Source organism: Myxocyprinus asiaticus, chromosome 38 (genome assembly GCF_019703515.2).
Source record: "Myxocyprinus asiaticus isolate MX2 ecotype Aquarium Trade chromosome 38, UBuf_Myxa_2, whole genome shotgun sequence".
Lineage (NCBI taxonomy): Eukaryota > Metazoa > Chordata > Actinopteri > Cypriniformes > Catostomidae > Myxocyprinus > Myxocyprinus asiaticus.
In genome coordinates, this window is record NC_059381.1 from 4,349,216 (window position 1) to 4,421,304 (window position 72,089).

Below are 72,089 nucleotides of genomic sequence, written 5' to 3' on the forward strand. Positions count from 1 at the left end.
AATTTCTCATCCTCATGCCATCCCAGATGTGTGACTTTCTTTCTTATGCAGAACACAAATTAATATTTTTGCAAGAATCTTACAGCTCTGTAGGTCCATACAATGCAAGTGAATGGTGGCCAGAACTTTGAAGCTCCAAAAAGCATATAAAGGCAGCATGAAATTAAGTAATATAACTCCAGTGGTTAAATTCTTATATTCAAAGTGATATGATAGGTGTGGGTGATAAACAGATCAATATTTATGTCCTTTTAATTATAAATCTCCACTTTCAAACAGCCCTTATAAGCACTCTTCTCTCCTACCACTGGAGTCATATGGATTACTTTTATGCTGCCTTTATGTGCTTTTTGGAGCTTCAAAGTTTTGGACTTGCATTGTATGGACCTACAGAGCTGAGACATTCCTTTTAACCTGTAAATGCATGGGTGTTTTGCCAAACATTATTACAGTGACAAAAAAAGATCTACAAAATGCCCAGATAGTGTCAAAATTTCCTACATTTTCAAGACAGTAAGAAAATAGTAGAATAGAATGTATTTTTAATATATTTTTTATGTTTTATTTTTCATATATAAAAGAGAAACAGGATTCATTACTTCCACACTAATATTTCATGAGACACAACTGGCTGTCAAACACATATTGAGCTTAAAAAAAATCTACACAAGTATTTTCTCAGGCACTTTTTATGTCTAAATAGACACACAACTTACATAATTTCAATAGTACACTCAAATGACAATAGTCATATCATACTGTTCATGTGTTGTACTTGCTATAGTTTACTTCCACATTGCTTCATCAGCACCACATTGAGTAAGTACATGCATTGCATTGAATACTGATAATTCACCATTGTTGCACAGAAAATTAACATGAAATAGTATTTATTTGAATGAATATAGTACTAATTTCTCTTGTAATAAACAAAGAAATATATATCCTGTGATAATAAACTTATATTGATATAAAATAATCATGAAAATATTATTTATGGAAGCGGAAAAAATAAAATAAAATAAATATTGGGTCTTTAATGACCCTATACACGTTTGGTAATTAAGTAGTTATAAATATATATATATTTATAAATAATAAATAAAAATAAATATATTTATAATTTAACATTTTGCCTTTTTTATGTTTTGTTAAATTATTCAGAAGAAAAAGTTGAGGAATACTAAAAAAGTGTGGGCATAAATCCAAAAAATGTATGAGGTACAGGGGTTTGAATGAGGTCCTGGGTCCCTAAAGACCTGAAGTAGGCAATAAAGGGTTAAAATGATTAAATGTTAGATCAAATTACCTCAAAATCAGCCTTAATGTGTGCAATGACCTTATGAATCAGGGACATTTTTCAGTGCATTGTGACAAAAAGGTGTTTAGGAAAGTGTTAGTTTTTGATGCTATTTAGTGTTTTGGGAGAAAAGTGAATTTTAGCCCCGAGGATGGCTCCTTTTCATAATTTTTTAATTTTGTGCCATGCCAACTAAATTAGCAAATGTTTCTATTTATTTATTTTCCATGATAATACATTGGATTATGCATAATTATTCTGTACATGCTAAACTTTATGTTGTGTGTAGTTAATTTATTATTTAATTAATTTATTATTTTATTTAAAAACAACGGAAGTCAGTGGAAAGTCCCCATAGTGCAGTATAAAAGCAATCGTGTGTACGATAAGTCCATTCTAGATGGTATTTTAAGTGCAATGGGTCACAGCCACCACCGGCGACCATAAACATTAATTACACAGCTGCCAAAACGTCTGGACTCGAATTGTCCTTGATACAAAAACGCCGAAATGACCTTCATTCGACGCGTACAACCCCTAAACCATCATAGCACAGGCCTACTTCCCTATGCAATCCCAGACTGACACTACCCAGATGTCCCCATGACCATTATATCCCATTATAACGTGTCCACTCAAGCTTTTAACCAGCCTAGGTCTGCAATTCCCTCCAGTTCCATTACTGCTGCTGATGAGAGTGAGTGGAGCGCGCCACCGATTGCGCGCGCACTCCGCAACTGAGAGACGCGCGCCGTCGTAGTATCGCGTCTTTATTCATAGAACTAGGATATTTACTACACATCCAAATAGAAAGGTAACCTAAATGGGCTTTAATTGACATATGCACAGCCAGATTGCGCAAATGCACCACTGGAGCCAAACCCAGCTGCTATGCAGTCTGAGCGCGCATCCGTTCCTCTGAGGACCGAACCATGCGCTTCACCCTTCAGACGGTAAACACACACGGTTGTGCATCAATGTGTCTTCTTTAAGGCAAAAGCGACTCTTTTCTAAAGGATGGGGTACTCAGACCCGACAGCTAGTCGAGATTTGTTAGGAAACAGATCGCTTTGTTTTATTTTTATATGCGCTTTTGGACTGGTCACGTTACTGCAGCAAATCCTCTATGGCAAAAACTATATTAAAAGGTAAGATGATATTTTTGTTTGTATTTAATCAAAATGCATAGTGCCAAAAAAAAAAAAAAAAAAAAAAAATTATTAAACAAGAAATGAATGTTTTAATGGTATTAATGCAATAATTGCAGTTAACTGTGATAAATAAATTGTGCATTAGAACAAAAGCAATTAAGCAGCTATTATTCTACTCATGTTACACCCATATTTGATTATTTCTGCTATAAACTCTCTTTTTAAAGCCGAGCTTCATTGAATCATGCCATACACAGTCACTTGGCTGACTGTCTATGCAGCAAGTCGCTTAAATTCCTTTTTTCTTGTTCTATAGTTCTTATTTTCCTCTTTTTGGTTTGTTTTTCTAACTTCAGCCCTTTCGAACAGCTCATACATCTTGCATAAAACCTGTGTGACAGCAAAAAAGCTGGGTTTAAAAGTCCTTGTCGCAGAACATTAACCTTATTTGCATGCAATTGTGTATGTAACGTAGCTATATTAGGAAAATAGTGCACTTAAAGACTGTGATATAGCCTTTGTGATTTTTTTTTATTTTTTTGTGTCAGCACATAGCCTGGATTCAAGTAATTAATTATGCATTTAAATTATGGTGATGTTCATGAGACATTCCCAGTTTTTCTAGAGACACTTAAATAAAAATGACATCATCACAAGGAAAGTTCCGAAAGGTGAAGCATTTAGAGTATTTTTTGGTTGGGGGAGGTGGGGGGGGGGGGGGGTGGAATAAAGGTAAGCAGTGTAAGATGGCCAAGCAATGCAAGGGTGTTTGAGTGCATATGTGTGTGTGTTTGTCCATGTAAAATGGCGTCTCTCAAAAGAAGCGCCTCCCCAGTGCATTATGGTTCCTGCGTCCCGGCAGATGCCCATATGCTAAATTCGAGCTTTCTCACACTCCCAACTGAACACCCCCCCCCCCTTCTTTCCTCTTGCATCCAACACACACTCAGGATTCATGACATCGGAGGCTGATGGCCGCAGATTGCATGAATGCTGTCCTGTATCCCACTATCTATTCTGCTGAAGTGGAGAGAATTAATGGTGGATGGGTTGGGTGGTTGGTTTGCGTAACATGCAAATTGCAGATTCACATGTTTATATTTCACTCTTGCACCTACCAGAAGCACAAACCAACAGACTTGCCCATAGGGAAAAAAAAAATCACATGTGAGATCTCTTTAAAGTCAGCTTGTGGCATTGTTTGCAATCCAGTTTTATTCTGTTACGTGACATTTCTGATTGAAACTGGAGAAAAAGACCTCAGGAATCTCACATGTGTCTCATTTAGGGTGCCAAAAAATATCTCATAAATGTCTCAAACTGTGTTCAGATTTGCCAAAAGACAAAAGCCTGCATTCAAAAGTTGGTAATTTTAAGATAAACCCAAAAAATTCTCACAAGATTCATCCAAGACCAAATGATCTGAGCTATGCTATCCATATTAAAGGGATATTTCTCTTATAATTTAGGCTACTCGTATGACTCCTGTATCACAAACAAAGATATTTTAAAGGATGTATGAGGTGTTTTTGTCCATACAATGTAATTGAATGGGGTTCCAAAACTTTCAAGCTCCAAAAAGAAGCATTAAAGTGATCCATATGATTCGAGTGGTTTAATCCATGTCTTCTGAAGTGATACATTCGCTTTGGGTGAGAAACAGACAAAAATTTAAGTCCTTATTCACTATAAATATTGACATTCTTAGTTACTTCCACGCGCTTGAAACAAACCAGACACAGTGTTGCCAGGTTAATAGATTTACACCTAGTTGGGCTCTTTTGAAGATGCAGACGCAAGTTAAAATGACTTAAAATGAGTATTTTTGGGATCCTTCAAAAATGTGCCATGGCTGTTAAAAGGTTGACAATAAAAAAATAGAAAATGTTAACAGGATTGAGTACCAGCCAACCGCATGCAGTGTCAAAGAATCACCATCTTTAAGCCTGCTGTGTGTTCCGATTGAGCCGCATGTCAGTATTTATAGTGAATAAGGACTTAAAGTTTGGTCTGTTTCTCACTCAAAGTGATCGTATCACTTCAGAAGACATGGATTAAACCACTCGAGTCATATGGATACATTTTATGATGCCTTTATGTGCTTTTTGGAGCTTCTTGGACCCCATTGACTTCTATTGTATGGACAAAAACACATCAAACATCCTTCAAAATGCCGGAAAAGAAAGTCGTACAAGTTTGAGAAGGCTTGAGGGTGAGAAAATTATGACAGAATTATAATTTATTGGCGAACTATCCCTTTAATTTTACAGCTCTATACTCTTACTGCATGCCAGAAATAGTCTTATTCATGTCTATTTTTATTCCTGAAACATCTGAGACAGAGTTGATACTGAAATGAAACACAACTGCAGTGACAAACACATCTTTATTACCTATTTGTCAGATTCTTGCGCTCAGGTACACATTGGCCTTGCTGCTGCTGTGGAGACGCTGACAAATGCTTGCATTAATAATGGATTCACAGAACAGAATAAAACGCTCTCTGCCCAATTCCTCTAAAATGCACCTGCCAGGGTAAATTATGACTTAGACTAAGAACACTTTATGGTAGAATTGGCCTTCTAATGACAGTGCAGTAATTCTTAAAGCTGTCATGTAGTACAGACGCAATTGGAATGGAGGTTCAAAAAAGAGTCAAAATAAAAAAATCACACACACATTTATGCATACAAACCAGTAGAAAGGAACTAAATTAGCCTGGACAATAGGAATGGGCCGATCGATCTTGAAATATTGATACTTCTGATACTATCAAGGCATATTTAAAGTTTGCATGAAACAGAAATTGCGACAGACTTCTGCAATGTGACGTATTTTCCAGTGAAACGGCTTATTGAACAAGAAAAAATGTAGGGTGAAAACTTGTTGATTGGATTGTGAAAAGTAATTTCAGGCTGACTTTAAACTATAGGGATTTTATTATGTATTATGGGTGAAAATGAATGTGAATCATAAGCTTTGAAGTGGAAGAAAAGAACTTAATATCATCATGCAGAGTTTATTCACTCCACTATATAACAATGAAGCTAAATGTGACCTTACAATAGGTTTTTAATCAATAATCTGCTGTTTATTTATTGTTAAATATAAATGTCAAATGGATATAAGTGTCCACTTTATCCTTAGAAATCACAAAATAAATAAATAAATACAAATAAATAATAATAATAGAAGAATCTGTATTGGCCTTGATAGTACATAGTTTCATGACAACTGATAATAATTCATACAAGATGGTGAAATCGTTAGATATAGTACGACTTAGCTTGTGTGAAAATGTATGACTTTTATTCCCATAAAGACCAGCCTATCAACAAACAGAAATGATATTTTAGCTAGCCTCCTATACAATTGATCTTAGTAAAGAAAATGTCAGTGAACAAATTTGGTAACTTATTCCATATTTATTAATACAATACAAATGACTGATGTCAGTAACCTTTAATATGCTTCTCTCGTCTCGTTTCTTTTTTCTGTGGTGCACAAAAGTAATTTTCCTTTTAAAATCATGATTAGCTTTAGGGCTTGGGTTAGGGGTTTAACTAAAATATCGTTGGTTCGTTTATTTTTCTCTATGGGAGGAAGAGTCGTATGGTTTTGTATGAGTCAACTCGTACAATTTTGCCATCTCATCTCATACTATTATTACCAGGGATGCACCGATATGAAAATTTGTGGCCGATACCTGATTTTAACAAAAAACTATAGACCAATAATGATACCAATATTTTGCAACTTACTGATGAAAATTTGTGGCTGATACCGATTTTAAGATGGTAAGTTGCAAAATATTGGTATCATTATTGGTCTATAGTTTTTTGTTAAAATCGGTATCGGCCACAAATATTCATCAGTAAGTTGCAAAATATCAGTAAGTTCCAAAAACGATAACAACTTACCTTTTGTCATCAGATCACGGTTTCACTTAGGAATGCTTAAAAAATAGGGGGCCTGGGTAGCTCAGTGGTAAAATACACTGGCTACCACCCCTGGAGTTCGCTAGTTCGCTAGTTCGAATCCCAGGGCATGCTGGGTGACTCCAGCCAGGTCTCCTAAGCAACCAAACTGGCCCGGTTGCTTGTGAGGGTAGAGTCACATTGGGTAACCTCCTCGTGGTCGCTATAATGTGGTTCATTCTAGGTGGGGCGCGTGGTGAGTTGAGCGTGAATGCTGCAGTGGATGGCGTGAAGCCTCCACATGCACTACAGGTGCATCTCAATAAATTAGAATGTCATGGAAAAGTTCATTTATTTCAGTAATTCAACTCAAATTGTGAAACTCGTGTATTAAATAAATTCAGTGCACACAGACTGAAGTAGTTTAAGTCTTTGGTTCTTTTAATTGTGATGATTTTGGCTCACATTTAACAAAAACCCACCAATTCACTATCTCAAAAAATTAGAATACATCATAAGACCAATAAAAAAAACATTTTTAGTGAATTGTTGGCCTTCTGGAAAGTATGTTCATTTACTGTATATGTACTCAATACTTGGTAGGGGCTCCTTTTGCTTTAATTACTGCCTCAATTCGGCGTGGCATGGAGGTGATCAGTTTGTGGCACTGCTGAGGTGGTATGGAAGCCCAGGTTTCTTTGACAGTGGCCTTCAGCTCATCTGCATTTTTTGGTCTCTTGTTTCTCATTTTCCTCTTGACAATACCCCATAGATTCTCTATGGGGTTCAGGTCTGGTGAGTTTGCTGGCCAGTCAAGCACACCAACACCATGGTCATTTAACCAACTTTTGGTGCTTTTGGCAGTGTGGGCAGGTGCCAAATCCTGCTGGAAAATGAAATCAGCATCTTTAAAAAGCTGGTCAGCAGAAGGAAGCATGAAGTGCTCCAAAATTTCTTGGTAAACGGGTGCAGTGACTTTGGTTTTCAAAAAACACAATGGACCAACACCAGCAGATGACATCGCACCCCAAATCATCACAGACTGTGGAAACTTAACACTGGACTTCAAGCAACTTGGGCTATGAGCTTCTCCACCCTTCCTCCAGACTCTAGGACCTTGGACCATGTCAGAATATTCTAATTTTTTGAGGTAGTGAATTGGTGGGTTTTTGTTAAATGTGAGCCAAAATCATCACAATTAAAAGAACCAAAGACTTAAACTACTTCAGTCTGTGTGCATTAAATTTATTTAATACACGAGTTTCACAATTTGAGTTGAATTACTGAAATAAATGAACTTTTCCACGACATTCTAATTTATTGAGATGCACCTGTATGTCTCCATGGCAACATGCTCAACAAGCCATGTGATAAGATGCCGGGTTGACAGTCTCAGACGCGGAGGCAACTGGGATTCATCCTCCGCCACCCAGACTGAGGTGAATCACTACGTGACCACGAGGACTTAGAGCACATTGGGAATTGGGCATTCCAAATTGGGAGAAAAAGGGGAAAATATAGCGATTTCAATCTTGATTCCATCAATCATGCAGCATTAATGGATATCATACTGATATCTCAGAAGTCAAAGTCTGCTGGTTTCAAAGTTTTTTGGATGTTTTCCTTCATCATGTACCCCATAGGTAAGTGCCGTTTTCACAACTGTTACGTCCATTTATGGCATTTTTTCCACATTAACGTGAGAACTTAAAAAAAAAGTGCCAATCCTTTTACACATTGTGGCCTATTATTATTTCTGGATTGTGCATTTAAATTCACAGAGTATTTACAAAGTGTGTTACCAATTAATTATAAATAAACCATTGTTTTAATTTGGTCAATAATTGGCTGATAAATATCGGCAGCCGATACATCGCTGCATCCCTAATTATTACGACTTAAATTGTATCGTTCATCATTACTGACTGAGAGTTGACTGTTGCATTTAGACGTTTGTCTGCAGTGACTAAAAACGAAATGCTTTTCATTTTCGGTTCATTCTGAGCAAAAACATTCATTTTTCGTTCCGGTTGGGAGGTTCCGCGGCCTCCTTTCCAAATAGTAACCGGTTAGAACAAAATAAAAGAATGGTTAATAACGAGCTAAGGGTGGGTGAAATACCACTTGCGAGGTTGCCAGATCTAGCAAGAGAAACAAGCAATGTGCTCTAGAAAAACATGCCCAAAATAAGCCATTTGCCACACCATAATAAATGAAAATAAGCCATTACATTTTTCTGGTGTGGTGAATTTATCAGCATAGAAATCATAACAAGCATACAGTTAATTCAAGTATCATTCTTATTACAGACCTGCTTATCAGTCAAAACCCGACAGCATCAAATCTGTATAAATGCATCATATCTACCAATAATTCAGTGAAGACTTGGAAACAACTGAGAAATGTAATTTTTACCTCTAATAATGTTTTCCTTGTATCTGGATTAGCCGTACATGTATATGTAGTAATTATACATAGTTGTTAAAAAGATCTTCATCCACAGAATGCAACATACACAACGGGCAATTAGGCAAAGAAATGTGTGATGCAGCAGCTTCCTTCAGGATCAAAGCAGGTTTTTTTCTGGCAACACGAAGTGGTGTAATTCCAAAAATTTACTGTGATAAACTCTTTGGTTCATGAAAAAATTATTTAAACTAAATTAACCGGTTATAACCAGTTACCAGCATTTAAAAATAACATTTTCACCCCGTTTCACTTCGTTCCCGTTTTTGGTTACGTTCTGCAAAATTCTTCTTATTTTTTTTAGTATTAGTTTTTGTTCCTTGAGCCATTTTCAGTCCCTGTTTATCCGTATGAATCAAGTCAAACAAGGTTATTTTATTACGGGTACCTCCAAGTTTAAATTACACTGGTGCTAGATTTAGAATCAGTTTCTGCAGTCCTTTGCCAGGCTTTAAATTTCCTCTTTGTACTGGATATATTGATTTGTTAAGTGTCTGGCTCCATACAGATGAAGTATTAATGGTTAGCTACATCTACAGCTGTGACCTCTTCATTATCTGCTGGTCTGCAGAAGAGCATCTGTCCTTCGTTTCAATCTCTCTTTTTCTCTTTCTCTCTCTACTCTTCGCATCAGCAGCTGAGTTTGCGTTTCTCATTCTGGTTTCATCCACGATTCATCCACGCATATTTTTGTTTAAAAACAAAATAATAAAATTGGTAAACTTGTAAACTTGAATCAAAATTTCATAACTCGATCTGCCGGTGAAACGACAGACTTCTCTCTGGTGACGTATGCAGGACTTCTCCAATCATTTAATCCTCTTAAACCCCGCCTCTTTCTTATAAATACCACAACCTTGCGTAGAGTTGAACGAAGCATCAATCGCATGTTGGTGAAGATGGCAAGGTGTATTTTCGTCTGTTTTCCTTCAAAACTATCATTCCTTAACCCAAACTTTCTTGGTTACGGGGCAGAGGAGGAATAACGGCAAATTTGCTGTTGGGTTCGAGACATTTTATGGCTGAATTGCTGCGGTGATCACTAATGAATATAACTTTGGATGCCTCTGGAGTTTATTTATATTTTTTTGAATGCAGTTATTGGGATGCACAGCACGAGTAAGTGTTTTTTCCTTTATATTTAGTGTATTGTGATTCAAAACATTAAAATATGGTTATCTTGTACTCACTAGTTTTTCAACGGCTACAGCCCTTCGTAAGCATAGACCGCAATGTGCTCGTGCATTTATGTTGTCAGTTTGATAATAAATGTGTTGATCGCTGCTCAATTTCACCGGTAACCGGCTCTGACTCAAGCAGCACGGTGGTAGGGGTGTGTGTGTCCGCTGCAAACTCGCATTTACATCTGCCTCTGTTCCGCTATGCAACGGACACATTTTTACAATCCAATCAACAACCAGTGGATAAACTCAAATCCCCACCCTACATTTTTTTCTTGTTCAACAAGCTGTTTCACTCGGAAATACGTCACAATATGGAAGTCAGTCGCAACTTCCGTTTCATGCCGACTTTAATTGCTTAGTCGGTATTGAATCTCACATACATGTTGTTGAGTTTGATGTTTTGATAAGTTTGTTTAGCTCTTCCTGTCCTATGACAGAAAATGATTGAAGTTGCTCTTGGGGAATAATATGAGACATTGTCTTCAGAGGTGCTATTGCAGACGGTTGCATTATTCCAATTTTGTTTCTGATGATTTCAATTTTATCAGTAAAATATTCATAAAGTCATTACTACTGTGCTGTATGGAATATCTGGTTCAGTCGAAGCTTTATTTTTTATACGCACCTCTAATTTTTTACTCTTCCACTTGCACCCCATTTTTCAAGCTGCTCTCTTGAGAACAATTTTCTTTAATTGAAGGGGGGTGACACTATCAAGAGTGCTAGAGAAGCCTGTATCTATATTTTCTGTATTTGAGACAAAGGTTTTGAGTTTTGTGGCCTTTAGTTTATGTCTGTTAGCTAATTTATTAAAAGGGTCATGAAGTGCTTTTTTGAATAATTGTATTATCTTCCAATGATAATGTAATAAAATTTTTTTTTTTTTTGCACCAAAACAGTCACAATTTAGTAATATATGTTTTTGGCCCTCTGTATGAAACGCTCGGTTTTGGCCTAAGCTCTTCCTTAAAACTTCAACGTAAACGCCCACTGTTCTGATTGGCTAACATCATACAGCCCCTCAAATTCAGCAAAATCAATCGGAAGGGAATGAACCTTAACATTGTAAAAAATTTCAGGGTTTACACACAACACACATCCAGCACATTGCATCTGAATATATTAAACTGTTCATCTCAAGCAAAACTGTTAACACTCAGCACCATAAACTTATCAAACAGTCATGACATTTGAAATATTCATGAATGAAATGCTTTACTTAAGGTTTTGAAGTGTTTTTAACTGTCCCATCCTAACAGTTCCTTTGCAAAGCTTGAATCGTATTGTCACTGTTCACAAGCAATCCATGCTGACACGAGCCAGAAAAAACGAACACATCATTGTCCAAATAACGGCAAAAGGACGCACACACATACTGTAGGCGCACTGAGATGCACATCGTCGTAAACACACCAAAATGTTAAAAGATGTCCATCGGTCCATCGTCAAAGACATCCATTGTCAAAGACATCCATTGTCAAAGACGTCCTATGTTTACATACACCAACTATTAAAAATAGCGCTGATGGGGAGCCTGGGTAGCTCAGAGAGTATTGACGCTGACTACCACCCCTGGAGTCACGAGTTCAAATCCAGGGCGTGCTGAGTGATTCCAGCCAGGTCTCCTAAGCAACCAAATTGGACCGGTTGCTAGGGAGTGTAGAGTCACATTGGGGTAACATCCTCGTGGTCGCGATTAGTGGTTCTCGCTCTCAATGGGGTGTGTGTCGTAAGTTGTGTGTGGATCGCAGAGAGTAGAATGAGCCTCCACATGCTGTGAGTCTCCGAGGTGTCATGCACAGCGAGCCACGTGATAAGATGCACGGATTGACGGTCTCAGAAGCGGAGGCAACTGAGACTTGTCCTCCGCCACTCAGACTGAGGTGAGTTACCGCGCCACCACGAGGACCTACTAAGTAGTGGGAATTGGGCATTCCAAATTGGGAGAAAAAAAAGAATAAAAAAAAGCGCTGATGCGTTAAAGAACGCGTCCATGACGCATCTGTGCTCAAAATAAGAGACAGCAGCTGAATGAAAGAGAACTGCTTCTCACTTTCAGAGTTGTAACTTGACACCACGTCTTTTAAAAGTGGCGAGATACATGGCAGCGGTCAAAGAGTCTGTGTAGTTCATGTTTATTTACTTACAAAATAATTCAAAATAGTCCAGATGGGTCCCCTTAGGTTATATTTTAGGAATACTTAGCCACAGAAGGCCTGCTCTCTTGACTTGACCTGTGCACCAGTGGGCGGGGCCAAGGGTAAGATGACACATGTTGTGGGATGTGTAAATACAAATGAGCAATGTTTCATGATGTCACGAACAGACAGATTTCAAAACGAGATGTTTCAGCAGGGTGGCAACAATAAATGCTCTTTTTAGACTGGGGAAGAAGTTTTGAATTCTGAAATTTACAGTATCTTTTCATAGTACAGATACCTTTATATGTCTAAATATCAAGGAATATCATGACCCCTTTAACGTTGACAAAATGTAGACTTTCGAAAATTTACAGCAGACTTCATACATTCACTAAAAATCCACTAAAATCACCTTAAATGTGGCGACATTTGTATAAAATTACGTGGTTCCTTACACTTATTACGTGGTTCTCCTAAACAGATGAGTTTTTTAAGGTTAATGCTCTATTGAGATTTAAAGCAACAAAACCGAACTACCTAAACTAAACCTTAAACCTAAACCTAACTGATGGTGTCATAAAAAGCAAGAGTTACATGAAAAACAAAATTGCTAATGCAACAATGTGATTTTGTGGTGCTTACAGTATATGACACTTTCGGCTCTCACGTTGACTCGTGGGCTTTTCAGGACTCGTACTCCGGTCCTTTTCATCGCAAGTGCAACGCTCTATCAGTTGAGCTACCGTGCAATCTAATCGCACTTGAACAAGCTTGTAAATGTAGTTGGTTATGTGATGCAAACGTTAAAACAAGTCATGCGTTATAGTTAAAGTGTTTAGATGTCATAAGAAAGCATTGTGTGAAGAACAGGGTGAAAAGTACGTGTTTATAAACTGAAAATCTGCTGTTTTACTCGTGATTTGTGTGAAGAGGGATTTAAGGGATGGTTGTTTTAGCACCTCTAGTGTTCATTTCACCCGGAACATTTTACATAAAGTATCATGATTCTAGGTTGGAGTTAAGTCGTTTTCAGAAAAGCTCTAGGATCTTTTTTCTTTTTTTTTCTAATTCAATGATATTCATGCATTTTTAAGTGTGACTTAAGTGTCTGAATGCTTTTTGGGGCATCTATACATGTGAAAAGTGTTAGTTGATTTGTCTACATTTCTGTAATTATGGACTTGCTGTTTGTAGTATTTGAATGGGTGTTGTGTATTGCTTCTCTGTTATCAGTGACTTTTCTCACATTTTTGACAACAAACACCGTTTTAAAATGGATTTCAGTGGATTTTGAACATCTTTGACTAATCCACTAAAGGTTTCATCACTTACAGCCAAATCTAACCTTACAAAACTTGTGTTTGACTTTGTGTGGCTTTGAACGTATAAATGAAACCTTAAACGACCTGCCTCATTTTCTCACTAGTGGGCAACAGTTTTCCCGCCTCAAAGGAGAGGAGGTGGGCAACTGGAGCGGGCTCATTAGTTACCCCGATGATGGAGGGATGAAGCCGGCAAGAAATGGGAGGAAAAGGTACAAAACCAGCACGGAAACCTCTCAACTACACAACAAACATTCTAGAGAGAGAGAGAGAGAGAGAGTGACAGAGAGAGAGAGAGAGAGAGAGTGACAGAGAGAGAGAGATAGAGAGAGAGAGAGAGAGAGAGAGAGAGAGAGAGAATGCCACATAGTGAATGACAACTCAGCCGCTTGCATGTCTGGACTGGAGACACGTCCAATCCCATCAGCCAATCAGATGAGCAGAAATGACCAGCTGTGGCAACTACAAAGATTTACTGAAATCAGAGCAAATCAGAGGGTCAGGACTAATTAGGGTTCCATTTTTAGAGTTCCAGAGGAGAAATAGAGTGCAACAGTGACCGGCCACATTTTTATAATTCATCCAACTCATTTTACAAAAAAAAAAAAAATTCATTAAAGAGTCAGTTTTAAAGCCATGAAATAAACCAAGAAGGTCCGAGATGAATCAAAACATTAAAAACTTTGATTTGAAGAAAGTAATTTGAACATTTGAAAGTCGTAAAAAAGACAAAGATGGTGGCATATTTTGAATAAAATACTTACTCTATTGAATACAACGCAGTATACACTGTATACTGCCTACTATTTATATACTGTATATATAGATATATATATGTATATATATAAAAACAAAGTAAAACAGTAGGCATTATGATTACTTTAAAGTTCTTTTGGTGAAAATGCTATTTCCATGGTAACAACGACTTCTCTGATTGGTGGATCTCTCTCTGTAGGATTATGGGTAATATAGTTCTTCAGGAATTCTGCGTTTAAACACAGTTTAAAAAAAGTTGTGTTTAATAGCCAAGTGTTATGGCTTCTGCAGAAGCATATATCATTGTTTAAAGGATGGCTCCATCAAAAATGAAAATTCTGTCATCATATGCTTACTCTCATTTCGTTCCAAACTCATATAAACACAAGAGATAGTAGGCTAAATGTTAGTAAACTAAAGTAAAAATCCCATTCATCTTTCTTTCCAGTGGGTATAGATTTTTAATGATAACTTATAAAACTTTACAGACAGACCTACCATGAGCTCAGAGGTTGTTAATCGATAGTATATGCTGCTGTTATAGCCATCAGTCTTCGTTAATTCAACTTAATTTAAAAAAAGGTGTTTAATAGCAATTTTAGTGAATTCATGGTGAAGAACTACACTACCCATGATCCAGCAGAGAAAGACCAACCAATCAGAGAATCGCGGAAAACAAAGCGCACCAAAAGAGCTCTGCAGCGAATGGCCACTCCCATGACACACTGTGAACGATGCAATCGAGTCTCCCTACACTCTCAAACGACTTATATATTTGTATATATCTGAATATTTTGCAATATATTTTTAAAATATTGATTTTAGACTTATATGAAACAACTTTAAATCAATAGTTCATTCCCTCATTAAAGATGTTTAGTACACAGTCTTGTATCTTTGTCTTTTATCCGATTTTCAAACACTTTTTTGCTTCAAAACAAAGTTTGTAATGTTGCGATTCACCTCCGAGCTGGTTGGTTTGATTCATGGCTTAGAAGTCTTTTATGAATGATTTTATGAAATCCCTATGGAAAAAATGTATGGTTAAAAAGTGGGCGGGCGCTGTTGCGCTCTCTTGTGGTTGTCAGTACTGGGACAGGTCATTACACCACATGTTTAACTCTAAACTCTAAAGCTAACCCACTTGTATGCATCTCAACAGATGTGTCCGTCAGAATTTTCAGCACTCCGAGGCTCAGAGCTACGTAGTTATCACACCCTGCCTAGCCGATATTCAGAGGAAAAAAAAAGAAAAGAGAAGGTAGGCCACACTGATGGCATCTCCAGTTCACAAACATTATGCCCCCATTTGAGGATGTCTCTTATGACTTTCTATCTGGTCTGAGACACGACCCACTGCTCATGCTCGCTGTGCTCGGTGCACCACCAGTTCGTTTGTGCATGTTGTCTGCAACCCTTCATCTGCCCTTGACCTTTGACCCCATCACCTTGCCCTCTCCCTGTGGTTGGGGTTCCTTTGGATGACATGGGTTCCTGTTTCTATGTACCCCATCATGCATCTCTTTACCCAACCACCCCCCACACCTCACCTGTGTGTGTGTGTGCACGCAAATGGTTTGCTAAGTGGATTGTATGAGTGTGTGTGTGTCATGTTATCTCAACACACCTCTACCTGATTCCCGCTTGCCCATTTGCACTGCATTTGACTTGACAAGAAGCTTATAGTCTTTTACTGTTTTTCTTTCCATCAAAATGATCACAGAAGGTTGTAATGTGTCATCCAGGGTGTTTGTGGTCAGACGGGTCACACATACTTTATAAAGTTTAGGCTACAGCACAGTCGCATGTCAGAGATGTATGGAATCACTAATGTGTTTCATTCTTTCAGTTTGTTTGTCTCTTTGTTTTTTATCCTTTGGTCATTTTTCTTCATTTTAAACGGTTATTTTCATAAATCAGTACACCTTCACTGTTTATTTCTCTAACACCAAATAGACACAATTTAGCACCTTAGCTGGGTGAAATTAATGGGTATGTTCAGAATGGAATACTAGTGTACTGTAATTATTGTATAACACAATTCAAAATACAGTGAAAAATATCTAGATAACCTATTAGCCAACTCGCACTCACCATGCACCAAATGTGAGTAATTATTTGTAATTTTATTTGTGTATTTATTTAGCTGTACATTCAGGGGGATTTTTCCCCTTTTTCACCCAATTTGGAATGCCCAATTCCCAATGCGCTTTTAAGTGCTCGTGGTCGTGTGGTGATTCGCCTCAATCTGGGTGGCGGAGGACGAATCCCAGTTGCCTCCACATCTGAGACCGTCAGCCCGCGCATCTTATCACGTGGCTTGTTGAGCGCATTGCCACGGAGACGCGTGTGGAGGTGTACTGTGGATGGCGTGTTCACGCCATTCACCGCGGCATCCACGCTCAACTCACCACACGCCCCACCGAGAACGAACCACATTATAGCGACCACGAGGAGGTTACCCCATGTGACTCTACCCTCCCTAGCAACCAGGCCAATTTGGTTGCTTAGGAGACCTGTCTGGAGCCACTCAGCATGCCCTGGGATTCGAATTAGCGAACTCCAGGGGTGGTAGCCAGCGTCTTTTACCACTGAACTACCCAGGCCCGTACATTCAATTTCTTAAATGTTCAAAGTTCTTTTCAAAGTGACTTTCGTTGTGATCTTTTAATTTAGAACTCAAATTTGGTGTTCTAAAATCCAATTAAATATTCTGCCCTCTATTTGAAAAATAGCATGTGAAATATAACACATTATGCAACAAAAAAACTTAAACAGGATTGTTATCACATGACAGCTTAATGTTACTTGTTTAATTCAGCGTCCAGTTATCATCTCGGAAATAGATACCGTTATTTTGCATTTTTAATCCAATTTTGTTTTTAAAATGTCTTAACTCTTAGCAGTTCAATCAAATAATAGGCGTACATCAAGACAAATATGTTTAAAAATCATAGTCAATGACACTTACGGTTCCTTGCACTGAAAATGGAAGTTGAGCACATTGTATTGTAGGTACGCTGCAGACTTTGGCAAATGTAGAAGGTATTTTATGGAAAATAGCTCACTATGCAGAGTAAACATAGTATATACTGTACTGTAAAAATAGAGTAGTATGCTATTCTGAACATATCCAGACTCTTGTCTTCTTTTAATCCTCTTGGTTTGTCTGTTATTATTGGCCAATAATTATGCAGATAAAACAAAAAGAATTTATTTTTAATTTGAAAATTTTCGTGAGCATTTTATGTTACAAAGCTGTTTGGATCCAATGGATAAAACATCACTTAGGGCATGTTATTATTTCATAAAAAAGACAATAGTGTGGTGTTTGCCGTGTTTTTGCATAAAATGAACATGTTAAAGGCATTGAAGAGAAGCGTAAAATCTCTATTTGCAAGGTGATATGTGGATATATACAAGGCATCTGAATTGACTTTTGGTAAAGCTGTTAGCAGCCATTTTAGCTCTGATTTAATTTACAATATCAGTAAGTGGTCTGCAGTAGCAGACCACCCTCCATTATAGTCCATTTAAACCCTATTAAAATGGAAACGTGAAACACTGAGGATGTTTTTGTAGATGCCTTGCCTAAGGAAAGACTCAAAATGGCAAACAGAGCTATATAATGATTAACAGAGAGACAAAGACTTCCTCTACCAGCGGTTTACAACATGATGTCCTCTTAATACATTCTCATATTTGACACTTTATTCATTTATTCCATGTAACTGCATTTCCATGTTTTTCAATGCATAGTTTTTGTTGGTATTTTTGTTTCACAACCAAGGTGAGGACACACTCATCTGTTTAATCCCTGCTGCCTCTTTCTTCATAAATTTATCTGCAGAAAATTAGAAAAGATTTTCAGTTAGAGACGTCATCAAATGTATAAATGTGTCTTCAATGGTCATTGTCAAAATATACTGAAGGAATGCTAATAATAGTCCTATCATAATTTCGATCCAATCACTGCCCCCAGTGGCCAGATTTGGAAGTGATGTTGAACGTATAGGCCAACCTGACCTCACAGTGAAATCGGAAAGAGTAGACCGACTTTTCTTTCGTAAAAATCAGTATACGTTGACCGAAATTTTGCAACACTGCCCCCAGTGGCCAAAGCGGTAAGTGTTGTAGGGCATATGGGCATGTGTAAGCTCCATTTATGTCCAGGAGAGGTCACCAAAAGCTAGTAGTGATGCAAGTTTTTTTCAGCTTTACAGGACATTATACAATGAAGAGAAAAGCATATATTTATAGATTCTATCCCCCAACCCAAATCTTACCTTAACCATTAGTGGAGTAAAAAAGTAATGTTAGAGGGAAAAGTGAAACCTCCGAATCATGCTCTTCATTGATTATTCAAACGTGGTTACTACCTGGCTTTGAACCCTTGTCTCCCACACAGCTGATGCAACACGCTGCCAATTGTACCAGGTGGAAAGGTAAACCCAGTGAAACCACTGCAAACATGTCTGATGAGAATGCTTCATGTCAGTGCGTCGGCATACAGTTGCCGATCCAAGGGTACCAAAACTATCGGAAACATCATGCTGACTTCATGTATGATCATGTTGTATAGGCACCAGTTTGTGAGCTCCAGTTTACGAGAGTGCCACCAAAAGCTAGTTGTTTTTAGATGTAAGTTATGTAATATGTCAACAGGAATGTATATTTTATTAATTCTACCCCCTAACCCAAACCCCAACTCTAAAACTTACCGTCAGTGGAATAAAAATGTAAATAAGAGCAAAAATCGACCTCTTCATAGCGCACAGGATTGTTTATGTGAATGCAATTACTGTCTGGTTCACATGAGACCAGAACTCGCGTCTCTAGTAGTGCTAGAGAGGAATGTGATCACGCTTGAACTCATGCAAAAAATGTCCATTGATTCCAAATAAAGAAGTTAGCATTTGCATTCCTTTAGGATCTTTTGAAAAGATTGTAGACATGCAAACTTTCAACAAGACTTTTCAATCAGGATCTTTAGTTAGGTTCTCCATGGTGAAACTTCTCTGGTTGTTCCTACAGTATGGGTGACTGTCTGTTTTCTGGCAGGTATCTTGAACGCTCCGATGGTTCTTTGGAGTTCAATTCCACTTCCTGCAAGGAACTACGGCAGGAAATCACAGATGTGAAAGTATTGACGATGTAAGTCTCACGTTAGATATTTGACTATGTCTTTAACTCTACTATTGCGTTCGGGTCAGATAATAATTTTTAAATACCACATAGTTTTTAGTGCGGGAACCAAACTTTAGGACTTTGTCAAGACTATCAAAATACACATAATAAATTTTTTTTTTCAGATTTTTTAATAAAATTGTTTAAGAGATATAACCACTTAAATAACTGATACATCTGTTGCGTTCGCGGGTCAATTTTGACCAGGGCATCAATTGTGGCTTTACACATGATATTATGTCCATTTTTTTGTAAATCTATTAATTAGATTTTTTCTTATAAACACTTCACTCATTTTGCTTCTTTCCCATTCTCCCTAACACACTTTTTTGTCTCAATACAAGTAAAGCTCAGTCGATAGCATTTGTGTCATAATGCTGATTACTACAAAAATAAGTTTTGACTTCGTAAAAATAGTAGTTACAGTGAGGCACTTACAATGGAAGTGAATGGGGAACATTTTTGGAGTGTTTTAAGGCAAAAATGTGACGCGTATAATTTTATAAAAGCACTTATAAAAGTTCAAACTCATGTATTATTTGAGCTGTAAAGTCAGACTACTTTTCAGGGCAGATTACAGGGTTTACGGCGTTACATTGTCATGGCAACGAAGTTGTAAAATGGCTATAACTTTACACACTCATATTGTTTACGTCTTCCAGCTGTACTTTTGAAACAGTGAGTATTTTAACGTGTACAGATTAGCCCCATTCACTTCCATTGTAAGGCCTTACTGTGACCTCTTTTTGCTTTTTTTAAAGAAAAGGATGGATGAGTTAAAAATATTTTTTTGTAGTAATAAATATTATGCCACAAATGCTGTCGATTGAGTTTGTATTGAGCTTAACCCAGAATATTCCTTTAACTTCATGTCTGTAGTATGAACTTGCAGTGGGATTCAGATTTCCTGATGAATGTCTCATCTCAAAGGACAAACCATGTAAGAACACCTATTTAAAGAAATATAATATCTGTACAAGAACTGTCCTTTCCTCTCATTAGTGGTGTTTGCTAAGGCATTTAGGATATTTACAAACCCCTAATCCTAAGGATTAAGATTCGGCACATAACTCGTCCCACACTGTTTTGTGCCACAAACCGAGTAGTTTGATGAGGAGAGATGCACAAGATGTGTTTTTCTAAGCGATCAGACTTACATTTTCTTTTTTTTTCTTCTTGTGGACAACAGGGTGAAGACATCAGAATTGTTTGAAAGATGGAGGAACCTACAGGTGTGTAAGTGGGACCAAAACAAGGAGGAGACAGACAACTTTAAGTGAGTATACAAACACAAAGACATGCCCTTTTTTTCACCTTTAAGCTTTGTTATTTTCATGTCATTTTTCTTTTTGTCCACTGGGATTTCTTTGTGATAAACAAGCAATGATGTAATCTCTCTATATATCCAAAAGGATTCTTTTGTCATGACAAAATAATCTTCCTATATCCAATAGGATGCCTTTGTCATTTAGTAATGATGTCATCTCTTTGTGTCCAATAGGATGTCTCTGTCACGTTGCTGCAATGCCCCCTCCTTCCTGTTTACCACGAAGAGAAACACACCCTTAGGGACTAAACTGCGATATGAGGTTGATACAAGTGGAATCTTACACATCAGCCCTGAGATTTTTAAAATGTTCCCCAATGTGAGTTAGCAATGCTTTAAATCAAGTTTAAAGTGCATGTCTTTGACTTCATTAGCTGAACGTCTTATAGAAGAGCAGCACCGACCAAGTCATAAAATCCTGAAGAAATGTGAACAGGATTATTTTGATCAATTTATCATATCATACCAATTTTATCAAAATGTAGAACCAACCCTAGAGAATCCTAATGGGAAGTCCAACATAACATAAAACAAAAAACTTGAACTTTTAGAATTTATAGAATATAATAATAATAATAATAAGTTAAAAAAAATTTGGAATTTAGAATGCACCTTTATGACATCAAAAGCAACTTTTCAGGATCTTTAACTTACTGTCCATTAGCAATGTATTATTCCAATATAATAGAAGTAGAGTTCTGAAAAAAATGAGCACAACAGTTCCCGCCCACTTTTTCAGCCGTCTGGGTTCCGGAAGTATTTTCCTCATTAATTTCTTCCATAGACTTTCTATAAAATCCTTCATAAATGAGTTGTAAGCCGTGAACCAAATCAACCAGCTCCGAGGTGAATCACAGCATCACAAACTTTGTTTTGAGCCAAAAAATGTTTGAAAATCGGACATAAAGACAAAGGTGTACTTACCGTCTTTCATGAGGGCACAAACTACAGTCCCATGAAGCTTTGTGAATGATGTCATTCCCATCGATGGGAATATATAAAACTATTGATTTTAGGTTATTGATTATAAGTGTAGAAATAATATATTTTAAGTTTATTGCAAAATATTCTAATATGTACAAATGTTTAAGTAGTTTAAGGGTGAAGGGAGACCGACCTAATTACATTCACACTGCGTCATGGGAGCACACGGTTGCTCAGAGGAACGTTTTGCAGGTTTCTTTGGCCACGGTTCTCTGTTTGGTGGATCTTTCTCTACTGTAACATTGGTAATGTAGATGTTTACTATGAATTCCGCTAGCAAACAAATTTTTTAAATAATGAACTTGCAGAAATAATGTAGAATGATGGCTTCAACGGAAGCATATACCATTGATGAACAACCTCGTAGCTCATGGTAGGTCTGTCTTTAAAGATTGATAAGTTATCATTGAAAATCTATTTGTCTATGGGATAAAGAATGGGATTTTTACTTCCGGAACCAGACTGCTGCGCTCAATAGGACTCCAATGCCAGAAACATACTTTACGCAATTATGCGTACGCAGATACGAGCACATTACCAACACGTTGCTGTTGAACATGCTTATCGTGCATTCTTTCATTACTGTGGAGGTAATAAGCATCAGCACTCAAGGGGACAAGGGCAGTGGTGGCTCAGCGGTTAAGGCTCTGGGTTACTGATCAGAAGGTCGGGGGTTCAAGCCCCAGCACTGCCAAGATGCCACTGTTGGGCCCTTGAGCAGGGCCCTTGAGCAAGGCCCTTGACCCTATCTGCTCCAGGGGTGCCGTATCATGGCTGACCCTGCACTCTGACCCCAGCTTAGCTGGGATATGTGAAAAAAAAAAGAATTTCACTGTATATGTGCAAACATATAATGTGTGATAAATAAATATAATTATTATAAAATTATAAATTACAATAGAGTTCCCTTCAAAAGTCTGTGCCATTAAACTGGATGTGTTATTATTCAGGTAAGTTGCTATAATATATTGACTTTAACTTACTTGCTCAGCAATATTCAAACTGTTCCTCCACCATGACAGCAGTTAATTTATAAGAGAAAACTCTTCAGACAGTTTGCACTACTAATGTCCACTATAGCGCCCCTTGTGGCAAGTGTTGAGAATGCAATGCGTATTTGACAAATTTTTTGAACGCAACAATGCAAAATATCGAGCTTGAGTGGCTAGAAGCGTCTGCGTTCACGTATTTGCATAGAGTATGTTTTGTCCTTAACACTTAAAAATTTAAATAAACAAAATATTAATCCTGTGCACATTCCTTTAGAATTTTTTGACTAGGGATATAAATGCATGTTTAAATCTGCGTTTACAGCATACACTGTGGTTATTAGTAGCATCATTTTTTTTCTTGCATTTAATCTTCCACATAAACGAACCACACCCTGCCAAACATTACAAAGCAGGCATGCTTAAGTAACTAGATCACAGGAAGCATTTCCTAGCAACCTACGCATTGATCACACCCTAGATATCATATGCCTGTCACAGTTGCCTAGCAACCATCTCCCAGCAATCACCCTCTCTTGTCCCATTTCAGTGTCTCCTGTCCTGTTTCTTAATATACTGTATATTGTGCCCTGACTGCAGGATATGCCCTATTCCAAATCCCAGTTCAAGAAATGTGCTGTGATCGGGAACGGAGGTATCATCAAAAACAGTAAATGTGGACGAGAGATCGATGCAGCTGACTTTGTCTTCCGGTAAAATGCAAAAACACTTTATATATCATGGTTTATATGCACACTGGTAATCTACATGTTAAATCTACACAATTCTTCCCTCTCTCTCTCTACTCTTACAGATGTAATATTCCTCCCATCTCAGATATGTACAGTGAAGATGTGGGATCTAAGACTGATCTTGTAACCATCAATCCCAGCATTATTACTGAGAGGTACACAAAAAACATACGTGCATCTATGTGATCTCATTATGATTTATGAACCTCAACAAAGGATTAAAAATCAGAAGATTTGTTTAAAAAAGTCCAAAAATTGAAAATAAAAAAAATTACAAAGTTGGTCTCTATTTCTGTTTATATCAGTGTTATGAAAATAATGAACATTAAATATACAAGTTCTCCGTCATGTAATACCACCTATGGGGGCATGCCCATACACGCTAAAGTACACAAACATTATATGGGATTAACATGATTTTAGTGTGATAAAATCATTTACCTGTCTTAAGTTATATTCCAGTTTTTTTGTCATGGCAACGAAACCCTGCACTGAAAACCCTAATGAGTTGACTTTACTCAGTTGATTGAGTAAACTCATTCCCTCAATTGAATTGAGTAATGGTGTCTCCAAAACTTGTGTAAAGGATTAGTTCATCCAAAAATGAAAACGCAGTCATTGTTTACTCATCCCTGTGTTGTTATAACCCTTTTTCTTAACACAAAATTTTTTTTTTTGTGTTCAGTGATGTCATACAATGGCAGTTTATGGTGACCACCTCTTCAAGCTTCAAAAGAACACAAAAGTATAATTCAGAAGTCTAATAAATTATTCCATGAGACTCATGATTGTTATGAAAGCATACGATAAGATTTGGTGAGAAACAAACCGAAATCGAATGTATTATTTAGTGAAAATGTTCACTGGCCGTTGATCTCCTGTGTGCGTTCATGATTGGGCATGAGAGCAACAGTTCACCCAACCCCGCGACACTGGGGCATTCAAGCGAAAACTCGTTTTTGGACCGGTGCCAGTTCACAGCATACGGAGTTACCCACGCGATGACGAAAATAGAAAACAAGCGATCAATAGAATGTACCGTTGCTCGTCACTGCTGGTTAGGACAAAAACTCTGATTACCATAAAAAATATACCTTTTATCACGTGTCGTTTGCTGTCAGGTTAGGACACGGTGTGACTGTGGCTGCATTTAGCCTCCTCTATGTTTCTGTTTTCTGAGTGCTCCTTTAAAAAAAAAAAAAATATTACAATTCAACTTATTTAATGAGGAAAAAAATACTGAGTGCACCATTAAATAATTCAAGCACAAGGCATTATGGGTTTTCCCCATAGCCTCAATTTTGTACTTAGTAGTTTGAGCTATTAACACTAAAAATCTTAAGGCTATGAATTTTTAAGAAAATTAGTTCAAGGAACATAGATATTTGAGTTATGACCCATTTCAAGTAATGTTTAATTAAAACTTTATTTTTCCAGTAATGACAACATTGAAAACTCAGATAAAACTTGACACAGAAAAGGTTAGTATCACACTAAAAAACCATGCTAACATGTATAATGTTTTTTCGTTATTATTTTGAAACAATGTGTTTTGTAGCATTTATTGACTGAATCCATTCATACCATTGTTAGTGCTTCACTGTAACCATTTTGTTAATAAATGAGTTTGAGAGTTGAAATAATTTTTAGTGGTAATCTGCATTATGCCACAAATGCTGTTGATTGATCTAAACTTGTATTGAATCCAGAATATTCCTTCAAATGTCATGACAATAATGCCACAATGCAAAAAACTTTTTCTTTAGGCAAAACATGAATTTTTAATCTCTTTCTATTGATTCTGGCTTGAAATATGGCCTGTACATGTTCTTGACAGTTTTCGTGAGATTCACGAAATGTAAAGAAATAAAAGAATTTAGCTAAAATACTTTGTGCAAAAATACCTAAGCAACCTGCATACCTGCAATGCAATCACTGAAACACTAATTTTCTCTCTATCTCTCTGTTTACAGGTTTCAAAAGTTGGAGAAATGGAGGAAGCCATTTTATGAAGTTCTCCAGAATTACGAGAACTCATCTGTGGTTTTACCCGCATTCTATAACACACGAAACACGGATGTGTCATTCCGTGTCAAATACATGCTCGATGACTTTGAGTCCACACGTGGCGTGTACTTCTTCCACCCCCAGTACCTGCTGAACGTACAACGTTTCTGGGCCTTGCAGGGCGTGCGCGCCAAACGACTCAGCAGCGGTCTGATGCTGGTTACAGCAGCGATGGAATTATGTGAAGAAGTGCATCTGTACGGCTTCTGGGCGTTTCCCATGACTCCTTCGGGAATCTTCATAATGCACCATTACTATGACAACGTCAAGCCCCGCCCTGGATTCCACGCCATGCCATATGAGATCTTTAATTTTATGCACATGCACGCTCGCGGCATCGTGCACGTGCACACGGGCCCCTGCAGGTGAAATGCCGAAGCATAGGTGCCGATCTTTGACCTGCAATCCGATTAGTCTGTTCTATAGAGCTTCCACCATCTACTGCCACTGTGGATCTTGGACGTTACACGTGTGTGTGAGCACGTGCAAATCACTGCCTTAAAGGCTGGATGTTTGAATACTATGTGTATTTACAATATTGTGTCAGGGCAGTTGCAAAACGGTACTTGTTTGCTGTTTGGTGATTTTCTGTAATGGTGTCGTATTTGTGTATCAAATCAGATATCAGATATTTCAAACAATTTGAGAGGTCTTTATAACACCTGTCCTAACGAGGTGACACACAATAAAGCGATAAATCTTATCTCTTCCATGTAAAACTGAGTTTGTTGCAACCAGCCATAACTGCGACGAGACATTTTGTTGATTGTTTGGTTTCAATTTCCGTGGCGTTGCAATGGGTAGCCACACCCATAGTGAAATCTTAAAAGTCCGCTCCAACGCAAATATGTTCTAATTGGCTGCGATTGTGTTGGGTGTACTTTGTAATCTGATTACAAAGTAAATAGTGACTGTAATCCAATTACTTCACAAGTCAAAAAGTAGTGTATTCTTGTAATCAGATTACAGTTACTGACTTTCAGTGAACTTAATTACTACTAAGTACAATACTTGGGTTACACATATCTCTAAAATAATATTATAAGTTTAGAACACATTTAATACATTAATTATGTTCATATGTATGTCTGTTTGTGTTTCTGTGACAGCTGAAGGGGCAACAACTATGAACAAGGAGGAAATACAGATATTTTTTTTAATTTATTGAGCGAGAAAAACAACCATTCTGTGAAAAGTGTTTCAGAAAGTAAATTAGTAATGTGATTACTGTTTCAACAAAGTAATCAGTAAAGTAATCTTATTACAAACCAGGAAAAGTACTTAGTAATTTGTAGTGGATTACTATTTTTGAGTAACTTACCCAACACTGGTGGCATAATGTGGAATTTCACTTTTTCTGTGTGTGCAGAAAAAAAAAGGCTGAAAATGTGTTACGTCACGCCTGGTTATGACACTGTATTAGGCTTTATAGCTTCTTATAACAGTCATAACAAAGTTTTAAAGACAAGAGTAACATTCATTAATAACCACAACAGTGCATAAAAGTATACTGAGGCTTGACATGAGGTTGAACATCCATCTGATCGGTTAAAACATTTATGTGTAATGGTAAATGCTTGTTCATGTTTAATGCACATGTACTGAAGTCATGTATCATTATTTAAAAAGGAAGTAAAGCTTTGTGTTGTAATCCAATCAAGCACAATTGTTTATGTTGAGGAATATTTTGACAGTCTATTGGTCTTCTCTCTCACATACAACATACAGACCAACTCACATACACACATCAGTTTGTGTACACTATATGTGACTGAGATTTTAGTGTCTTGTAAATCATCTGATCATGTTTCTATAATGCTGAAACTTTATATACACTTCAATATTCAGGTTGCTTGTATATGATTTTGTGATAACAGTTTGACCTTATCACATTACAAAGAAATTGACTTTTTAAAATCAATTGAGATCCTGATTAAAGCAGACATCAGGAGAACGATCTATCTATCTATCTATCGTTCTATCTATCGTTCTATCTATCTATCTATCATTCTATCTATCTATCTATCTATCATTCTATCTATCTTTCTATCTATCTGTCTATCTATCTATCTATCGTTCTATCGTTCTATCTAATTAATACAGAATGGTGCAGTGATGTTTTATTTTTACTTAAAGAACTTCTAGAACTTACTCTGTTGAGTTGGTGAAACATGCAATGCTGCAATAGAATCAGAATTTAAATAGAATCATATAATATTCTATCTAGAACCTTCTTTCCTAATTCTGGAACTCTGGAATGGAACATCTATGATGATCTCACAGACTTTACAAATGCTTTTAAGACAATTCCTTTTTTGTCTGTTTGTGTTTTCCTCAAACTCCCAAAAATGTCTGGGATGTATTACAGCACTGTTCACCATTAGTAAGTTAAAGGAGCATTCCACAAAATGTTGACATTTTTTAAATCTAAAAAAGAGACTGAATGAACTAAAAACAAAAATATTATATGAAGAATGCTCTAGGACTCTGCTTAATTGGCCTGTGTGCATTGCTGACTGTCTTTATATCTTTATGTAAATATGTAAATAAAATCATTTGTAATTACTAATGCATTGATTTCTTTAGCATTTTATTAACATGCCAAACCTTATGTATTTTACAAAAAGTGGTTCTTTCATACTTAAAGATTAACATGCATGCTGCTTGACAATCTAGTCAATATCATGTTAGTGGATTTAACTGATAATACAAAATATTAATATAACACTAAAACATCTTCAGAAATATTTTTATTGATTTTCAGCAGGTTCTGAACATGCTTATAATTTTGACACTCGTCAGATATCATATTGACATGTATTGTGCACCTATATAAACAAACAAACACATATGGAGAAAAAAGAAGATCAAATGTAAGTATATTAGCTGGTCAGCTGATCCCTTTGTTGTCTCTACAACAGGGTGTTTAAAGCAAGGCCAATTATTTATTTTTCATTATATTGTGTTTACTGTGTGCATTATGACACAGAATGTGTGCATGTCGACCATTACATGTCAGTGACTACAAAGCTGAACTGTCAGTCTGTCACCATTGAAAATATGTATTCAATTAGATAGTTACATGTTTAGCATATAAAAACTATCTGTACAGGTTGTAACTATGACCAAACTGACCTTGATGACCACACGAATGCAGAATGCTTTCAGCAGTTAAATCTGACAACAATGGTATCATAAATTGTGCTTTTTATTTATTTATTTGAGCTCAGATCACGCTATAAAGGCATGTCCAGTTAATGCGCTTGCGCATTCTTGAGTTGACTGACAGGTGATGCCTGTATCTAAAAGGTGATTGGCTCTTTTAACTGTATGGCGGGATTTCCTTTTCCACATCCGCCATATTGGGCTTTCTAATGTCTACTGTATATTTTAAGGCTCCATTTTGGGCTAAAAAGTCTTTGATATACATCTATACCCCAGTGGGGGGTGATGAGCATTTTTATGTATTTTGAGTGATTCATAAATCATTGTGAATCAATGTGATTCTTTCACATAAAAGATTTGTTCAAAAACACCCATTTGCTTAGTTCCTCAAGTGAAGAGGAAAAGACAACACGATGGAAGTATGATGAACAGTACATAAAATATGTATTCACTTGCATCGTGCACATCCACAGTGTGTTGTATTATTCTGAGGTGCTTGCAAAGGAGCATCTAAAACCTGTTAAACTAATTAAGATGCTTATAAATAATTTAAATAAAAGCCAGTTTACTTCTTCCACCATAAAGAGTTGATAAAGAAAACGTCACCTGTTGCTTATTGAACCACGGATTGGCATTTGGTGCCCTCAGAAACAGTCTCAACCATAGAAATACATATTTTATATCATCTAAAATGTTGCCCAGTGTTTATGGAAAATCAGATAATGTGAAAGTTGGCTGGAAAAGACTCCAGACTGTTGCAGACCGTATATTTTCATGTGTTGACAAACAGCTCCTGACCTTTCCAATATGGCGAACACGCCAACATGTCTATGGTCTCAAACGTCACTCCGAATACGGTAAGCGAAGGTCTATTTATGTATTTAGCTATTTAGGTATGCGCACAACGTGCATAACCTTGGTTATATTATTGAAATTGTATGCCAAGTAGTATGTAAAGGGTGTTCAAACACATTTCTTTCTAAATCTTTTCTGTAGCTGTAATATTTGGGACATTTGAAGTCGCTAGAAGGTTTAAGACTTTTAGTTTGAAGTTTGGTTTTTGATGTGCCTCTTTTCTCTGTGTTCCCTTTGATTCATTCCAGCTGTGTCTTGTTAACCTTGATAGTTCTTGTGTATATATTGCCCTTATGTTTTCCCCGTCATTTGTCTTGCATTATTTGATGACTTTGTAGTTTGGTGAGTTCTTGCTTGTTTTGCTTAGTTTTTGTTTGCTTAGCTCAGCTCTTGTTTCGTTTTGACCTTTTATGGCTTTTGATTTTCATTTACTTAATAAATGTGCTGCATTTGGGTTCTAAACTCCTACTTGCCAGACCCTCAGTATAACGGTAGCATCCTGAAAGTAGACCTGGGAGTCGATTCTTTAAGTCTAAGGCGTTGGGAATCGAGAGTCGATTCCGAAGCTCAGAATCGACTCCGCAAAGGAGAATTGATTCCGTTCAAAAGCGATACATGTGTGAATTTTGTCGACCACCAAACCACACATTCCAGAGCAGCCTCAACAGCACTAATACAAAATACATTTTAGACAAAATACAAGGACGGCAGCTATTTCTTGACTTTTGTAGTCCATCAGCCATGAGTAAATCTGATCTGTTTGTTCATTTGAATAAAGCAATCATCCCTCAACACATCACACAGCTCCCCTCATTGCTCCTGTCAATCATTCATGAGAAAGAAAGACTTCTAGACTGATATCCGTGCCTTTTTTTCCAAAAACATTGCTTATAGCAGCTTTAATATAATCTCAATATAATGAATATAGACAAGAATACCCATTTTGGTATTTTAAATGTGAATTAAGACATTATTTAGTCCTTTTTTAAACCAGTTTTTCTATGTGGTGCACTGTATAAAATTATTTTGCATTTTAGTTATAACTTAAAATGTAAAGTCATCTTTATGATAAAAATCAAGAAATTCATAATAAAAATACTGAAAGTTAAATCTAAAGGAAATATGTATACTCAGGGCATTTATTAGTTATATATTTTAAATGATTTCCTTAGAAGTTTTTAAAATGCATGCGCTAAGCAAATGTAACTTAACCTGTCCTCAGTAAGAGGTCACAATGCTAAACTGCCAAACAAAGTGTTTAAAAATGCAACAAATTCTTAAATATCAAATGAAAGGTAGGGGTCTGTAAGATATCAAACAATATATACATTAAAATGCTGTTTTATTCTACATGGAGAGGGTCCCCTCATGGGGGCTGCCATGTTACAATCACATGACCAGCTGAATACTATTCGCTTATTCTCAGTAACCGTCCTGTTATTTGACACTTTCACTCTTGGATTAAAGTAATCATAGCTGACTCTGTATAGTGAATTTCTACAATGGCATCTGAAACTGAAAACGACTGATTTTAAATGATGCTGCATCCAAGCCGCTAGGTGTCTCTGGAAGTCCAGTATGACACAAAAGTTACCGAGTGCACCTTTAATTGAGCTGTGATATGCCATAGTTACAATTACAGTGCATTTAATAATGTCAATTCTTCCACGGACTGTTTTCACAACATTTTCTTTTTTACAGCATCTACACACCAGTGTAACACACCTGTTGGATGTTTGTTGGAAGGTAAAACTCGAGAGCTTGAAGATCTGAATTTGAGAAATTGTACAATAAACATTTGTACATGTAAGCCAATACACATTATGCTAGTAATGTTTCTTTTGACTCCTTGTTCCATGTAATGAGTCCAAAGATGAGATCCACACACTCCATTTTCATTTAATAATGTCTCTTTTAATATCCTTTCTGTTATTTACAGTCAGTTGTTGATCCAAAAGTAAAAAGAAACATTAGTTCTTATCACACATATCACGGATGACGTAAAAACAACCGTGCAACTTCTCTCTCGTTAATTTGTGATGTGCTCATTCAACCACAAACACTTGCTCATGAACCTGTTGGTACTCTTAAAGAGACAGTACCATTTTAGCGCTTGTTACACATTTCAATGTAAATACTTATAAACCGCACAAATTATGCATATAAACAAACACATAACAAAATGTAGTAAGTGTAATAAATGTGTAAATTAGTGCTGTTGAAATTAACGTGAAAATTAATGCGTTAACACAAAATTCGTTTAATGCCGTTAACGCGTAATATGACCCTTTGAATAAACCGTAGTTCATGAGATGCGAGTCAATTTGCGCAAACGGCGCTAATGTCACATGCATTGCCATCGGGAAAACAGATGGTGGGAGACATTATGCTGAGACCTGGGCCAAGCATTTTTATCAATGTAGCATAGCAGTAGAACATGCCCGCAAAGCACAGATAGAGCTCTTAACATTGTAACATCATTGAAGTGGCAAGACTTCTGCCATTTGAACACCAGCCTTGCACTGCGAGGCACGATTCGAGCGTGAGGCAAAACTTGCGAGGCACGGTGCAAGCCGATCGTCTGTGTTCTGCGACTGCTACCAGGTCCTTGAATAACATATAACGTGCAAGCAAGGGCAGCCGGTGGAGTTTCTGATGCCCCCCTAGGGAGTTGGTGTCCTATGCAGACTGCGTAATATGCATATAGGGAGCGGCGGTACCAGTGACGTGCCATCCACATAAGCAAGGTAAGCAGTGCTTACCTAACAGAAGGGTGAAAAGAAAAATGACACTATGAAATATTTCAATATAATTGTTAATATAAACTACTGTTTTTGTTCAAATTCGTCATCTTTCATCTCAGTTGAGCAGCACAGACAGTTATTCATTTATTCAACTTGACGCCACCCTCAGGTATAAGCACTTTATGTTATGCTTTCTCTGATTCAAAGCATTGTTTACCACACTCTTTCAACACTGTACGTACATTTAAAGTCACGCCCGTTACTACAAATGGCCAAGGTCAGCATGCTTACCAAAATGAGTTAGCCAATCAGAAGCTCCTTCCTTCAGTCACAATATCTGATAGGCTAGATTTTAGTTTTGTGTCAACACGTTCAAGTAATGCTAATATTCATAGTAACTATAATAGTAACTAATGCGTTATTAAGCACTTCAATGTATATCTGCAGTGTAAGCATCTACGACCTACATAGAGTTGTTCATTTCAATTAAATTCAATTAAAAATAGAGAAAGAGAGGATATCGAAACTTAAACAAGCGGCCGACTTTTACCACAAAGTGACGGAAGTGTTCATTCGCAAGGAGAGACACATGGATTTTGTGTTCAAGTAAAGGTAAAAAGTAAATCTGTGTTATTGATACTAGGTCATAGATACTAGATCATTGTTTCTGGTTAGTCTGAGGCTATGAAGTATTGATCTGGCAATCATATCCTTCTTGTGTTATGTCTGTTTTGTTGTTCTAACATTAGGGCACAGCCGTGTCTACGTTACATTTGTCTTGTGCATTCATTATTCTTAAGATGCTTAAGATGTCATTGGTGGTCAGATAAGTTAATTGCTGCTGCCATTCCAGTGGTTCTGAACTGTGGGAAGAGTGATGTGTGAGGCCTATGATGTTGAAACATATAGCTGTTGTACATATAACATATGACATATGTTCAACTCTGTTGGTGGGGTGGGTTTTGTGTGGATGACTGAAAAATACATCTGGATAAAGCATACATGTCCACTCATGTTTATAAAGATATTGCGATTAATTGCGATTAACTACAAAAAATATGTGATTAATCGTGATTAAAGAGCACCTATTATGGTTTTTAAACGTGCCTAATTTTGTTTTAATGGTCTCATACAATAGATTTACATGCATCCAAGGTCAAAAATCACTTTAATTTGCTCATAATTTAAATTCCAGCATTACCATTTTTTTCCAGTGTCAAAAACGACTCGTTCAATGATCTGCTCAAAGGATTCATTCTAAACTCCTCCTTTCAGGGAGCCTACTCTGCTCTGATTGGTCAGATGTCCCAGTCTGCTATGATTGGCCTACCATTTAGTGTAGTGTTTGAGGGCGGGTCAAAGCTGTTCGCGAGCAGCCAATGAAGACCAGAGGTGGGTTTGTTGGTACCAAATTATGTAGGGTAGTACGGGAAGTAAGTCTGGAATTACTAACGACTCGTTTCAGGTGTTCAGAATCGGTTCTTTCTTTTGGGAGTCAATAAATCCATTTGTCGTGCACTTTGATTTTTGAAACTTTGCAGACTTTTTTACATTCACAAACAGCTATATAACACTCTACATGAAAGGTAATATTTGAAAAACCATAATAGGTGCTCTTTAAATATTTTAATCATTTGACAGCCCTAGTGTACATTTATAAATACTGTACTTTTGATATAGTAGCACTTAAATGTAATTTTATAATTAGGTTCCAACCGTGTGAATATATTTTGTGTTAAAAATGTGTATGAAACTTCAAATAATAACAACACCTCATGTTCGCTATAATGTGGTTCGTTCTCGGTGGGGCGTGTGGTGAGTTGAGCGTGGTTGCCGCGGTGGATGGCGTGAAGCCTCCACACGTGCTATGTCTCCTTGGCAACGCGCTCAACAAGCCACGTGTTAAGATGTGCAGGTTGATGGTCTCAGACACGGAGGCAACTGGGATTCATCCTCCGCCACCCGGATTGAGGCGAATCACTACGCGACCACAAGGACTTAAAAGCGCATTGGGAATTGGGCATTCCAAATTGGGAGAAAAAGGGGAAAAATCCCCAAAAAATAAAAAATAAATAAAAATAATAACAACAGCTTGTATCATCATTATAAATGCAGTTTTATGACACCAAATTAATTGACAGAATGTGAAATTTGTACGTTTTGAAAAAGCTCAAATGTGATTAAAATGACGAAAATCGAAATAGGAAATAAAATATACACTCTCACATACTTTAACGCATGAAGTCATATACATATATGAATACTAGATATACAGTATGTGAAAATGCCCCCTTCTTGATTTGCTTTATATCTTTTTCAGTTGCATTACACTTACATGTCGTCAAAAGTCTGGCGAGTTAAAACAAACATTTTCTAGCCAATGGCGATTCTTTCTCCAACGTGTCCGTAGAGGGTTGATATTGCAGTGTTATTGTCTTACTTTTCTTTTCTTTTCTTTTACAGTTTGCTGCTTTTATGCGGTTGGTTTTTGTGTTTGTTGTCATGTAGCAATAATTCAAAGCTAATCTTTTTATTCAGTTATGTGTTTGATTATTGTCACTATAGTTGTGATATGTGTGTGAAGTGTTAGTGTAAAGCTAACAAAGTCCAGTTTACTTAAAAAGACACTAAGCTCATTTAACAAGTAGCCAGATTTTTTGTTCTGTTTAAACAACTTTTCCTTTTAAGTTGACACAACTTAACATTTTAAGGCAGCATGAACACTTATTTTTTAAGTTGAAGCAACATGATTTTTTTACAGTGTGATGAGGGCATTTTATACAAGGATCCTGAAACAAACACATACACTTAAACCTTATATCATATGTATTTAGTGCGCAGTAAGGTAAGTTGTGTGTATCTGAGGTAAAGAGAGTTAAGATAGTGTGTATGAGAGGTATAATATGTAAGTGAGCTGTTGTGAATGTTTGTGTGTAGGCCTATAATCCTGTGTTTATCAGATGATAGTAGTATCAAGTGTTCTTAATAAAGCTAATGGCAGGAGCTGCTATCCTCAAGAGAATTTCTTATGAGCTTAAAGGTACAGTAAGCGTTTTTAACAGTTCTAGAACTTCATGTAGCAAAATAGTGTTCTCAAACTTAGCATGTATTGACAACTGTCAAACCGACCATGGCATGCGGCCCCCCACTGTTTACAGAAACTAGCACAGTCACAGAGAATTGTGTGATATTTCATTGCATTGTTTTTTTATTTTTTTTATTAAGACATTATTTTAAACACACAGTATGTGTGTTTGCCCAGTTTTTTATATTTTTTATAGCTATTCTGCATGTTAATTTTCATGTGTATATATATATATATATATATATATATATATATATATATATATATATATATATATATATATATATATATATATATATATATATATATATACACACATACACATATTGGGGCTTTTTTTTCTCTAAGTGTTTTAGAACAACTTTTTCCACTTGTGTTTTGAGCCAGACACCACTTTGCCTAAATTAGGAGCCCGATCTTCTTTATTGCGCAATTTGGGTAAAGCATGTTAAATAGTTTGACCACGTTAATCCAGTGGCACTAATTTATTTATCTGTGTTAATGAAATCACTGTTAATAATTTACAGGTGTTAGTGAAGCGTCTTTAATTATCTGTTCAGCAAGACTCCCTCTCTTTGGGTGTATCTTCTTTCTGGTTCTGTGTATCTCTTTGTAAGAGTCTCTCTCTCTCTCTCTCTTTGTCTATTTCTCTGCTTTTTTGTGTAATTCTTCTGCATTTATTTATATAGAAATGAGTTTGACAATCTTTTTTTCTTGTCATAGAGCGTGCAAGTGTGTTTAAATATATTTATATAAATATATGATATATATATATATATATATATATATATATATATAACTATATGTGTGCATATATATATATATATATATATATATGCACACATATAGTTTATATATATATATATATATATATATATATATAACTATATGTGTGCATATAAACCCATGCCGTGCTTTAGTAAAGCGATCTCCAGAACATGAATAATGAACGCCATGAGGCCCAGCCCTCCTCGCTCTCTCTATCCTCTCCATTTTCATTTGCTTTCTCTCACAGATCATGTGACCTCTCTGCGGCCAGTAATTATTCATGAGCTCCACACCGCACCACAGGACCTGTGCGAGAGAGCCTCCGGCTCCAAGCTCAGGCCCCGCTCCAGCTGCACGCAGGGGCCCATCGGCCGGCGCAGATCAGACGGCGACACCTTACACCGCAGACGGCGAGGAAACACTCAGCCTCACCCTGCCACACTCCGATGAATAAAAGATGCCCACAAAAGAGAAAAAAACAGCAGAAACCGAAGAAAGGGATGACGAAGGAGAGGAGAAGGAGCCAAAAGTGAAAGGAAAGAGTAAGAGGAACGTAGACAAGAAGACGAGACACAAGAGCTCAGAGGAGGAGACGGGGAACACCAAGACTCACACAGAGAAGGAGAAGAGAAAGAAGAGTGGATCGGTAAAAGAGAAAAAGAAAAAAGAAGGTCAAGAGACGAAAGATGGTCAGGTGACAGAGAATGACAATAGGACGGATGAACAAAACAACAATGAGCCCATCAAAAAAGAAAAACGGACCAAAGAGAAATCCTCAAACGAGGAACGGGACGAAAAAGAGGTAAAGAAAGAGAAGAAAAAGAAGAGTAAACCATCAGAAAACAAAGGAGGAGAAGAAGACATGGGGTCAAAGGAGAAGAAGAGCAAAGATGATAAGAAGAAGAAGAAGAAGTCGGCTGAGGATGAGGAGGCTGTGCCGGAGGAGGCCGAGGAAGAGGAGGATAAAAAGAAGAAGAAAAAAGATAAGAAGAAAAAGAAAGGGTCAGACAGCGACGAGGAGAAGAAAGCGAAGAAGGGAAAGAAGTCAAAGGTCAAACAGGTAGACTATGCAGAGTTGTACCAGGAGGAACTGCTGAACTATCATACGGAAGAATCAGATGATCAGGAAGATGAGTTCAACAAAAAGAAAGGTAAAAGCTGTCAAAATGAAAAGACACTGGAGGCACAATTTTGGGTTCCTCAGATGAATGCTCTGAAGAAACTCTAGGCATCCTTTAGGTTTTTAAGGGTGCCTAAAAGTTCTCCAAAGGGTTCCACCAGTGTGGCAATCTAATGAACTTCAAAATGTGTTAAATTGTACAATCTTTTAACCTCTTTTTGGTGGGATAAGTGGGTGAAAAACAAACCAGTGGTGTTGACCAAACCATTTCAATAGACTTGAATGCATTTATTCACAGAGTTACATTAGCAAATTGCATTTGGAGACTCGCCATTGGCACTTAAGTAAAGAGCAACACCATTCAACCTACTCAAACTGTCTGCCTTTTCTGGGGATGAGCTGTCTTTCTCTCTCGCTGTGTCTGTCTGTCTCTTTCTCTGCTTTCAGTCACTGTCAGGTACCCCTCCTCTCAGTTCAACCTCACATGGAAGGTTGAAAGACAAAAACAAATTGTAGTGAGGAATTTTGAAAGGTAAATTCTAATAAAAAGACCAAAGGTTCTTAAAGGGATAGTTCACCCAAAAATGAAAATTCTCTCATCATTTATTCACACTTAAGCCATCTCAGAAGTGTATGACTTTCTTTCTTCTCCAGAACACAAATGAAAAATTTTAGAAGAATATCTCTGCCTTCTGAGGGTCTAAACCTTTGAAGCTCAAAAAGCACATAAATGCAGCATAAAAGTAATCCATACGACTCCAGTGGTTAAATCCATGTCGTCATAAGCGATATGATAGGTGTGGGTGAGAAACAGATCTAAATTTTGGTCATTTTTTTACTATAAATCCTCCTCCATGCCCAGAACGTGGTGATATGCACGAAGAATGTGAATCGCCAAAAACAAAAGAAGAACTCTCAGGAGAGAAGAGCGCTTATGAGTGCTGTTTGAAAGTGGAGGTTTGTAGTAAAAAAAGACATAAATATTGATCTGTTTCTCACCCACACCTATCATATCGCTTCTGAGGACATGGATTTAACCAGTGGAGTCGTATGGATTACTTTTATGCTGCCTTTATGTGCTTTTTTTTAGCTTCAATGTTTTGGACCCTGTTGACTTGCATTGTATGGACCTACAGAGCTGAAATATTCTTCTAAAAATCGTTTGAGTTCTGCAGAAGAAATAGTCATTAGAGAATTTTCATTTTTTGGTGAACTATTCCTTTAAGTGGCTTTTATTTTTCAAAGCACAGGGCTCTTGAGTAGGTTAGGCTATGTGGCTCTTTAAAGATTAAAAAAGTTCTTGAGTGGTTCTCAACTGGTGGGTGGAAAATTGCAACTCAAAAACGGGTCGGATACCTGTTCTGCCGGCAAAAATGGTGCCAAATGCAAATAATAAAATGTAACTAACCATATAATTGTGCATAGTTTGGATAGCAAAGACTTGACAACTTTTAGAAAGCAGGAGAAAATGCTTCCCATATCTTTAGTTGCTGCCAAAGGCTGGGAGTCCAACAAAACTCAATTATATTTTGCCGCAAATTCATTTCCCTTGGTAAAATTTCACTAAATTAGGTAGATGCCATGGACAGATTCATCCATTTGATGTCCAATGTAAAATCTGGGTCCTGAAGCAAAACCAGCTTAGAACCACACTGCACTACATGACCACTGAAGAACCCCCTTTTTTTGTTCTAAAAGAGCCTAGTATGTAAATAAGATCCTCATCCAACTCAAACTCAGTCCGCTCAGAGAAACTTCCAGATTTTGTGTTGGCAGACAGTGCTAGACATCTATGATTGGCACACAAGATGTTTGTCTGGAATGGCTGATTATTACAGTGTCCTGGCAGCGGGGTGTCACGAGGGAACGGTGGCAGGCACCATGCCAGCGCTTTATTTGAATCAGACGGGCACCTCTCTATGGCCTGAAACATTACACTCTAATCTGCCTTTTCATGGAACCTTCAAAACCTCAATCAGCACAATGGATGTCACTCTGTCGGGGCAAGTCAGGCGTAGCACAAATAATCCAAGAGTGACTTCCTTTGAATCTAAGGCTGAACAGGAAGTTAGAACACCTGCAAAACTGATTAATGATAAGTATAATAGCACTTACTTTATTAATTTTTCTACTGTCTCTCTTCCATATCTTTTTCTGTCCTCTGACTGTCCATTTTCTACATACTGTCATCCCCCTGTTACTCTTTTTTCTCTCTCTAGCTTCTTATCTACTCTGTACATCACACCATACCCTTAAAAATAAAGGTTCCAATTAGAGCCAAAAACGGGTTTACAGACTGATGTCATAGAAGAACCTTTTTAAGTTCCACAAAGAACATTTTTATTCTCTAGTTCTTCATGTCATGTGGTGACTTTAAAGAAACCAGGAACCAATAAAATGATCTGAAGACTCTATAATGTAACATCAAGAATGTTTTATATATCTACTTAAGGTTCTTGATAAGACGTGGGTTTATAGCTGGAGATAAATTGATGAAGAACCATTGAAGAACCATCATTTTTGGTTTTCCCAATAGATAGAGAAGTTGTGAGAAGGTTAGTGAGGAGGGTTAGGTTAGGGTTAGGGTTAGAGCTGGGCGATTCTTTAACTTCTGGCACTTTTAGCACTGTGGACTTCTGGAAAGTAAGTCTTGTTTTCTCTCAATATTTTTTATTTTGTGTGTGTACAACAGTGTATGTACATGCACACAAAGAGATTTGTTATTTTTATCTTTTTCTTTCCCTGAAAGTCATGAAAATTCCCACCACAGTGTCATTTCCAGCACATCTCAAATTGGGAATTATATGCTAATGGTAATGACATTTTTAAAGTTTTTTGAAATAAAATGACTGACTATTTTGTCTTGCTGAGGCAAATTTCATAGATAACATTTTATGGATCCTAAATACACAAGTAAATAAATTTCACACTTTTTGCATAATTTGGCAAAATTAAAGCTTGATTGGAAATAACACCCAATAAAATATTCTGCTCACAAGTGATATTTAACTTGAGTTTTCATGTCAAGCATGCTCTTCAATGACACTTTTGTCCACCTGGTAAACAAGTAGACTAACCTTTGAATTTTTTTTATTAGGGGCAAAATTTAGTGTGGTGGATATGATGCCACAGCTCGTGGGACTGTTGTAATTTTTGAAGAAAACATCATTTGCACACATCAAATATCGAACTGGTTTATTTTCATCTAACTCTTTGTAAATGTATTTCATAGTTTAATATCGAAAGTCTGGGTATGGGACTAGGCTAAAACAATAAATATATACAGAAAAGGCATTTGAAAAGTACCAAAAATAAACGACGAAAGCCTGATAAAAAGTTTCCAATTCAGTTTAAACCTTTATATAACAAAAAGAGCCCAAAGAAACTCCCAGCCACTAAGGAGCCACTTTCCAACAGTCTTTGGAGCTCGACTTTTGATTGGGGAAAAAGAAGTTCCACATGTTTCATTTGAACGCTGATTGAAAGTTACTCGTAAATACGATCAGGCACCTCAGGTTAAGACATGCATTTGGTTGTCCCAGGGTCTTCTTTGGTTCAGAGAAAGGTAGAGGTTACACGGTGTGCATCAGGGCCATGTTGTGCTCGCACTCAGTTAACATGGATAAGTTACAGAGATATTGCTTACAGCAATTCAGCTTATCCAAACCTTAGAATAGGAGGCTGTTGGGTTACACGGGACATACTCGAGCACTCACAGCTGCATTTGAGACAATAACCCCTCTAATGTTATGCAAATTAAAATGACTCTGGAGATTTTGTCAAAGGTAATCGAATTTTCTCCTGTCGCCCAGTGTACGAGGTGGTGACCATCACAGGTGATGTTAAAGGGGCGGGGACTGATGCTAATGTGTTCATCACCTTGTATGGAGAGTATGGAGTGACTCCTAAAGTTCATCTGGCCAGCAAGTAAGTTGTGGTTCATTTAGCTGTTTTCACTAGTTTTCGTTACTGGGTTTTTGAGATGTAACACTGTGTCCGACCCAGCAGAACATACAAATGGACAAACCAAAGCTGTGTCTGAAAACAGTCCCTATTCCCTATAGAGTCATTTCATGGCAACTCAATTGGCTCTAAATTTCCTTTTTGATATTTTGTTTTAACTGGTGAAAGAAATACTTAAATGATGATCAATGCCAAAATATTAAATATGATGGATGAATATTTACAGAATAATCATTAATTCGTAGGGTGGGGGTAAAATGAAAAATATGAAAATCCATACAAATACTAATACCAAATACTAATACCATAGTGAAAGAACTATGAAAACTGAAATCCAAAAACTATTTTGCACCAACTGAAGAGCCACATGTAATAGTGTATTTTTGGACTTCTGAAAATTAAGATTTGGACAATTATGTTTTTATGTAAGTTTCTAGTTTCGACATTATTTTCAGTGTTGGCTGTAATCCAATTACAAAGTCATTAGTTACTGTAATCTAATTACTTTTAGTCAAAAAAGTAGTGTAATGCATTACATTTTAAATTCATGTTATCCGATTACTGACTATCAATTAATTTAACTGCTTTAAGTACATTATAGGGTTATGCTTATTTCTAATATATTATGTATGTAGAATACATGAATTATGGCCTCGTAACGAATCATTGTGAAGGAGAAATGTGAAGTGCTGTGTGTATGACTTGTGTATAACAATGAACAAAAAGAAATAGAGACATTATTTTGCATTTGTTGAGCAGAAGAGTGTTTTAGAAAGTAACTTAAAGGTAAAGTAATTAGTAATGTGATAACTTTTTCAATTAAGTAATTAGTAAAGTAATTTGATTACAATTTTAGAGAAATAATTAGTAATTTGTAGTGGATTACTATTTACCCAACACTGATTATTTGTACTTCAGATCTTTGTTTTGTTGGACAAGAAAAACTAGTTTCAAACCATGTGAGCCACATTTGATTTTCGAACATTGAAAATGGTTCAAATTTAACAATTTGCACATGGAGCCATATTGAGAGCCCCATATCGCTGAGATTTCACCACATGTAGTCTTAAAACTGAAGATACCAAAAGGAAAATGTATCCTGAACCAGAATCTTAAAGGATATTAAGATATCTTTAATACTTCTGTAGTTATTGGCACTCCAACTTTGGAAAAACAACACAGAAAAAGTGTTTTTTCCCACCAATTTTTGGACTCACACCAGTGGCGTATTATGCAACAAGAGGTGCTGAGGTAAAAATAAAATACTGATGCTGCCATCTTTCTTTGTAAGGTTATTTTTTGATAACCTGTAGTTTTGTTCCAAAATCATAGGCAAAAAGGCATCATCATTTACTGTATGTTAATCTTTCTTCAAAAAAAATTAACAAAATCCAAAATTTCAGCTGAGGAAGTTTCTGAAATTTGGTTGCTTTGATATGGAAAAACCCTGTATGGTGCACTGTATGGTACATCGTTCATTTTGTAGTGTTGACCCGAACTCTCCAGATATTATTATTAGTAGAAGTAGTATTATCATTAAAGATTACTTATGTAAATAAAACTGGTTTAATGCATATTAAGACATGTCGATGTGTTTATTAACTATCATATTTGGTGAAACTGTTTTCTGCTCTCAAACCTTTTAGGAATGAACTGATTTTTTGTTGTTGTGAGGTCATGTCATATTAAGGTAGATGCTTTCGTTTTTTGGCGTGGCTTTTAAAAACAATAAAATTAAAGGGATAGTTCACCCAAAAATGAAAATTCTTTCATCATATACTCGCCCTCGTTCCTTCCTATATGTGTATGACTTTCTTTCCTCAGCAGAACACAAGCGAAACTTTTTAAGAAGAATATCTCAGCTCTGTAGATCCAAACAGTTTAACAGGGTCCAAAGATTTGAAGCTAAAAAAAAAAACACATAAAGGCAGCATAAAAGTAATCCATAAAACTCCAGTGGTTTAATCCATGTCTTCGGAAGCGACCAAATCAATTTAGGGTGAGAACAGACCAAAATATAACTCCTTTTTTACTATAAATCTTGACATCAGCAGTCTCCATGTCGAGCTTGAAATCTTGATCATGCCTAGAGACTGCAATGGCAAAATGTGTACAGTGAAAAATGAGTTACATTTCGGTCTGTTCTCACCCAAAATCAATTAGATTGCTTCAGAAGACATGGATTAAACCACTGGAGTTTTATGGATTACTTTTATGCTGCCTTTATGTGCTTTTTGGAGCTTCAAAGTTTTGAACACCATTCACTTGAATTATATGGACCTACAGAGCTGAGATATTCTTCTAAAAATCTTCGCTTGTGTTCTGCAGAAGAAAGAAAGTCATACACATCTGGGATGGCATGCGGGTGAGTAAATGATGAGAGAATTTTAATTTTTGGGAGAACTATCCCTTTAAGTGGCATTCTTTGTATTACAGTACAGGGAGACTTTCTGTAGAGAGTATCTGGAAAAGACAGAGTTTGTGATGTTAATCCTTTCATTCTGTATTCTTCTCCAATCTACAGCACAGAAAAGAGGTATAACTTGAACACGGCCACCTTTCACCTCATGTGTTGCCTTGCATTGCATTGAGCACAGAGCTGTACATGAGAACATCCTGAGTGCTTCCACCATGACATACACAACCACACACACAGATATACTTTCCATAGTATAAGACTGCCCATGTGCATTGTTCAGCAGAGTTGCTTGACCCACAACAATCCATTACTCACAATGCCATAGTGAAGCACAGGATTTGTTCTCCTCTATACAGCATCGGTGTGGACATTCATCTGTACAAAGGGGAAGAGATTCATATGACTTTTTCATTGGACCAATGAGATGGTACAGTCACATGACATCACTTCCTGTTGTGGTCTTTCAAAAACAAAGAAGATTACACACATTTATCTACAAACCCCAAGGCCCCATACAAATCACCATACATACTGTACATAATGTTGCATGTATGCATGTTGATTCTATATGAAAGCTAAGAAAGACCATCAAAACTCTCTCTACAGTAAACAATTGTCCTGATTATTGCTGGTCAATCATCAGTGAATAACTCAGAAATTAATTACTTTTTGGAGAGTTTTCATTTGCTCAGATGAATGTCCAAACGGTTAATGTTGCATAATGACTCATAATACATTACAAACATAAGTAAGGAGAAAAAAATTAAAGATACAGTACAAACTTAGAAAAGCATAAAACAAGATTGTACAATGATGAAGTACAATGTTATTTTTTTAATAGGCCTCAAACATTAAGAACATTTCCAGGTCATATTTCACTCCAAAATCAAAAGAAAGAGATTAAAACAAAACCTATATTACATAAAAATAATAATAATAATCATAATTTTGAGATTTACACATTTCAATTTCATAATAAATTTCCATAAATTTAAATTGAGTAATATTTAAACAAACAAAATGAAAAAAAATAATAAAAACAAAAATACAAATTTAAGTTTTATTAATTTATACAAATTCAATTTGATGGAATTTTGTTTTGAAATTGAAATGCGTAAATCCAAAAATAGGTTAAAATATTTTTTTAGTGTAGGACCATTAAGATTTTTGTTACATTGTAAAGTTTTTTCATGGCAATTAACCCTTTAAGATCTGAAGGTGTTTTTAAAGATATCCTGTTTCAGTGGCATACCCAAAATTAAAGGCTTATAACAAAAAAGAAAAGATAAAGCAGGGTCAAATGTTTGGTATCATTTCAAGGAAAACTTTTCAATTTTTTTAATGATTTGATTATGATACATTCTGATACATCCTTAGAAAGTGCTGAAAAATCACACACACACAAAAATACTTGAACCAAAAAGTTTTTTCTTATTTTTCTGATTTGACATTATATATCTGAGGGTGTGAATAAGGTAGCTCCAAAAAACTGCTTTTGTTTTGTTCCTAATTATTTCACCTGTAATGGAGTAAAATTTTGTGTTAATACGACAAAACAATCAAAAGATTTACAAATATTTAACATTACAAAAGTAAAATTATCCTACTGTCCAAACAAATAAAACATAATAATTGTACGTAAGATCTAATTACATGTACAAATACAACAATGACTAAAGTTATGCTCTCTCTCCAAAGCATGCCGGCATGAGTAACAAGATATAATTCAGTTCCATTCTGTGTCATTTGAGCCATCATTGAGTCTGTGTACTTGGCGCCATCTCCTGGTGGCCATATGTAATTGGAGTGAACGATCCTCTCTGCCCATATTTGGATGACTTTCACCTCAGTTTGCAGCGTTCTGAATCCTAATACGATTGGTTTTACGTTCCAATACGCTGGACAACGTACTACATCATTTCCGATAGAGTCATCTGATTCAGGAAAGCTAACATGTTTTTAGCTAGATAGCACATTATGTGCTGTGTGCACATTGTGTTTCCTGTGGATTATCTAATGATCTATGCATCCGATTACGTTGTGTGAGGGCTCGTTTTAATGGTATGTGTATTTTATTTTCTGTTTATTTTTCATGAGGTTATAAGCGAAAACGCGGTATACAAGCAACACCTGTTTACATGTAACATGATTGTCAAAGATATATACTTAGTTATTACTCACTAGATTTTTGTCTGTGATTGGCCGGTTGTATTCTACTCTTTGAGAGCGTTCCAATGACATTTGACATGGCTATTTGATCAGTTTGATGTTTTTACCAGTTACAATAATATGTGCAGTGCAAAATTATTTATAAATTATCAAAATGTAACCCCTCTGATTTGTCTGGAAATTTCAAAGCACTTGTTCAGTTTTGGTCATAATAACTATATGTATTGTAAAGTAGAGCTTCTAAACTTTAAAACGATACATATTTTGTGTTGGTTAAGACTGTAGTTATTAATATTTTTATATAAAAAAATTTCTCACAGACCCATCCGAATGTAAAGGGTTAAGCAAAGATAATCTCATTCTTATTACTGTCATTCAAAAATTTAAATTGTATTTAAACTTTTTTTATTTTCATAAAATAACTAATTATTTAAACATCATGGTAGTATTTATTGAACTGCGTTAAATGCTGAGTGTTTTTTTATCTCATTACAATAATTGCATTTTTTTAATTGTATAATAGTAATTTCTGCTAATCAATTTGTAAATCACTATTGAGAAAAGTGGGAATTATTTTCAATATGTTCAAAAAACACAACAACAAATCTTCCAGATGCATTAAAGTAATGAGAATTGTCATGAAAATAATGTCACAATGCAAAAATATCTTAATGCTCCTAAACAGGCTTCATGCTAAATTGTATTTATTTTATTATTATTCTTTTTTTGTTGTTGCAAAAAGTCTGGTCAGCAAAATATTTATTAGGTAGATCTAATCAGTGACTCTTTCTCAAAGAGTTGAAACAGAATAGAATAGAAATGTTTTTGGACTTTATATGACAGTCAGAATGCAACATTTTGGAATCGAGATGAAATTTAACAGAAATGGAGTCTGTCTAAATTTCATCATTTCCAAAGTTTGCGGTTTCTCAGTAATGCATCACCGGTGTGCTGATCTCAGGTGAGATGTGTGTGTTTCACTGCATTGGTAAGTCACTGTGTACATGTATGTGTGTGTGAGAGTGATTTGGCAGTGTGAGTGGATGTATAATTCATACTGGGTGATTTTTAATTCATGCATTTTGCATTTTGATTAGAGAGATACTTTTGCAGAAGACAACGCAAGAGACCATTGCATGATATGTGGGTCAATGATGGGGACAGAGGGTTCTTTCTAATACACACACATACAGACTCACCTACACTCATACATAGTCAGTCTCAGATGAGAAGCTTGATTGAGTGTCAAATCATCTAGTTTTGAGCCTATCACTTTCACAGGTTGATCTTTTTTTATTTTAGGAGCAGAACAGCTTTCGAAAAGAACAAAACTGACGTCTTTCGGATCAAAACACACAATGTTGGGCCAATAAAGAAAATTAGGTATATACATATATCCATACACACACACTATTTAAGTAAACAATCATACATCTAACAGTAACCTCATTAAAGGTGAAGTGTGTCATTTCTGCGCCACTAACATCACCAAATGGAATTTCCTGAACACTCCCATCATCTTCCAGAAAAGTTTTGCAGACATGTATTAAAAGTTACGTCCTGTGTGATGTGTGTGTTGTGATGTACTTCCTGCAATGCAGAATCGAGCATGATAACACAGGCATGAGTGCAAGCTGGTTCCTGGACCGGGTCATCGTGACTGACATGAACAGGCCACACCTCCGATTCTTTTACGCCTGCAACAATTGGCTGAGCAGAGAGGAGGGGGATGGACTTACCGTTCGATATCTGTTGGGCAGCCTCAACCCCATGGACATCCCAAAACGTATGTTGTGACCTTCTAAATACAATACATGCAGCCCACATTTAAAAAAAAATTGTGAATAAACACATCACATCACTGGGGTTTTTATTTTTGCTGGACCACCTGAAGAAATTAGCCTAGAATCTCTTCAATTTATTTGATTGCCTTGTGCAAATAAATATTTTGGAATTATGCTTACTAAACAAAATCCCACACATCCATGCTACATTATCAACATGCACACGAATTCACAACAGAGTGACTTCTAAATGTATTCTTTGATATATTAAATACAGGCTATTATTTCTCATAGTTTTCTCATGTTGTTTAATCTTACATATTAAACCATAATCTTTAATATGTTTGATGTTTGTTTAAATAATTGTAAGTAGTTTATACATTTTTCAGAATATTTGGTTAATATCTGATAATTTTTTTTTTGTTGCCATTTTGCACATTATTGTCAACTAAAAGGTTGTTTTAGTCAGAGTAAAATTAACTAAAATTAATTAATTTGACATGATGAAATATTGGCTAAATTTAAAGGACTTTTCTTCAAAATATAAAAATTATGACTAAAATAAAAAACTGTGAAAATAAAATAGAAAATAAAATAATAATAATAAATTAATAATAATAATAATACATTATTTATTTATTATTAAATAACTTAAATTTGATGGTTAATAAATATCCGTAGTCAGCCCACATTCAATTAACAGCAAAGTCAGTGTACATACACACAATTTGTATTTCACAAGTTTTTTGCACACAGTTTTTCAAAGTACATTTTAATAGTAAAATGTATTCATGTCATAATATTGATTAAAGTGAGTGAGTAAATTTAACTTAAACATTTCAGTAAAAGAGTAACTTTTACTTACATATCTGATGTACATGGTACTTAAACTAAATTCAAAATAGTTCACATTTCTAACTTTTCTTACAGCTCCAATTCCAAAAAAATTGGGAAAGTATGAAACATGCTAATAAAAACAAAAAGGAGTGATTTGTAAATTATAATCACCTTTTCTATATTGAAAGCACTACAACTACATATGATCTTTTTCCTTATGAATTTCACAGTTTTTTTTTTAATGTACAGTCATTTCAAATCATATGATTGCAACACACTTCAAAAAAGTTGGGACAGTCGAGTGTTTACCACTGTGAAACATCACCATTTCTTCTAATAACACTTATTAAGCATTTGGGCACTGAAGACACAAGTTTGTTAAGTTTAGAAAGTGGAATTTCCCCCCAATCATCCATTATGTAGGTCTTTAGCTGCACAATTGTACAGGGTCTTCATTGTCGTATTGTGTGCTTCATAATGCGCCACACATTCTCTATTTGAGATGGTCAGGACTGCAGGCAGGCCAATCTAGCACCCACACTCTCTGCTTATTCGGCCAGTATGTGGTTTGAAGTTGTCCTGCTGAAAATGCCGGGATGTCCCTGCAAATGACAATGCTGGATGGCAGTATATGCTGCTCCAGTATTTGTACATATCTGTCTGCATTCATGGTGTTCTCATAGATGTGCAACTGAACCATGCCATGGGCACTGACACACCCCTGACACATACAGACACTGGCTTTTGGACCTGACGCTAATAACAGCTTGGATGGCCCTTTTCCTCTTTGGTCCGGATAACACAATGGCTGTGTTTACAAAAACTTTTTGAAATGTGGACAAAAAGTGCTTCTAAAATTTTTTAGTACATCAAATATGATGCCACATGTCCTAAATATAAACAATACCAATAAATAATACATGTTATCTACTGACACAGTATAATTAAGTGTATGTGATATTGTCTCATCATATTGTATATAACTTGCATGAGTCATATGATCATGATCATAGAGTATACATAAACAGCCCACAGAGCATGCACACAAACAAACCCAAACCAGACTCGGGTTGCATAAAGAAGATTAGGAGGATTTCAGTTGTAGGGTAGAGTTTCAGACGGGGATCAAAATATCACCCGCTCGACATTCCCATACACTGCAGACAATATAACATTACAACTCACTGAGAGAAAGACAGTGAGTCGAGAGAGACTAGATGTAATAGCTATTTCTAAGAAGAGCTTACTAAATATCCATAATAATGGAATAATGTGTTAAAATAATGTGTTATTAAAAGTAAAAAAATTAATGCAATCAATCATGTCCCCGGACTGAGCGTAATATGGAATATTTCTACCATCGGCGCAATTCAAGCTTAAAGTACCACCTGTTTTCAGCAGGGGGCAGTAAGCGGAATTCCAGCTGTGTAGACAGCACACAGCTGTACAGAGAACAGACCACAGTTTTGCTCAGTACAGAAGAAAGGTGCCTCTAGTTGTTCCTTGCAGGATACTCAGCGTTACAGGCTATGGTTAGGATTAGGGTGGGGGCGGGGTTAGGGCATCTGCTGCCTCCCAGGAACAAACTGAGGCCCCTTTGTACAATGGGCACTTTTGCTTGACACTTATAACAGTACAAGATGAGAACATGTTTTTTGGTTCAAACACAGCTGGACGGAGTGCAATTCCAAATGCAAGGATCTCGAGCCGTGTTTATGAGTTTTAAACTACTTTTAACTTGAAACAGTGATTTATAAATGTGTTTATGAGGCGACGCAACCAAAGTGAGACATTCCAAAAATGTCCGTCTGACGCATGTGTTCATTGGCATGTCCTTAGACAAGCCCTTATAATACATATATCTCAGACAGATTAAATTGCAAAATTGATTGCTGTGGACTGTCAGCCAATGATAGGCTTATGTTCAATAATATGGAAATAAACAAATTATTGCCTTCTAAAGTAACTTTTTGACTTATCAATACTTTACTCATCTGCCACAATAAATTAGTGCATTCTATTATCTAAATTATTATTTTTTTAATATATATAATATTTATAATTGTTTAAATATAACCGTTTATAATTATTTAATCATTGTATATTGAAATATTTTTAAGTTTTTTTTTCAGCAAACAGTTATAGTGTATATGTGATTAATTGTGATTAATTTGATTAATTAATCAGCATATTAAAAACTGTACATGATTGACAGCCCTAATTAAATTTCATTGAGCAAAAATGGCTCAGAAAATTAAGTGTGTTCTGATAAATCTTGTGTATCCAAATTATTTTTGGGGCCACTATAAACAAGAAAGAGGAACAAACCTCATGCAAGACAAAAAATAAAGGGATGAAATAGGGATTATATTGTGGGTTATACTGCGCATGTATTGCAGAAAACAAGTACATCGCCAGTGTGTTCACTATGGATGCTAAAGGCAGTGGAACTGATGCTGATGTCTACCTCAACATATTTGGAGAATTTGGAGACACAGGTCAGTATATGTTCTTCGTGTTTGTTAGTTGTTGTACTGTATGTTGTAATGCAGACATACACATCCACCTATGCAATATGTTCGGCATGTGTGATGTGTGTGGCATGTAGGAGAACGGAAGTTGGCTAGTGAGGGAAAGGATAATTTCGAACGTGGTAACGAGGACAAATTCACCATAGAGGCCCCAAATCTTGGCAGACTTCGAAAAATCTCCATCGGACACAACAACAGGGGGTCTTCTGCAGGCTGGGCCTGTGATAAAGTACACACACAGTTTTTGAACATATAATCATAAAAAAGAATATCTATGTTTCTCTCTTGTGTGTGTTTGTATGTGTTATGGTGATGTTTGTTTGTGTATTAGGTTGTAATTGACGACATGGGAAATAAGGAAGTCTATGAGTTTCCTGTTGATGCCTGGTTTGACATCTCAGAAGGGGACGGTAAAATACAAAGAGATGTGCTTGTCGGAGCCACACAGCCAATGGGTAAGAGCTGTATCTTTGAGCCTCTTTTAGAGGTTGACCGACACAGTTGATCGGCAACTATCGGTTATCTGCAAAAATCTATACCCATAGTTTTTTTTAAATTCCTCCATGTTCCTATGTGGTCGGCACTGGAGGATATACAGTGGCCTCTAGAGGTGAAATTAAAACAATAACTGACACCCGTGGGGATTTGCTACATCAAAATTTTTCTTCATTGACAAGTTTTGTTCATATTTTTATCCTCATTTCAATGCATATTTTGTCATTTTGATTAGTTAATCAAGTGTTCTAAATTGCAGCAATAGCATACAAAGAAAAACGTGCCTCGTCAGCACACACATCATGTCTCCAACTTCATATCTTGTGAATAATAATGAACCTTATTTGTCATTTAACGTCACCTGGTAAAATATAGATACACAGAACCCTTCATCCGGTAAATGAGTAGGCTATAAAAAGCTTAATTTGGTAAATACTTACATATAGAGCATTGTTACGGAGCCAGGTCTCCATTATTTCAAAATAAGAGTCACCGGAGTATTCTGAGTTATGCACCAAATCTTAATTTTTTTCTGGTTATTATTGGGATTTTGGTTGAATAATAAACTGCGTTTGGGATTTTATTCATCTTGGATTCACTAGTATTCTATAAAAATAATAAAATAAAAAATGGCTGATTAATCGGTTATCTGCCTTTTCAACCACCTTAGTAATCGGTATCATCAAAATCCACTATTAGTTGACCTCTAGTCTCTGTAGTCATGTTAATGTCTGTCTGATTATAATACTGTATGCTGGCAAATACTTGAATATTTTCAGTTTAAAGACCCCATGACTTTTAGTCTATATCTATTAACTTTGAAGCCATATACACCGATCAGCCACAACATTAAAACCACCTGCCTAATATTGTGTAGGTCCCCCTCGTGCCGCCAAAACAGCGCCAACCCGCATCTCAGAATAGCATTCTGAGCTGATATTCTTCTCATCACAATTGTACAGAGCGGTTATCTGAGTTACCATAGACTTTGTCAGTTCGAACCAGTCTGGCCAATGTCTACGGAAATTCAGATAACCGTTCTGTACAATTGTGATGAGAAGAATAGCATGTCAGTATGCTATTCTGAGATGCGGGTTGGCGCTGTTTTGGCGGCACAAGGGGGACCTATACAATATTGGGCAGGTGGTTTTAATGTTGTGGCTGATCGGCTAGTATATTTCAGAAAAACAGACCAAAAATATTAATGACTCATGCTGCACTACATAGATTTTTGTCCAATAAAATGCTCTCTAGAATTACTTTAAGGGATTTAGTTTGTGTTTATACAGTATGTGTGTTTGTGTGTGTGTGTCTAGCGATCGTGTATAATGTACAAGTGATGACCGGCGATGTTCGTGGAGCTGGAACTAACTCAAAGATCCATCTTGTAATGCACGGTTACAAGGGAATTAAAAACAGTGGGAAATTATTCCTGGAGGGCGGCACGTTTGAGCGCGCTCAGATTGACATCTTTAACGTCGAGCTCCTGGAACTGCTCAGTCCACTCAGCCGAGTCACTATTGGACAAGACAACGCTGGGATTGGTTGCGGTTGGCATTGTGAAAAGGTGTGTACTGGGGCTATAAGCTGTTTTTGAGCTGTCAAAAATGATTCAAGTATACAATGTGCGATCCTTACAATGGCACCCTCTCTTTCTCTTTTAGGTGACTGTATACTGCTCGTTCACAGGTATAGAGCAGGTATTTCCGTGTGACCGGTGGTTGGATGAAGATGAAGGTGATGGACTCGTTGAGAGAGAACTCTACGAGATGGTCTCACTGAGACAGAAAAAACAAAAGAGTGAGCAAAGGATCCAACAATCCCTCCGTCAAAATATAATCATCATTACTTTCAGTAACAGTGTTGGGTAGTAAAACAAAAGTAATCTGTCTTACAAAATTAAATTACAGGTAGATTACATCACATTTTTAAATATTTGTAATCAGATTACAGTTACTTTCTATGGATTTAGGGGGGAGGGACTGACAAATAGCAAATCGTTTTTCACGTTTACTAAACTTTAATGAAACGAATGTAATTTAATACTCAATACACTTAAAATTAGATTTTCATCAAAACATTCAATAAGTAAATTAAAATCAGATTAGATTTCCTAAAAAATGTAATCTAAAAGATTGTGTAATTTATTAAAATTTAGTTGTAATTTGTTGTAATCAGTACCAGATTACTTTTCAGAAGTAATCAACCCAACACTGACAATAAAGTCACGTGATGCTACAGGTATGGTATCAGATCATGGTACTTTCATAGATATCATGGTACTGAATGAATAGCTGCAAGCAGCAATTACGGGGCCAAGCAGACCAATGGTAAACATTAGGTTGAATATAGAAGTCAGATGTTTTAAGCAGAGTGGTGAAAAAAGACATTTGTTTTATTACTAATAGTGTTGCACAAATGCTTATAACTTTTGACCAATAGGTGGTGCTGTCACTAAATTGTTATGTTATTCTAAGGCCTTGGTCAAAGTGCCATATATGAAGTTTCATGTCAATACCCCACATTAAACAAGAACGGTTTGGTCTATCAAAAAGCTTTTCATAACTTTTTATCATGAGTGTCTCAATATGATACATGCAACATTTTGTGAAAACTGGACTTACGTTCTATGAGGAGTTCGAAAAAGTAAGTTTTAAATTAAAAATGACGGACAGGAAGTATGGACGACCATGGCAAATTTGGTATCAACGGCATGACCCAAGGAATCTAATGATACAAGTGTTATGACAATAGGCCAAATTAATCAAAAGTTATACGTCTCTTTTGACCACTAGGTGTCGCTGTCACCAAACATTGAGTACCTTCAGGACATGGCCCAAATGACACATTCCAAATTTCGTAATGATACACCAATGCGTTTGTAATCTACAGCAATTTAAGACAAAATTAAAAATGGCCGACACCAAATATGGCGGACATAGGAAAATTGGGTATCACCGTACTTGGCATGACCTAAGAAATCTAAAGAGACCAGCCTCATAATTTTAGGCCAGACTATTCACAAGTTATAAGTAGGGATGTCCCGATACCGATACTAGTATTTGAATCCGATACCACGCTCATGTACTCGTGCTCAAAAAATGCTCCGAAACCAAAAAACGATATCATCTGACATACGAATGTCATTCCGTAAACATTCAGCACACAAATTAAACTCATGTTATGTCCTAATGAGATTATTTAACCGCAAAATATGTGATTTAATGAGATAAATATATACCGATCAGCAACAACATTAAAACCACCTACCTAATATTATGTAGCTCCCCCTTGTGCTGCTAAAACAGCGCAAATAGCATTCTGAGATGATATTCTTCTCACTATAATTGTACAGAGCGGTTATCTGAGTTACCGTCGACTTTGTCAGTTCGAACCAGTCTGGCCATTCTCTGTTGACCTCTCTCATCAACAAGGCATTTCCGTCAGCAGAACTGCCCCTCACTGGATGTTTTTTTGTTTTTGGCACTATTCTGAGTAAATACTAGAGACTGTTTTGTGTAAAAACCCAGGAGATGAGCAGTTACAGAAATACTCAAACCAGCCCGTCTGGCACCAACAATCATCCATGCGATTATCTGATCAGCCAATCGTGTGGCAGCCGACACCGGCTGCATGTACCTTTTTAAAGCTCCTCCTTGGCTCATACACGGAAACACAATCATAAGCATCGCAGGCTCTGTTTGTAGCAGATGTCAGTGAACAGAGCACAAATTTATGTTGTAGCGTGAGGCACAAACGGAGTACATACTTATTTAATTAAATAGCAGCCTTTGTGGTTTAATAATCACTTTGAGTCACGTAGCGACTGGCTTTTCTGGACTGAAAAGCTACTGTCATTACACAGAAACACTTCAAATTAAAAACTCTGTCAAAATAAAAGCTCAATTTAAATGAAAAAGTATGACAGAAATATATCACTACTGTAATGTAATATTTAATGTATTACTACTAATAATCTTAATTGTATTATATTTAAGCAATATCTCACATCTGTAATGCTTTGTTATGCAGCAATTTATTTGACAACATATAACTACAGTGCTGTATTTTGGACTGTGCTGTGAGTTTCTGTATAAAAACACTTTTTTTGATAAAAATAATACACAATACAATATTATGTTCAAAATTAATTTTTATATATTTTATTTTGATTAAAGTTTTAATGAGAAAAAAAAACAGGTATCGGACTCGGTATCGGTGAGTACATAAAAATGAAGTAGCGGTACTCGTTCTCGTTCTCCAAAATATGGTATCGGGACATCCCTAATTATAAGCAAAATTAGCAATTTTTATGTCTCCTGACCACTAGGTGGACATACGCCGCAGGTGCCTTCAGGTCATACTTGTGATGGCAAGTGGAAATAGTAATGATGTGATTTTTCCTTATGGGGCATGACCCAAGGAATCAGAGGAAAAAAGAATTGTGTTTCTAGGACTTACTGTTCAACAGTTATAGACTAAACATAAGTGCAAATTTGAATTGATGGTGGTGCTACAGGGTTTGAATGAGAGACCCCAAATTTGGGTCAGTTACATTTGAGACTGGCCTCAATCAGTGTGCCAAATTTAATAACTTTCCTATGTACGGTTCTATGGGCTGCCATAGATTTTCGGCGGAAAAAGAATAGTAATAAGAACACTAACGGATACAAAAGAGGCTTTGCACCTTCAGTGCTTGGCCCTTAAATACAAAATCTAAACCATGGTACCATCTCCAAAACAACATGGTAATATCATGGTTCTTTTTAGTTAGAGTGAAACCATCCATTCACACAAATCCATTTTTTCTGTGTTTCTCAGAATTCCCCTGGTCTCTGTGGATCTGGACATCAGAAATGAAAGGTGCTGGCACGGATGCACAGGTGTTTCTGCAGGTGTATGGCGAGAACGGCAAGAGCGATGAGATGAAACTTGAGAGCAAATCAGACAGTTTCGAACAGGGACAGTGTGACAAATTCATTGTACGACTCTTTCTTTGTCCTTGTGTCTCAAGCTATGAATATCCAGTGGCCCCAGAAAGTATTTGGACTCTTAACCCCTTAAACTCTGGTGCATTTTTGGGTTGCTGCCGCAATTTTTCACACTCAAATTTAAAAGCTCAACATTCACACATACTGTGGACTAATTGCATGAAAACGGTCTCATTTTTCAGAGAACCACCCAAATAAAAAAATAAAGACTCCAATTATTCATAAATATTATAGTATGTGTTTATAATCTTATGATAAACAGAATAAATAAAATAAAATAACATAAAATAAAAATAAAAAATTTCCATTGTCCTAACTTTGTAATGTAATTCTGGTTCTGTTCACTCAACCTCACTTTGAAAAGTCTCATTTTATTCCAATGATTTTTTTTTTAGCACATTCCATCACAATATACAGATCTAAAATGTTGGTGGTGATCTAATACATTTTAGCCCTCACAGATGTGCTCATCCACAGACGTTCAGTCTAATTTTCAGTTCAGGCACCACCCTTCTTGTTTCAGTGAATATCTTAGCCTCTGATTGGACTAGAAGCTCAATCTAGTTATCATTAGAAAGCTGAGACCCTCCACTTTGTGATTTTATCATCAATAGTTGAAAAATATTTTCTGATATTTTGTTTTGCATGCTTTTCCTTCTGGATGGCATATTTTGTTCTGGACATCTAAGATATAACATTGGATTATTCAGCCAAACAAGCTCACAGATACAGTATGTAAACAATGGCTCATTGTTTGGAGAACTTCCTAAGGTAAAAGCAGATATAAAGTTTTTAGCTATTTGGGGCTTACAGCAGCAGTTATCAGAGCATAAAAGAGATGTTTGTATTTGATGACTTACAGAAATCATATTTCACTTTGTGATTCTTATGAAAATCTTTCTAACTGTGGTATTAGGGCAACAAAAGTAATTGTACAGTCACATTCCTGATTGTGAGAGCTTTCATTTGATATATGACTTGTCCATTTAGGTGCAATGTGAAAGTCTTTTATTTTTATATAAATATGTCCACTCCATTACCTCTGGGGGGCGCTAATTTTCAACGTGATTGTTTTGAGACCTTATTTTGTTAATTTAAGTAACATAAATGCAGAAGTGATGGTTAACTCTGAAAAGTTCAGAAGCTTTCAAATTATACCTCATATGCCTGACTTATGTAAACAGGGACTTTAATGTTTTAAGCGTAAACTTTATTCGTGATATAGCGCCCCCGTAAACCTTTTGCGATTGACTTTCTAATAAATTACATAGAGTTTAAGGGGTTTGGCGGCCCTTAATGTCATTGCATTAGATAACACAATATCATGGTAAGTGGCATATGCAAACATTTTTGCTCAATGGCTTTTAATCAACTGGCATCAGGGTGGTTTTTAGTGGATGTATGAAGTCAGTTCTCCTCAAGAGTAACCACAGGTAGAGTTCAGAACATTAACTATGGGCATATTCCACTTACAAGTGTCTAAATACTTTTAATAAATACTTTTTGGTAAATTATAAATCTAACAAAAACCTTTTTGTGACATGTTTTGTGTAAAAAAGTGTGCATGTGCTACTCATTCTGATATTTTGTTATCTAATTCAATGACCTTCATAGATTTTTAAGTGCCCACACACTTTTTGGGGCCATTGAAAATGTGTAACCTTGTATAGCAAGTTTTAAGATAAATGTATTTGAAATCTTTTCTGGGTTGCTCTAGATTGAGATGCCCGATATTGGCAAGATACGCAAGCTGAGAATCTGGCACGAAAAGAGGCATCCGTTCTCTGGCTGGCATCTTGGCAGGGTAAGAACTGTACAGCAGCCCAGTGCCCGATTACACAAAACCAATTTGTCCATTTCACACTGTATGCAATTTCACACAAGTGCAGTGTATTCTCAGCTGCCTGAACTTATACCAGCCATTTAATGTCATTTGTGTCACTTACAAAAAGTATCATGATATTGCCATGCTTATTTGGTCATGGTACCATAGTAATACCATGACATTCTTTAAATTCGCCTTTAATAGCATGTAAACATCATGATATTTGAATATGTTATGAATATGTTAATCATTCAATCATTCATCTGATTATCTTTCATATCTAGAGACCAGAATATCATAGAGACTTGGGGATGGGCTCTCCCTAACAACCACCTTGCAATGCCCTAGCATTAGTAAATACTTTGTATTTATGTGTGTTTGTGTGTGTCCATGAAGGTAACATTGATGAAGACCCTTACTAGAGAGAAATACTCATTTGCTTGTAACCGCTGGTTGGACATCAATGAAGACGACAATGAGATCGTCAGAGAACTGCCAGCTACTGGACCACTAGTGCCAGAACCTTTACCACGTGAGAGAACTACAAAACACAACCATTAGACTACAATTCCCAATACAGCTTGGCATGCATTAGAGTCATGAATTGTGAGATTAGTAATTTACTATGCGAGAGCACTACAAAACAAAATAGAAACACTTCAGATCTACAAATTACAGGACTAGAAATCCCAGTAGAAGATGATAATATCACTGTTGATATTTTGCCTTCTACAGTCTATAATTAATGCTATTAATGTATTTCTTACAAATTGATTTTTCAGTTCTGAAGTATCGTGTAACAATTTGCACGGGAAACATCAGTGGAAGTGGCACAGATGCAAGTGTTTATTTAAATGTTTTTGGTGACTTGGGCGACACCGGTGAGCGTCTGATGTTCATGAGCAAAAACAACGTCAACAAGTTCGAGAAAGGAAACGTAAGCAATCTACCATGCTGGACACAGTTATATAGATATAAACTGTACACATACCGTATGTAGAGCTATGTTCAGAATGGCATACTAGTATTTCTGCACTATATAGTATGTGTACAGTACACAAAATGCAAATGATCTGTATTTGAGTGTTTCTTCAACATTTAATTTTCCTTCTTTTTTTAAATGAAGGCCACCTTAAAACTGACTTGGAAATCCTTTATCAGACCTTCATCATTTATTTTTGGTACTTTTTTTGTTTTTGGTACAGATATTACTGTTTTAACCTTGTCCGACACCCAGACTTTCAATATTAAACAATAAAAATCCATTATTAAAGGGGTCATGAAATGGAGAATAAAATTTTCCTTGATATTTAGACATATAAGAGGTAACTGTACTATAAAAACATACCACAAATTTCATAAAAGAGTCTAAAAAGAGCATTCCTAGTTGCCACCCTGCTAAAACGTCTTGTTTTGAAATCTGTCTGTTCGAGACGTCACGACACATTGCTCATTTGTATTTACACATCCCACAACATGTCATCACACCCTTGGCCCCGCCCACTGGTGCGCAGTTCAGGAGAGCAGGCCTTCCGTGGCTAACTATTCCTAACATATCGCCTAAGGGGACCCATCTGGACTATTTTGAATTATTTTGTATAGAAATAAACATGAACTACACAGACTCTTTGACTGCTGCCATGTATCTCGCCACTTTTAAAAGACGTGGTGTTAAGTTACAACTCTGAAAGTCAGAAGCAATTCTCTTTCATTCAGCTGCTGTCTCTTGTTGTTTTGAGCGTCATGGGTGTGCTATTTTTAATTGTACCTTTACAATAATCGAGCGTTCACTGCAAATTTGCTGCAAACTTGCGGCATGTTTGCCACTGATCATTTTCACATGCAAATGAGCTTTGCTGCAAATTGTCCATTGCTGCTAAAGGTTTGCTGCAGGTTCACCACTACGAGTGAAGAGCTGTAAACTTCTGGCAAACGTTTGCGGCAAATCGAGTGGCAAATTTGTGGCAAGTTTGCAGCTAATTTGCCAGAATTCTAGATTTTTTGTAAGGGTTGGTGTATGTAAATTTAGATGGACGTCTTTGACCATTTCAGCGATGTGCCCCTCAGTGCGCCTACAGTATGTATGTGCGTCATTTCACCGTTATTTGTACAATGATGTGTTCATTTTTTTTTTTCGGCTCATGTCAGCATGGATTGCTTGTGAACAGTCATAATACGATTCAAGCTTTGCAAAGGAACTGTTATTGAAGGATGGGGCAGTTAAAACACTTCAAAATGTAAGTAAAGCATTTAATTCATGAATATTTCAAATGTCATGACTGTTTGATAAGTTTATGGTGCTGAGTGGTAACAGTTGTGCTTGAGATGAACAGTTTAATATATTCAGATGCAATGTGCTGGATGTGCATTATGTGTAAACCCTGAAATTTGTTTTTAATAATGTTAAGGTTCATTCTCTTCCGATTAAGTTTGAGTTGCTGCATGATGTTAGCCAATCAGAACAGTGGGCGTTTACGTTGAAAACCGAGCGTTTCAGACAGAGGGCCAAACACAGGGTGGAAAATTATCATAGATTACTAAATTGTGACTGTTTTGATGCAAAAAAACGTTTATAACATTATCATTGGACTGCAGGGGAGATAATAAAATTATTTTAAAAAAGCACTTCATGACCCCTTTAAAACACAAATCGTTACATGTTTAAAACAAACAGTGAGGACCTTAACTACTATGTACCTAAGCATTTCCTACAATGTACTAATTATGTAAATATGTGTTGTTGCATTGTACTTACATTTGAAGTAGCTGCATTTAATGATATCTGTAATTACACTGTTAACCTTAAAGGTGCACTCAGTCATTTTTTCCTGATGAAAAAAGTTTTGCTCCACAAGAAATTAATAGTAATTTTGAAACATATGTATGAAATCATGACCAATCACATGATATGAGGAATCCAGTCATATCAGTAACCTTATAAAAGTAGTTATATTGGAGAGGGTCCCCTCATGGGAACTGCCTTGTTAGAATCGCATGACCAGCTGAATACTGCTCGCTTAATCTCAATAACTGCCCTGTTATTCGACACTTTCACTCATGGATTAAATGAATCATTGCTGACTGTGTATAGTAAGTTTCTACAATAGCATCTGTAACTGAAAATGATTGTGTTTGAATGATGCTACATCCACACTGCTTGGTGTCAGTGTAAGTCCAAGATGAAAATTCAAAAGTTACTGAGTGCACTTTTAAGCCTAAACACAGCACTTACACTAAACCCTAACCCTAATCTAAACCCTAACCCTAAACCTATCTGTACCAATCTATGTATTCCATTTTAAGGGTGTAGTCCATCCTATGACCAAGGTGATGCAGGCAGGGGTCAGTAAGGTGCACTGCAGTTCGACTGTAAGCTTGTGGCAGATTAATATCCGGTGGAGTCCATTTTAAGTCCAAGTTTCAGGCAGTGTCCAGTGAAGTATCCCATGTCTGATGGTTGGTGCTGGCATCAGTTCATCCTCTGTGAAGTCCATTGTAGTAGACTGAAGTGATATCTGGCTGGCGCAGGCTGCAGTTAGTCACTCAGCAACATGTAGTAGTGGGAGTCAGACATCAGGCAGGATCGGAGTTGGACATCAGGCGGGACCGTATTTGGACATCATGCATAACCAGAGCTGGATCTGGCAGGCTCTGGTAACTTCAGGATATGTGTCCCAAGGTTAAGACAGGGAAACGTAGTGCCATTCACTTTAAAACAGGATTATTGAATATGAGAAGTGTTTCCAGTGCTAGCAGACCTAACTAATGCAGCATAACTATGAGTTGATAGATAAATTAGGTGTATGCCTGTCTGAAAAGATGAGTCTTTAATCTAGACTTAAACTGAGAGAGTGTGTCTGAGTCCCAAACCATCTTCAGAAGACTATTCCATAGTTAAGGAGCCAAATAGGAAAAAGATCTACCTCCTTCTGTGGATTTTTATATTCTAGGTATTACTGACATGCCAGAATTTTGCGATCGTAGTGAACGTGATGGAATATAGCGTGATAGAAAGTCACATAAGTACTGCAGAGCTAGACCATTCAAAGCTTTGTAAGTAGTTAGAAGTATTTTAAAATGAATGCGAAATTTAAAAGGTAGCCAATGTAGCGACGCTAAGATTGGGCTGATATGATCATATTTCTTGTTTCTAGTCAGCACTCTTTGAACTAACTGAAGTTTATTTATGGAACCTGCAGGACATCCTCCCATTTACATTTACATTTATTCATTTGGCAGACGCTTTTATCCAAAGCAACTTACAAAAGAGGAATACATTGTAAGCGAATCATTTTAAGGAGACAGTGGTGTGAAAAGTGCTGTATTACAAAGTTTCACTAGAATCAGAATAGTAGTATTCAAGACAGATTAAAGTGCAACAAGATTTTTTTTATTTTTTATTTTTTTTTTTAATTTAGTGACTGGTTAAGTGCTCATGGAAAAGATGTGTTTTTATCCATTTTTTGAAGACAGAAAGTGAGTCAGCTTCATGGATGGTGTTGGGAAGGTCATTCCACCAATGTGGTACGATGAAACCGGAAGTCCGGGAAAGTGTTTTGGTGCCTCTTTGTGTTGGTACAACAAGGCAACGTTCCTTAGCCGACCGCAGGCTTCTAGTGGGAGCGTAGCTCTGCAGAAATGATTTTAGGTATGCTGGAGCAGACCCAGTGACTGTTCTGTATGCCAGCATCAGAGCCTTGAATTTGATACATGCATCAAACAGCAGCCAGTGAAGAGAGACAAGGAGTGGTGTAACATGCGCTCTCTTTGGTTCATTAAAGACTAGATGTGCTGCTTCATTCTGGATCATTTGCAGGGATCTAATTGCACATGCAGGGAGGCCTGCAATGAGAGCGTTACAGTAGTCCAGTCTAGTTATGACAAGTGACTGAATAAGAAGTTGTGTGGCATGTTCAGAGAGGAAGGGCGTTATCGTCCTGATATTGTAGAATGTAAATCTGTGAGATGTGGTCTGTGAAATTTAATTGGATTTCGATGGTTACCCCTAGATTTCTGACCGTTTTGGAAGGCGTTACTGTAGTTGAACCCAGCTGCACGGTGATGTTGTGTTCAACAGCAGGGTTGGCTGGAAAGACGTGGAGTTCAGTCTTGTCTGGGTTAAATTGCAGGTGGTGTTCCTTCATCCAGGCCGAGATGTCTGTCCTCCCAGTAATGCATTACAATAATCTAGTCTTGAGGTCATGAACGCATTAATTCGTTTTTCGGCATTAGAAACAGAGCATGTGTCGTAACTTAGCAATATTTCTGAGGTGGAAGAATGCTGTTCTACAAACATTGGAAATTTGATTTTCAAAGGACAGATTGCTATCAAATATAACACCTAAGTTCTTCGCTGTAGAAGACGGCGTGACAATACACACATTGAGAGTCAAATTATATTTTAGCGTACCTCTGTTTTGTCGGAATTGAGTAGAATAAAATTTCTAGCTATCCTATCTTTGATATCATTGATACACAATACACAATTTGGAGAATTGTGACATTTTGTCGGGTTTCGAGGAAATATAAAGTTGGGTATCATTGGCATAACAATGAAAAATATTGTATATATTTTAATGTTAGTACACCTAATATAAAGTGGGACCAACAGGGACATGAAATTGTTTGAAGAAAAAAGAGTAAATTCAAGGTAAATATCACTTGTGAGCAGAATATGTCCCGTCAAGCTGTAATTTTGTCAAATTATGCAAAAAGTGTGAAAGTATAGTTGAGTTGTTTGCATTTAGGACATTGAAATTAGCCTTAAGGCACGGTCACATTTAACTTTGCAAGGCGAAATTCAGCATGCAATGAAGGCGCGGGTGGATGTTGAGCACGTGTGAAACCAGCAAAAAACCAAGCAGCCTCTTTTTAATGCTGCACTTTATACTCTGTGAGAGAGAAGTTAAAAAGAAACTTGCCACTAAAATGATATCCTTGCCCATTGTGTATATTCAGCGTAACTGTGTACGAAGCACCGCCCACATAGAGGTCACTGACAAACCAAACAACTTCCTTTTGGTCAACGCGGCAAATTTGCATGTCAGAGTTCACCAAACTTGAACTCCATGTGAAATCCATGAGGGGAACTTCTTTGCCACCGTAAGTCCATTGCATGTAATTCACGATCACGTGCAATTTTCTTGACTTTCAAAAGAACTAGGGCTATGGATTCAAGAATAACATGTTAAAAAATTATCAATTAATTAGCAATTAATTACTCCCCCGACCCGTACACAACTTCTGAAAAAAGGAATGTTCCTACCATTGGAACACTTTGATGTGGCAGTAGGGGGCAGTCAGCTCCAGCTGTACAGGAAACACCCCTCGTCAAACCAATGTGAGCAACAGGCAGCACAGCCTTCCACAGACGTGCTTTTGTGCTCGAAGGCAGCTGGACCGCTGGACCGAGCACAACAGAATGCAGGGTTCTTGAGACGTGTTTTTCAAAATTTAAAATGACATTTAACTTGACATGACACTCTAAAAACACAGTGCTTTTATGAATAGAGACTATGAAAACTATTGAAACGCGACACAACCAAAGTGAGACGTTCCGAAAGCGTTCATCTAACAGATGAGTTCATACAGTAGACCCACAATTAAAAATAGTGCAGAGGGAGAAGGCCAATAATAGGGTTATGTTCAATTAAATGAAAATTAAACAACACTTTTTGTATTTTAGAAATGCTTAATTTGTCTGCTGCTACATTGTATGTATTTGATGTAATGTATTTGAGTTATCTGAATTATAATATTTTATTTTTTTTATTGTACACTATCTTTATATAGGGGCCTTTCTTAGTAAATACTGACATATATGATTAATCGCAATTAATTTGATTAAAAAGTTTAGAAAGTCAACAAGACTTTCTAAAAGTCCACAGTGCTAAAATTGCAGAAGAAAGACCCAAAGAAACACAAATATATAGAACCCAGACGACACGCTACATTTCCAGTATGCAACCAGAGTGTGCTAGTTTAACAATCCTACTCCCCTCTTTAACTGTGTTTCTCAGGCTGATGAGTTTTTAATAGAGGCCGTCACATTGGGACAGATCAGGAGGATTCGAATAGGTCACGACGGGCGGGGCGGAGGCTGTGGTTGGTTCCTGGACAAGGTGATGATCAGAGAGGAGGGGCAGCCTGAGGCCACATCCATCGAGTTTCCATGTTACAGGCAAGACAATACAACAGGAAGTACACACAAATGGATATAAATTGTAAAGCATTTCTTCTGTCATGGTACAGAGTGTGTGTGTGTCTGGTTAGGTAGAGAATATGTGAGAGTGCTGTTTAAGTCAATTATGTTGTTGAGAAAAGGAACTCTGGTTACTAACGGACACTAAAGAGTGGAGAGGAAACCCTACCTACATCACCAAGCTCTCAGCTCACACAGCTCAGTTACATGCACACCTGCACACTTACAACACACATGCTCACATGTACACTCAATTACACCCTTAAAACACAAAAACACAAAATTATACACTTAAATATAGCACAAGCATATTAGTATTGCCGATACAAATGATAGTCCAAAACATTGCACATAATATAAGACAAAAAGACAAAAAATACAGTGTGTAATTGACAAATAAGATATAGGGGATAAGTTATACATAAAAGAAAAAGAAAATGGAAATGCTACTGAAAAAAATAGTCTTTCTCTCTCTTCAGGTGGTTGGATCGTAATGAGGATGATGGGCAGATTGTGAGAGAGTTGGTCCCCACTGATGATGGTCAACGCTTGTTTAGTGAGTGCTACACACACACACACACACACACACACACACACACACAACTACACATTGGGAATTTACCTGTGCATGGCAAAATTGCAATGTAGTTCTGTCTTAACGAAGAAAAAAGTTAGAGAAATTAGGCATTAAAAAGCTTGTTTTTAGGAAATGTTCTTAAAAAGAAACTTCGATTTTGTGTGTATGCAAATATGTTTGTTCCAGCTGTTGGTTATCACATTGCGATAAAGACGGGCAGTATTAATGGTGCCAGCTCAGACTCTAAGGTGTTTGTGAAGCTGTACGGAGAGAAAGGGGACACCAACAAGATGCTGCTAGTCGTGTCTGATAACGACCTGGGCAACTATTTCGAGACGGGACAGACAGACATCTTCACCATAGAGACCTTTGACATCGGCAAGGTATGTTATCTGATCTGATGTTTACATTAGTGCCATTCAGACACAATTTCAAAACAAAATTCTACACTGTTCTATTCTCTTTCATTCTATTCTGATCTATTCTATTATATTGTTTAGTTCTGTTGTTCCAATCCACTCCTGTTCTATTCTGTTCTGATGTATTCTCTTCTATTGTTTTGTTTTTCCAATTAACCTGTATGCTATTCTATTGTATTCTATTTAATTTTTTATTCATCTGTTCTGTGGTTCCTATTCTATTCTATTCTATTCTATTCTATTCTATTCTATTGTTCTGCTCTATTTAAACTCATTCCATTATATTCTGTTATTCCAGTTTGATTATTTTCTATTTCATTTTATTCTGTTGTTCTGCTCTATTCCAATTAATTCTATTTTATTCTATTGTTCTGCTCTATTCCAATTCATTCTATTCTGTTCTATGCCATTGTTCAGTTCTGTTATTCAAGTTTAATTCTATTCTCTTCTATTGTTCTGTTGTTTCAGTTCACTTCTATACTATTCTACTCTATTCTGTTCTGTTCTATTGTTCTGTTCTGTTATTCCAGTCCACTCCTATTCTGTTCTATTGTTCAGTTCTGTAATTCAGTTTTAATTCTGTTATTTTCTATTATATTCTATTGTTCTAATCTGTTATTCCAATACATTCTATTCTATCATACTCTATTATATTGCTCTGCTCTATTCCAATCCATTCTATTCTGTTCTATTCTATTGTTCAATTCTCTAATTCAAGTTTATTTCTATTAATTTCTATTATATTCTATTGTTCTGCTCTATTCCAATTCATTCTATTCTATTCTATTCTGTTCTATTCTATTGTTCTGCTATTCCAGTTCACTTCTATTCTATTCTATTCTGTTCTATTGTATTGTTCTGTTATTCCAGTTCACTTCTATTCTATTCTTTTCTATTTTATTGTTCTGCTCTATTCCAATTCATTCTATTCTGTTCTATTCTATTGTTCAGCTCTTCAAGTTTAATTCTGTTCTTTTTTATTATATTCTATTTTTCTGTTTTGTAATTCCTGTTCACTTGTATTCTTTTCTATTCTGTTGTTCTGTTAATCTAATTCACTTCTATTTTACTATATTTCATTTTTTATTAAATGTTTCTGTTCTGTTGTTTGTTTTATTCTATTCTATTATTCTGCTCTGTTATTTCTGTTCATTCTAATTAATAGAATAGAATATAACTGGACATGGCACAAGAAATGTATACAAGTGTGTAGAAGTATGTGGCTGCTTGAACTATGACTTCAATCAAATATGAATTATGATGAATAAAATGCAAAAGCATAAACTTTACATTACATTAACTAGAAAATATGATTAATAAAATACGAAAAGCTGTATTTGTGTATTTATCATGGCTCCCCTCCACTCTGTGGGAGGGTCCTGTAGATAAACAGGTTGCTGATTGGCCACACTAACGAGGGCCTGCGAGCTGGTTGGTTCCTAGACAGTGTTCAGATGTGGGTGCCCGTGCACGGAGTGCAGTACATGTTCCCTTGTCACCGCTGGCTCTGTAAGGATGAGGCTGATGGAAAAGTAGAGGTGGAGATCTACCCAAGTGAGACACTGGAGATCGAGAAGTGTATGTATTTCAGTATTGTACACACTCACACAAACAGCTGAAATATTTCAAATTGTTGATTTTATGTAAATGAAGGGAATTCACATGGTAAATACTAGCTACTGTAATTAAAAATGATAAATTAGTGTTTTCTGATTAACAGTGGTCAATTATGAGGTTACAGTGGTGACGGGGGACGTTTGGGCTGCAGGGACCAACGCAAATGTCTTCCTGCAGATTTACGGTGAAGAGGGTAAAACTGAACTAATACAGCTCAAGAGCCGATCCAACAATTTTGAGAGAGGAACCACTGAGATCTTTAGGGTGAGTTCATGGGGTTGAACATGTAGATCTCAAGATGTTTATTTATTTTCAGTATTTTTGTGTTTTCTTGTTAAGAAATATCTAAACATCCTTAAAGGGATAGTTCACCCAAAAATGTAAATTCTTTCATTAAGTATGCAGTACATTAGTATTCCATTCCAAACATAGCCTGAATCTGGTTGGTTGCATCTAAAGAGACTGCTCTTCTATCGGTTGTTTCAGATTGAGGCTCCAGATGTGGGGCGGGTCTATAAGATCCGGATTGGTCATGATGGATCGGGAATAGGGGCTGGATGGTTTCTGGAGAAAGTGGATGTTAAACGGCTGATCATGGCGATGGTGAAGCCAGAGAAGAAAGAAGAGGACAAGAAAGACAAGAAGAAGAAAAAGAAGAAAAAGGTCAACTGATTAAATTGTTGGCCTATATTAAACCCAAACTTTGAAAAGTGACCACCCAGACTTCAGTTTGCAACAAAAAGTGTGCATTTTGACAATGGGATTTTAATTTAAAACTTAATTTAGTCCAGTCCAGTTTAACTTGGTATTATCTCATCCATTGATCATTCACTTTTTTCCATCCTTTCTTTTATCCCTCTACCTATCCATCTCTCTGCAGGACGAAGAGGAGGATTCCCCAGGTGAACTGAAGGAAGTCGTTCGATCCTTCAGTTTCCCATGTGGCCGATGGCTTGCTCGTGGTGAAGAGGATGGAGAAATACTCGTAGAGTTGTGTGCAGAAGGTTATGAAGATCTGGAAGGTAAAAAGAGTTAATAATAATAACTGTGGTATTACTTTGGTATTTTGGACATCTATAAAATAAAATGTCATTGAAATGTCAATATTATCGTACCACGTTATATATCAAATTTCAATAGTATTACCAAATTTGCATCATGGTGTAACCACAATACTTTTTCAAAAGGGTTAGTAACATTTGTAATGCATTTTTAAACATTAATTTTGGATTGACAGAAGTGCTTGTGTGTGCTTGCGTGTTCTAGAGAACACATATGAAGTTCATGTGTTCACCGGGACCATGCTGGGGGCTGGAACTGACGCAGGTGTTTTTATCAACATCTATGGAGAAATGGGCGACACGGGTGAGAGAAAACTACGCAAGTCAAACCACCTCAACAAGTTTGAGCGTGGACAGGTGCGTGCAACACAACACACACATGTACACACATATACTGTATACACACAGACAGAATGTGTCTGAATTTGGATCGTTTTCAGGAGGATGTGTTTACGATCACCGGGATGGATCTGGGACTGTTGAAAAAACTGAGAATTCGTCATGATAACAAGCAGGCAAACGCTGCCTGGTACCTGGACCGTGTTGAGATCTTTGATACGAAAGAAGAAACCATGTAAGAGTCATGCAGATATACAAACATAGTCTATGTTTGGAATGGAATACTAGCATTTTGCTTATTGTATACTGCACATTGATCACTGTATACTGCATACTGTTTTAAAATAGTATGTGAAAGAGTATGCATGATGTGACAACATTTCAAACAGCAGTACGTTACATTTTTGTCACATGACCTAATGACATGGATGTTTTATGTAGTGGCATCTAGTTATCTTGTTTTTTTTCAAACGCACGGCAGCTTCAAAATTCACGTTTGAGGTATGAAAGTGTGTATTTTATGTTGTAGAACAAAACGTCCACATATCATCAAGTAATGTGCACCCCAGACCTTATTTTACACATCAGTTCAAAAACCCCATTAGAAAAACTCATTAGAAAATTTGACTTCCGGGTTCAGTTACGAATTGACGTCATGGCTGAGCAGCTCTATACTAGACTATAGTAGGCTATTCTATACTATACTAGTCTATACAAGGCTATTCTATACTATACTATACTATACTAGACACTAGGCTATACTATACTGTACTATACTATACTATAATATACTATACTGTACTATACTATCATATACTTTGCTATGCTATACTACTCTATGCTATTTTAAACTATACTAGACTTTACTGTATTATACAAAGCTATAGTACACTAGATTAAAATACTTGACTATACTTTACTATGCTAGACTAAATTGCACTAGACTGTGTTATACTAGACTATACTAGGCTATTCTGTACAATACTGTACAATGGTATGCTATACTATACAAGATTATATTAGACTAGACTGGACTATATAAAGATATACTTGACTATACTATACTAGATACTAGGCTATACTATACTATACTGTACTATACTATACTGTACTGTACTATACTATCATATACTTTGCTATGCTATACTTCTCTATGCTATTTTAAACTATACTAGACTTTATTGTATTATACAAAGCTATAGTACACTAAATTAAAATACTTGACTATACTTTACTATGCTAGACTAAATTGCACTAGACTGTGTTATACTAGACTATACTAGGCTATTCTGTACTATACTATACTATACTATACTATACAATAATGTACTATGGTATGCTATACTATACAAGATTATACTAGACTAGACTGGACTATATAAAGATATACTTGACTATGCTATACTGTTTTATACTAGGCTATTCTGTACTGTATTATACTAGACTATACTATACTAGATACTAGGCTATACTATACTATTCTATACTGTGCTATATTAGAATATACTGTTCTATATTATACTATACTAGACTATAATATCCTTCACTTGACTATATTATTATAAACTTTACTAGATGAAAATATACTACACTTTATTATACTTTACTAGACTATACTATTCTATACTAAACTGGATTATACTAGACACTAGGCTATATTATACCATGCTATACTGTGCTATACTAGACTATACTGTATTACACTATACTATCGTGTACTTGACTATACTATGCTAGATTATACTAGACTATACAGTGCTATACTATAATTTACTATACTATATTATGCCAGACTATACTCTGCTAGAATATATTATTCTAGACTATAGTAAATATAAATAAACTATGATGTACTATACTAGATTATAATGTAACATTTTATACTTTACTAAAATATGCTATGCTAGACTATACTAGACTAGACTATATTAGACTATACTAAACTATACTATACTCCACAAGACTAGACTAGACTATAATATTCTAAGCAATAGAAGTATATGCTATACTTCTGATGCTAAAAGTATATTTCTGTGGTCTTCAGGTATTTTTTTCCATGCCAGCGCTGGTTGGCAGTTGATGAAGATGACGGACAGTTGGGCCGTGAGTTAGTGCCTGTGGACGAGGCCTTCATGAAGAGAGATGAAGATGATGAAGAGGAGTCAGCACCTGCTCAGCTCGGACTAGAACAAAAAGGTTTTCAAACGTTACATAAACATTACACAAATGTTACACAAGTGCTCTGCTTTAACTCTTAGCAGTATATTCTTATGACCATTACATTGATTCACGAATGTGTGTGTGTGTGTAGCCATGTCAACCACATTTACAATGAGAGTAAAAACAGGGGAGAGGAAGTATGCTGGAACAGATGCAAATGTTTTCGCTATTCTTTACGGAACCAAAGATGACACAGGTAACTGTGGAATCAGTGTGTGTGTTTATGTCAATAAGAGAAGTTTCAGATGATAGCATTAGTATTATTGGCACATCAGCTACTGAAACATTGTGTGTGTGCGTCAGGAATCCTTAATCTAAAGGCTTCAAAGAACCATAAGAACAAGTTTGAGTTGGGAATGAT

At 36.4% G+C, this 72,089-nt stretch overlaps 1 protein-coding gene across 2 annotated transcripts; it reads left to right on the forward strand.

Moving 5' to 3' along the window:
• Positions 1–2,038: 2,038 nt before the first annotated feature.
• st8sia5 (ST8 alpha-N-acetyl-neuraminide alpha-2,8-sialyltransferase 5) lies at positions 2,039–28,108 on the forward strand. 2 transcript variants are annotated; one of them, XM_051678257.1, is made up of 9 exons: positions 2,039–2,448; positions 13,586–13,693; positions 15,400–15,498; positions 19,299–19,391; positions 20,614–20,700; positions 20,926–21,070; positions 23,325–23,437; positions 23,539–23,631; positions 25,450–28,108. In XM_051678257.1, the coding sequence occupies exons 1-9, from the start codon at positions 2,318–2,320 to the stop codon at positions 25,910–25,912; spliced, it is 1,332 nt and encodes a 443-aa protein (XP_051534217.1). In that variant the 5' UTR covers positions 2,039–2,317; the 3' UTR covers positions 25,913–28,108. The 2 variants fall into 2 exon arrangements, with proteins under 2 accessions (XP_051534217.1, XP_051534218.1); XM_051678258.1 differs by lacking the exon at positions 15,400–15,498.
• Positions 28,109–72,089: the final 43,981 nt, after the last annotated feature.

Excerpts from the sequence above, each read along its gene's own strand:
- st8sia5 (XM_051678257.1), top strand. The coding sequence starts at position 2,318 with ATGGGGTACTCAGACCCGACAGCTAGTCGAGATTTGTTAGGAAACAGA. Across the intron at positions 20,701-20,925 it reads GAGGAGACAGACAACTTTAA|GATGTCTCTGTCACGTTGCT; the intron begins GTGAGTATACAA and ends TGTGTCCAATAG. Across the intron at positions 23,438-23,538 it reads GCAGCTGACTTTGTCTTCCG|ATGTAATATTCCTCCCATCT; the intron begins GTAAAATGCAAA and ends CTACTCTTACAG.